General features: G+C 44.0%; 2 protein-coding genes across 2 annotated transcripts; one reads left to right on the top strand and one right to left on the bottom strand.

The window, feature by feature from the left end:
* Positions 1 to 5,549: 5,549 nt before the first annotated feature.
* LOC308610201 (BCL-6 corepressor-like) lies at positions 5,550 to 24,523 on the top strand (the record flags this gene model as incomplete). Its single annotated transcript, XM_081259433.1, has 6 exons — positions 5,550 to 6,088; positions 7,492 to 7,678; positions 13,335 to 13,580; positions 14,845 to 14,987; positions 22,678 to 22,811; positions 24,232 to 24,523. The coding sequence occupies exons 1-6, from the start codon at positions 5,609 to 5,611 to the stop codon at positions 24,521 to 24,523; spliced, it is 1,482 nt and encodes a 493-aa protein (XP_081115559.1). The 5' UTR covers positions 5,550 to 5,608.
* A 9,221-nt stretch (positions 24,524 to 33,744) lies between these two features.
* On the bottom strand, positions 33,745 to 35,600 carry LOC308610205 (transcription initiation factor TFIID subunit 7-like). Its single transcript, XM_081259437.1, has one exon. The coding sequence runs from the start codon at positions 35,381 to 35,383 to the stop codon at positions 34,334 to 34,336; it is 1,050 nt and encodes a 349-aa protein (XP_081115563.1). The 5' UTR covers positions 35,384 to 35,600; the 3' UTR covers positions 33,745 to 34,333.
* Positions 35,601 to 60,948: the final 25,348 nt, after the last annotated feature.

Here is a 60,948-nt window from a genome sequence, read left to right as displayed (position 1 = left end):
GCCTCTCTTTCGCTTTGTCACAGCTTACCCTTCCCCCTCCCCATATCCTCAAGTCCATTCTCAAGTAGGTTTGTGTCTTTATTCCCGTTTTACCCCTAGGTTCTTCATGACATTTTTTAAAAATTCCATATATATGTGTTAGCATACGGTATTTGTCTTTCTCTTTCTGACTTACTTCACACTGTATGACAGACTCTAGGTCTATCCACCTCATTACAAATAGCTCAGTTTCGTTTCTTTTTATGGCTGAGTAATATTCTGTTGTATATATGTGCCACATCTTCTTTATCCATTCATCCGATGATGGACACTTAGGTTATTTCCATCTCCGGGCTATTGTGAATAGAGCTGCAATGAACATTTTGGTACATGTCTCTTTTTGAATTATGGTTTTCTCAGGGTATATGCCTAGTAGTGGGATTGCTGGGTCATATGGTAGTTCTATTTGTAGTTTTTTAAGGAACCTCCATACTGTTCTCCATAGTGGCTGTACCAATTCACATTCCCACCAGCAGTGCAAGAGTGTTCCCTTTTCTCCACACCCTCTCCAGCATTTATTGTTTCTAGATTTCTTGATGATGGCCACTCTGACTGGTGTGAGATGATATCTCATTGTAGTTTTGATTTGCATTTCTCTAATGATTAGTGATGTTGAGCATTCTTTCATGTGTTTGTTGGCAGTCTGTATATCTTCTTTGGAGAAATGCCTATTTAAGTCTTCTGCCCATTTTTGGATTGGGTTGTTTGTTTTTTTGCTATTGAGCTGCATGAGCTGTTTATAAATTTTGGAGATTAATCCTTTGTCAGTTGCTTCATTTGCAAATATTTTCTCCCATTCTGAGGGTTGTCTTTTGGTCTTGTTTATGGTTTCCTTTGCTGTGCAAAAGCTTTGAAGTTTCATTCGGTCCCATTTGTTTATCTTTGTTTTTATTTCCATTTCTCTAGGAGGTGGGTCCAAAAGGATCTTGCTGTGATTTATGTCATAGAGTGTTCTGCCTATGTTTTCCTCTAAGAGTTTGATAGTTTCTGGCCTTATATTTAGGTCTTTAATCCATTTTGAGCTTATTTTTGTGTATTGTATTAGGGAATGATCTAGTCTCATACTTCTACATGTCCCTGTCCAGTTTTCCCAGCACCACTTATTGAAGAGGCTTTCCTTTCTCCACTGTACATTCCTGCCTCCTTTATCAAAGATAAGTTGAGCATATGTGCGTGGGTTTATCTCTGGGCTTTCTATCCTGTTCCATTGATCTATCTTTCTGTTTTTGTGCCAGTACCACACTGTCTTGATTACTGTAGCTTTGTAGTATAGTCTGAAGAGGGAGCATTTTTAAAAAAATAAAATTATTTTTGTAGGCTTGGGGATCTGAACAATATTCAGTAAAGTCAAGTTTTAAAAATTAATACATTTGTATTTTTAGAATTTCTCCTGGCTTGAAGGTCAAAAAGACAAAGACACAAGAGCAGCTTTGCAAATTCACTGGGGGTCTTGCCTTTCCAGTGCTTTTCATTTTCACGCCCTGTGATTTTTGGGAAAGCAGGAGCCTCTTACTGTCGCTTCTGGGTTACCCAACTGGGTAAGAGATAGTCTAGATAATGCAGATTTAGAGTTCAATATCAAATCATTTCCATTTAGCTTTGGAGTCATCTGAAAATTTGGATTTAAATGTTGAGTGGGTCTTATGTTCTTGGAATTGTCATTAGAAACCAGATACAGGAGTTACTGGTTGAGATCATACATGGTTATGTCCAGGTTATTGGACTTAACCATGCTGGTCACTGACCAGCTTTATCCCCCTTTGAAAACGAGTAGACTGGCATTCTGGATTATATGTCAGTCTCTTAGGAGCTTGGTTGGCATTACTGAAAAAATAAAAGTTGTGGATCCGCAAACCCATAGACTCTATAGGCTATGTTCCCCTGCAGAATTCTAACTACATGGCCACCTTATCTTCCTAACATCAAGTGGGAGCAGTCTGGCCGGTCCATCTCATTCTCTTGATCTTGAGTCCTCTGCAAAAGACATCCCCCTTTTCTGCACCAGCACATACGTCACAGCCCTGAAGAAAGTGTAGACATCTGAGATACGTTAACAGTGGGGGAGGGCTGATATCCCGTGAACAGACACATAGATGCCTGTTAGACCTGGAAATTGAAAACCAGAGAGGCGGGGCCACACTGGTTTTGGCCCAGGCCACCAGCCACTGGTGTTCCCAGCAAAATGTTCCCAATGTGGGAGTTTGAGGAAGCAGGGAAAGGCAGGTGGTGTGAGTTTATTAGGACTTGAGGCCCTCAGCCTTGCACTGAGGCCAGCTGAACCCCCAGAGCGTGCTTCCTGCCCTCCTATGGGCTGCTACTCCTAAAGGTACTTGGTTTCAACAGTTATTTGTGCATCAGGTTAAAGACTGAAGGGAGAGGGAACTGCAAGCCTAAATTCTTCATATCATACGCCACCTCCCTTTCTCTTCTTATTATATAAGCAATTCATGTGAAAAACAAATAAGGCAAGCCAAACAAAACAAAATTACCTGAAATCTTGCTATCCAAAAGTTGCCATTAGTATTTTGGTGTATACGTGTTCCAGATTTTTCTTTATTTTTAACCCTTCATTAAGGCCATTGTAGTCTTGACAGATGATGCTGGCACAAGCACCTGAGATGAGACTCCTCTTTTTAAAATACTGTATTTGCATTTGGCTTAATTTGTCTCAGGCCCTGCCTTGCCTGGTCCCCAGCGTGGTGTTTTCTGCTGCAGTCTCTGTAAATTGGAGTTGGGGTGATGGGGCGGTCAGGCAGGGCTGTGTGTATCTGTGTCTGTATGAGGGAGGGCGGGCACACTTTCCAGTGTTTCTGGGCAACAATCAGGCACTCACTGCAGTTTCCTATCCCTCAGGCCTGGGCTGTGGAGACAGGGGAAGTACCAGGAAGGGGTGGACGACCCCGACCCAGCTAAATGGAAGGCCCAGCTCCGCTGTGCGCTCAACAAGAGCAGGGAATTCAACCTGATGTACGACGGCACCAAGGAGGTGCCCATGAACCCAGTGAAGATATATCAAGTGTGTGACATCCCCCAGCCCCAGGGCTCTATCATTAACCCAGGTGAAGCCCCAGCTGCTGGGGAGAAGGTGGACAGTGTGCCAGGTTCCGGGCTGGACCCTTAAAGCGATAGTCGACTTGAAAGTCGCCTCGCTTACAAAGTTGAAGACTGGTAAATAAAGCAAGAAATGCTGTCCCTAGAAAGAACCCAGAGAACAAAAGATATAAACTCAGCACAGTCTTCCTGCCCACCCAGTGGAACAGTAAAGCATTAGAAAGAAGAGGGGGTATTGAGTTCTATAAAAAATAACTTCTCTTGGGACTCAACACTGAGAACAGAGGCCAGGTAGTTTAGAAGAAGGAGGGCTTAAAACTTAGAAGGTCTGAGTTATAAACCTCGGTCTTTCTATTTCACTACTTGTGGGACATTGAATCAAGTCATTCAACGTTTTGAGCCTCAGCTTCTTCCACTATAAAATCTGAGTTCTGATCTTTCCTGCGTATTTCAAAGGCTGTTCTAAGAATCAATTGCCATGACATTATGAAGGCTATTAAGTTCTCTTTATAAATGATGGGTAAGTGATCATTTAATTTGTATGGTATTTTTCCTAGGAGAATACCACCTGATCCCTATATTTACTCAATGTTGAGCCAGTTCCGACTAAGAGCCAGATAATTTAGACTTGACCTCCAGTGAATCTAGTGAGGCTCTGCCATGAGGGAAGGGTCTGTCTTCACAGTAAGCTTATAAAGGAGAGAAGCTGTGCTCCTTGGGTCCTTAGAAGGGATGCGAATGTGTAGAAAGGGGTTTAGAGTAGGAATTAAAAGGTTTCTAGGAGAAGGGAGTAGGGTCTGCAGCTCCTGGATAGGGGAGGGGATGAGAGCTTGCACTGGGGCTCCGTAGGAGGAGCTGGGAGTGGGCTGCAGGGATGACAGTGCAACGTGAGCGCCTCACTTTTGACCTTTGTGTGTGTGTGTGTGTGTTTCTCGGGTAGGATCCACTGGATCTGCTCCTTGGGATGAGAAAGATAATGGTGTGGATGAAGAAGATGAGGAAGGTGAGCTGGACCAGTCACAGCACCACGTTCCCATCCAGGACCCCTTCCCCTTCCTGAACATCAATGGTGAGTGGGGTGGGGGGTGGGACCGAGGCATGGAGAGGATGTAAGGGGCTTTGATTTTGCAACCGTTGACACCATATCCACCATTGCACTGGGAGCAGCGACCAGGCCCTGGGGCCAGGCTGCCAGTCTGTTAGCAAGTAGGAGTCATAGGCAAAGGCACTCCGTAGGCATAGTTATCCCAGTGGGGTGGCTTCTAGGCAGAGAGAGCATCTTCTGAATCTTACGTGATAATTCAGAGAAATTAAAAAATTAAACTCGTTCTCCATCCCGCATACAAATACACAAGCTGTTACAAATTTTGCTGATTTCCTTCAGGCCAAGTGCAGGGAGCATTTTCGTGAATTGTAGGCAAACTCTTCTGCTATTTCCCTCGGTACAAATTTTCTGTCACTGCCTTAACAGCCTCTGCTAAGGCCGTATCATGGGAAACTTGTGGCTCTACAGCTCTTAATACTAGGCTCTGATACAATTTCTCTACTAGAGACTTTTATCTTTTTTAAATTTATTTATTTATTTATTTATTTATTGTGGTACGCGGGCCTCTCACTGTTGTGGCCTCTCCCATTGCGGAGCACAGGCTCCGGACGCGCAGGCTCGGCGGCCGTGGCTCACGGGCCCAGCCGCTCCGCGGCATGTGGGATCTTCCCGGACCGGGGCACGAACCCGTGTCCCCTGCATCGGCAGGCGGACTCTCAACCACTGCGCCACCAGGGAAGCCCTATCTTTTTTTAAAATTGACTTTTTGAATTCAGCTTCCCAGGAAAGATGCGTTTAGAGGTTGGAGGGTCCCTGTGAGACAGAGCAGGTACTGCACCTCCCATTGCACGTTCTGAGGACGCTCAACCACAAGGTGAACTGCTCTTCCACAGCATCTTCCCTTGAACTTTTCACTGACATGCTCCTAGTCATATGACTTGCATTCAGTTGAGTAGCTTTTCACTACTTTTCTAAGTTCCATCTGGCTGCTAGGGTCAAAGGAGATACTTTTGCCACCTAGAAAATTTAGTATATGAAGAGGATTCCTGTAGGATTTTGCAGTCCCCTTCCCTAGGTGATGCCCCTTCTTTTGAGAATCAGGAAATGACTCTTATCTGTCTACTTGCCCTCCTTCACTTACCCTGTCATTTATAACCTTGCAACCAAGTGATGAGTAAAGACAACGATCATAGAGCTCTCTCAGGTTAATACTGCCACAGCTACATTCCCACTTGGTGCAATTTTAAGATTTGGACGTTTGGAAATGTGAGATCCTTTCCCAAATCTTTGGCTCACTCATTCTGTTATTCTCACCCCTTAAAAGGATGCAACCCATTTCCAGGATCATGATTTCCCTTTTTTTTTTTTTCCCATGTTTTTTTAAAGCTAATATTGTGTGTCCTTATGTTATGGGCCACCTTGGATCCTTTATGGAAACATGTGAACATATATTAAAAAATAAAAAAGTAAAATATGGCCCTACAGCCACACCGGGATTTCATTGCCCTGAGAGAGGAGTTGGGGTGCATCAGTGACTTCCACGAAGCCTATACTTTCAAACAGGCTCCGGGCCAGCCAGTTTCCGGCTTCAGCAAGGAGAATGTTCCAGCGGTAACCAACAAGGAGAACCTGGTGACGCCGGTCTCGACTGCATTCCTGGAGCCGACCCTGGGGAGCGACGGCTCTGCGGTCACGTTCGGGAAAACCCAAGAGGATCCCAAACCATTTTGCGTGGGCAGTGCCCCACCGAGTGTGGACGTCACCCCCACCTACACCAAAGACGGAGCTGACGAGGCAGGATCAACCGATGGCAAAGTTCTGAAACCGAAGCCATCTAAGCTGGCAAAGAGAATCGCAAACTCCGCTGGTTACGTGGGTGACCGGTTCAAGTGTGTCGCTACCGGACTGTACGCAGACTCCCGTCAGCTCAGTCGGGAGGAGCGGGCATTGCAGGTGAGCCCCCACCACCCGAATTTCAGGAGCCTGACCAGTTGTCAGGTTTTTTTAATGTGTGAAGAGGAGGGGGCCGGGGGTATGATAGGGCAGGACACTGGGCTGATTTGGTTAATGAAGCTTAGGATAATTTAAATGTTTGAAATGTGTCCAGTAAGGGGACGTAAGTGGATACTTTAAGTTATTCTGTAGATTTTAAGCGAACTCCACTCGAATGCTGATAACGGAAGTTTTTTTTTTTTTTTTCTTTTTGCGGTATGCGGGCCTCTCATTCTTGTGGCCTCTCCCGTTGCAGAGCACAGGCTCCGGACGCGCAGGCCCAGCGGCCATGGCTCACGGGCCCAGCCGCTCCGCGGCATATGGGATCCTCCCAGACCGGGGCACGAACCCGTATCCCCTGCACCGGCAGGCGGACTCTCAACCACTGCGCCACCAGGGAGGCCCGGAAGTTTTAATTATTGCGAAGGATGTCTAAAAGACTGCATGACATTTACCTATCAATCGCTTTGATTTCTCTGCCGTTACTGTACGTTAACAAATATACCTAAAAGCGCTGCTTAGAATGCCTTACGTGATACTTGGTGGAGGTGTGTAGCGGCCGCATGTCTGTGAGATTCGTGCAATTTTTTTTTCCACCCAAAAAACAAACAAACAAACAAAACAAAAACACAAACCTTGCTTAATGGGATAGAGTATGTATTTAACTTGCTAGTGAATGATAGATGTTGTATAGGAATTTCCTTAAGATATTTTACTTTTAATTAAAACACAAATAAAGCCAAATTGTTTTGCAATGTTAAGAAAAAAATTGGTTTATGCTTATAAAAATGGCTGAAGTTATCTAAATGATCCATTGAGTGCCCATTTTAATTACATAGATGGAAGGATTACAAGAGGACAGTATTTTATGTCTACCCGCTGCTTACTGTGAGGTCAATTCTTCAAATTTTTATTACTAGAATCTTCCATAAACCTTTTGAGTTAAATTTCATTTCCAAATATACAAAGGGAAGTTTGTGGGCCATGGTCGTCTTTATTCACTGTGCATTTGTTTTCTTTTCTGTTGTGTTTTTGTTTCGCTTTCTTTGTGTCGTGTTTTTGTTTTGTTTTATTTACCTTCGAAAGAGAATGTCTGTCTGTATGCCACAGTGTATGTATGGCTATACATACACACCACATATATCTCTACATACGTATGGCTTTACGAATAAAGAGTGTGTGACTAGTTACACATAGACACTCTTACATTTTTATCGTTCAATTTTAAAATATCTCAGTTGTATCATAAATTGTGGTTGGTTTTGGGCAAACTTTTCTTTGAAGATACCTTCCTTTAAGGTAAGGGCAGTGAAATAGCTTTGGTGGTAAGGTGTGTCTTTTTTCCATCTCCGTTCTCTTTGTAGCGTGCAGTGATGCGCTTCTCAGAGTTGGAGATGAAAGAGCGAGAAGGTGGCCACCCCACGACCAAAGACTCCGAGGTGCGCAAATTCAGCCCCGCTGACTGGGAAAGGCTGAAAGGAAGTCAGGACAAAAAGCCAAAGTCGGTCACCCCGGAGGAGGCCATTGCCGACCAGAACGACAGTGAGAGATGTAAGTGAACCCAGGCGGCTCGCGTGTGGTACCACGTCGGTGGGAACGGGGCGGTTCCGCTCCCAGTGCCGAGGGAGGTGAGAGGAAGCAGTATGCTTCCGACGGCCCAGCGTCTGGGTGCTGGCTGTTCGGAGAACGGGCTGCTCTGGCCACCCTTCCCAGCTGTGGATTGCAAGGCTGGTTGTCCTTTGGAGCGTTGCGGCATCCAGGAGTGAAGCACCTATGAAATGCTGTTTCCTGGCACGCGTCTCCTTTTTCCGGAGCAATGCTAGTCCTGTAGTTAGTAATAGTCTGATACAGTAGAGCAGAGGAATGGCAGTGCAGGACCTCCGGCGTAGCAGGTATGTGTTCTGTTGTGTAGCAGGTACGGACACGGGTTTTTGGTAGCAGTGGGATGACACTTGCAGCCAGAGCCAGACCCTCCAGAGTGACAGTCTCCTGTGGGAGGGAGTGGAGAGTACTCGGACTCTCCCTCCAGAGGCAGAGGTTTCGTTCAAGTGCGATGAGGGCTGATGAAGGCCCCAGAGAGATGAGCATCATTGTGTTCTGTGGAGGCTCGTTTGCAGTCATGAGGAGCTGACACCACGCTCCCAGGCCGTGGGATCAGCGAGGCCGTTCTTCCCACCAGACGGGCTGTGTTCTGTTCTGGAGGCCGAACTGGAGAGAAAGCTCGTGTTGGCCTCGAGTCACACTCTGCGGTCCCCTCGGCTGCTCCCCCACTGGGGTTGACTTCGGGCTTTGCCCTCGAGACTTCCTGGGCTAATGAGATGCGTTGGCAGCAAGTGGAGGTCTTTCTCCCGCTTTCTTCAGTGTGCGTGCTTGTGGCCTGTGGCCTGCAGCCTGCTCCGGACCCCAGAAACCTCACCGGTGATGGTGAGTGAGGGCACCTAGGTGAACGTCGAGGACAGGGTGGGCGTGCAATCCTCCTGAGACGGGACAGTCGGGGGTGGTGGGCACGTTTGGGAGGCCCAGGCCCTTGGACCCAGTCGTAGGGTCGGCGTTGGCCCGCACGCTTAGGTCGTGGGTGCCTGATCCAGTTCGGGAAAATTGTGGTCAGCAGCAGCGTGTGCTTCTCTCTGCTGCTTGGAGCACTGCCCTCCCCCAGCTCATCTTTGGGGTCAGACAAAGGCCTGTGGCCAGGGTTCTGGGTAAGCCACACCGGGACCGGTGTGTCCCACGTGGCTCCCGTAGAAGGGGATTTCTGGGGCTAGTCAGTGGCGGCCTTACCCGAGGGATGGGGCTCTTGATGTGCCTGGAGTAGACGATTCCGAGCTCCTCCCCCTCGGGATTGGAATGAAAAACGGAGGGTCCAGGCCACCCTGGAGTGAAGCAGCAAGAAGGCCTCCCTCCTTGCCTGTGCTCACAGCTGACACGCAGCCCTTACCCTCCTGAGTGGCCTCATAACTCAGCTCCTAGGGAAGTTTCTCAGAGAGATGTGGTAAAAGTGGGCAAGGCCAAGTTCACGGGGATGCACTTTTCTGAGGAGGGAATCTGCCTGTTGCGGGTGGATGGTGAGGGAGGCTGGAGGAAGGGAGCGGGCAGTTAACCGGCCTCGAGTCTTCTCGCCCTTTTCTCCAGCAACGTGGCCAAACCCAGGGTGGCCGCTGCCCTTCATGTCTCAGTGGCCTCACCCACCCTTCTTCCCAGAGACGTTAGTGTGCGTCCTTGCCAGTCTTTCCTGCTGACCGTGGAGACGAGAACTCGGTGTGGCTGATGGGGAGCAGGGCCTGAGCCCCAGATGATTCCGAAAGCCCCCTCCCCCCACCGCCTGCCTCCAATCTCAGACCGACCGACGGGTCTCTTCCTGGAGCACCCGGGACGTGGCCCAGTGAGCCATGAATCGCCACCATGGGAGGGCAGGAGAAGGGTTGGGGAAGGTGAGGGGCTCCGTTTGAAAGGTTGGGGCAATGGAGGTGGGTTCCCCACCCACCCTCTGTCTTGTAGAGACGTGGGGTTTGTAAATAGCTGGTCAGGAAAGGTCACCTGAAGGGGCCACTGTTCTTACTGCAGCCTCCACGTCCAAGGCCCAGCAGGTGTTCATTCCATTCAGCTGGATATGAACGGGCCTTCTTGTTCTTGGGCCATCACGTCTTCAGCTGATATGGGCTCAGGTCCTTCTCATGGGTGTCGGTGTGGCCGAGAGCCGAGCTGTGAGCACATGGGAGCTGGGGCGGGGATTTGGGGCGGGCATGGGTCCCAGAGAGGGTCCAGGACGCCTTCAAGATGCCTTCCCCCTTCTGAGGCAGCCCCTACCCATGGAGGGCCCAGGAGCTTCTAAGGTGGTGGGTGCTGTTTGCACGGCCCTGGTTGTCCTGGCGCGGGTGCATCTTGTTGCTAGGGGTTGTTTAAAAAAAGGAATTAACTTGAAAACACAGTGGCCGAGATACTCATTTATTCTTTATGATCACATGGGTGGCTGAGTGAAATTTTTATTTTGGAAGTTCACCAAATGAGTTTGGAGGTTCCTCAGACTTGGAAGTTCATCACTAGGAACCCTCAGTGGCATTTGAAGATGGGGCGGGGCAAGGAGGCATTGGTCCCTTCCTTCTCAAACTTGGAGTAACCATCTCCCTTGCGAACCACTTGGCTGGGACAGGCCTAGGTCCTGCTCAGTGGCAGTGCCTGGCCAGGAGCTGGAGGAAGGCTCAGTCAAGGGGCTTCATGAAACTTCTTTGCTCAGGGAACTTCTCTTCCAGCTGAGCACCTGCACGTTTGTAAACTACTTTGGAACAGAGATCCCCTGCACTCCTTCTGTAGCGGGTGTAACTTTGAACAAGGTTAGCCCTGACTGGAGGTGCTATTACAGTTAAGCTACAGAGAAGGGGATTTTAATCCTGGGGAGCCTTGCAGCGACTCAGAACCCTCTCACCTTGTTTAGGCCTCACTGGGCATGGCTCAACAGTGGTGAGGGTGCTTTGTTGCCACAGTGACTTGTAAATGTTGCTGTGGTGATGCTTCTGTGAGGTGATGCTATGGTACAACCATAATGAATTTGGGATATATGTGCTGTGAGTCATAAGACCATGCTGCAGGGACCACGTTCACATCTTGCTTAGACTGGGTGACCAAGGGCACATGGCTTCCCACTTTTAGAAGGGCCAAAAGTAGCAATGATGGCAAAGCCTGATGGTTAGGATCCCCGTGCATCTATTTATCTCCCCATCTCTTTTGCCCTCAAGGGTCATCCTCGTGTGGGTCGTGGTTAGAACAGTCTTTGAGAAGCTCCAAGTGACACGGAGCCTCTACCCCATAGCTGGTGGCCATGGGCATCTTGAGCAGTCGGGGTGGGTGTCCTTCAGGGTTATTACTGGCCTGGGTAAGGTCACACTAACGTAAGGTCTTGGGGGGCCTTAGCTGAGGGGAATTGAGATCTTTGCCCTAAAAGGCTCTGGGGTTGGGGGAAGGGTGGATGGACCTAGTTTGGAAAAAGAAACTTTCAACTTGGACATGGGGGTTCTTAAGGTAGCCCTTCCATCCCTCCATGGATCCCCTCCCACGGAGCTTTTAGGGAAGGCTGATTGGACCAGAGAAGTCCAATGGTGTAACCAGCAGGGCTCACCTCTTAAAATTTCCTACATTTCAGGCCTGAGATTCAGGCTGGTCTGAAAGTCTTGGCATCTTTTGGTTAAAGGGATTTTTCCAGCCTTTCTCTGTGCTGAGCCCGGCCCGTGATTATGAAGCCCACCCTGGAGGGAGGCTAGCAGTAACATTCCCACTTTTTTTTTTTTTTGCGGTATGCGGGCCTCTCACTGTTGTGGCCTCTCCCGTTGCGGAGCACAGGCTCCGGACGCGCAGGCCCAGCGGCCATGGCTCACGGGCCCAGCCGCTCCGCGGCATGTGGGGTCTTCCCAGACCGGGGCACGAACCCGTGTCCCCTGCATCGGCAGGCGGACTCTCAACCACTGCGCCACCAAGGAAACCCAACATTCCCACTTTACAAGTGAAGGGGGCCGAGTTGTAAAGCGGCGCCATTCCTGCCCGAGTGTTTAAGAGGGTCACAGAGCAGCCCGAGTGAGAGTTGCAGCACGCCGTCTTCACCGGGCCTGCGGTAGCCTGGGCTGCATCACCCGTAAGCACAGGCCAGGAGTTTGGGGTTTCTCCTGCTGCCATGGCAGGAGACCCTCGCGGTTGGGGTGATTCCACCATTCCGGCAAGACTAGATGGGGATCTCTCCCACCTTGGGATACCCTTGAAGAAAAGCTAAGTGTGTTCCACCCTTGAGAACACAGGTCAGGCTAGCCCAGGCCAGGGTGAGGTTCATCCCCACAACTGGCTGCCATTAAATGCTGGGAATGCTCCCAAGAGAGGCTGATCAGGGAACCAGCCTGCTGAGCAGAAGTGGGAGTGATACTTGAAGTGGTCTAGGGAGAGGAGGAGGAATGCGAGCAGCATGTGAGGGGTGTGTCCATGATTTCATCTAGAAAAACGGGCTGTGGGAGCTTAGCTCAGGTGTTAACGAAATACCAAACTCATACACCCACCCCCACCCCCGGCCGGTGATGGACACAGGGTCATCTTCGGGGAACTCTTTAACAGCACAGTGATCATTATGGAATTATTTGTGTGTTAGAAACAATGTGACTAGCAAAGCAGTTGAACTGTTTCTTTGGCTAGAGCAAAAGTGAGGAGTGATGTTAGGCTGGGGTGATTGGAGGAAAAGCCCCAAGTGGATGCTAGATTGAGCAGAGGGGCAGGAGCAACACAGGCGGAGCTGAGGTGTGAGTACTTCAGCCCTGCCCGCCGCACCCCCCCACCCCACCCCCACGAAGGGGGTTGGAGTCTTGTCTTTGAAATGTCCTTAGATGCTTGTTGCCTGGGAAGGAAGGCGTGGAGACGTGCCAGGTGGGTGACTGGTGTCACTGTGGGCCTTCTTCCTAGACAGGAAATAGGAGCAGCCCCTCGATGGCAGTGAAATGCTTTCCCCCCACGGGTGTGGAAAGAGGACAGACGGACTTGTAGCAATCTGGTTGAGTTCTTTGAAATTGCCCTTGACCCTTGTGTGTGCACCAGGAAGCCTTTCCTTTCCCTTTGCCAGGCTCCTCTTGCCTTGGTCTCCCCAGCTTCTCAGCCTCCCACCATTCTTTCCCTACCCTTTTTCTTCACCCTCGCCCCTGCTGACCCAAGTGAACATTGGTGCTATGTCTGTGTAGATGGCAGTTGGGGGCTATTTGGTCTCTTGATGACATCAGCCTTTTTTGTTGACTAGGAGCTGTTTCCATAGTCATTTGTAGCTCTGCCCTGATTGGTTGGATCTTACTGTGAGGTCACTCACCCCCCGTTGTAGCTCTGCCCTGATTGGTTGGATCTTACTGTGAGGTCACTCACCCCCCCTTTAAAAGTAAGCCACCTTGGAGAGTTAAGCAGTTAGGGAGTGATCTCACATGCCTATAGACGGATGGTGTAGATGCCTCACCTTGACCCTTGAAGGATGGATTGTGAGTGGGCTACGCGCCTCATTTTCTGCTTTCTTTGCTGGTTGTGTTCAGCTGTCCTTCCTTTGGGACGTCTTTCTGAGGGTTTTGTGCTTCTGGCGTGTGAGGCCCCTGGTCTCCAAAGGGGGGTGGTCTGTTGGTAGCAGATTGCCTTGGGCGTGGGGGTCCTGCCTGCTCCTGGTGACCTTTGTTCCCTCCTTTCCGGGTTGTCTCCCCTCCCCTAGGGGAGTGTTATGATGGAAGCAAACCTGACCGCTTTGAAGCCCCAGAAGACAGTGATCTTCCTGAGGATATGGACACGGAGCCCCCCAGAGAGTCCCCCGCCGACCAGGCGGCCCCGGACGCGTCACGCAGCCCCACCCTCCGGCTGAACAGAAAGCGCAAGGTGTCTGGCAATAGGAACCACACTGAGACCACTGTGCTCCCGGAGGACTCTCTGCTGAAAGCCAAGCGGAGACGGGTCTCCAAAGGTGAGCTCGGTTTGGCTTCGGGCCCGCAGGGCACCCTACAGAAGTCCTGGAGCGGAGCAGTGGAAAGTTCCAGTCCCACCCTGGATCCCTGGGGGGAGCCACTCACACCTCCCCACCCCCCACCCCCATCCCACCCCCCACCCCCCCAAAGCCAGGTGGCGGGGCTGGAGCCCAAAGGTGGCCAAAGGCAAATAGACCCCCTCCCGAGACTTGGTGACAAGTTCCAGCCAACACAGTGACCACACCCCTCCCCTCCCCCACCCCTGTTAGTGATGTGTAAGACAGTTTGTTCCCCGCACCACCACCCCCGCCCCGGGGGGCTTCTTCATTAATTTGTAGTTATTTCTCCATTAGCTGACTGGCCTGAGAGGGAAATGACAAACAGTTCCTCTAACCACTTAGAAGAGCCACATTATAGTGAGCTGACCAACCTGAGGTGTGCATTGAATTAACAGGGCTCCATCCCAGAAAGCAGCGCCGCTTGCTGCACCTTAGAGAACGGCGGGAGCAGAGAGCAAACCTGGCCGGCAGGGCAGGAAGGAAGTGACCCAGGCGGTTCAGCCTGCGGTCACCCCCCAGGGCAATAGCATCTCCGAAGAGAAACCTGGCAGGAAAAGGGCAGAGGCCAAAAGCAACAGCAGCTGGTTGGAGGAGTCCCTTAAATGCAGTGACAATGAACAAGGATACGCACGGGGCGGGGGGCGCTCCTGGAGGGTGGATCACCCGCCCTCTGTGGGAAACGGCCCTGGAGGGGACCTGAGCGCCATCCAAGTTGACAAGAGTAGCGTGTGGCGAGCGGGGAGTTTTCTTCCTGAGGTCCTTTCAGCCTGCACACTTCCTTATGGAATGGACAGTGAGGCGGGAGCTCGACTTCCTGGGCTGCTCCTCATCACCCAGCCCGCGGCTGGGCAGGAAGGGAAGTCTTGGGTGACCCCGGGCGCTTGTCAGTGCCCTCTTTCCAGCCTCAGGCTGTCCCCAGTCGCCCTGTCCCGAGCACCCAGGCCCCCCACGGGTGGGGACGGGAGCGCACGAAGGGCTGGCTTCTGCCCTCTCTTGCGGCCCTTTGAAGCGACTTGCCATTTGGCGTTTCGTGGGTTAGCCTATTTGCCGGTTGAATGTGGGATGATTAACATATTAGCACTTTGAAAACATAATTGGTATATCTTTAAAAACTGAAGCTGCTCCAACGATCAGTGCTAACAATGGGCTTTTCTTTCCTCACCGGCTACAACTGTGTAACGCCCGCTGCTTCTCCCCCTGACAGATGTGCTGTGCATGGACGAAGAAATGGATTGGCAGCCTTCGCCCCTGCTGCAGAAATACACCGACAACAGCGAGAAACCATCCGGGAAGCGACCGTGCAAAACCAAGCATTTGATCCCTCAGGAGCCCAGGCGGGGCTTGCCGCTGCCAGGGGACTCCTAGGTGGACAATGCGGATGGCAAGGTACCTCTTGCCCCTGGCTCTCCCCCGCCCCCCGGGCCCATGCAGGCACATCCCGCCTGCCTGCTTCTCTGCTTCTGGGGACAAAGCTTTCCTTTTCCTGAACCCCTCCCCCCAAAACGTCCCTGCCCCTTCCTAGGGGACGTGTCTCCTGGGTGGTGGTGAAGTTTCCAGCTAGTAAAAATGCAACCCCTTCCTCGCGCCCCGCCTCCCCCAGACTGAGAGGAGGAAAAGTGCTTTCCTCCACTCAGGTTTGTAACTCAGGGAGGAGGCGAACCAGGCGGGTGGAGGAAGGACAGCCTGAAATGTGTGCGCTGCCTGGTTTCGTGATAGGTGACCGTCCGGAGATTTTGAAAGCGGCCTGAGCCCAGTTCCGGCTATGATCTTTCGCCGGCCAAGCAGGACCAGAAGGCCTTGGACTGTTTGCAGCAATTGTTACCAGCTTCCCAGGCCTCGCAGCTGACATGGTCAAGCTCCCCTCCAGAGACCACCCAGTCCCGCCCGATGCCACCGGAAGCGCGGAGACTTATTGTCAATAAGAACGCGGGCGAGACCCTCCTACAGCAGGCCTCCCGGCTTGGCTACGAGGTGAGCATCCTTGTGGGTGCCCCGGATCAGGATCCACCGGCTGCTGCTCCTTGGGTGGGGGACACACTGGCTGGGGATGGGGGGCGGGTCTCAGAGCCCAGCCCCCTCCACGTGGCGGGCTGGGCTGGGTGTTCCAGCAGGGTGTTTGCGTTGGCTCCCGCTCACACTGCGGGCTCTTTGGTGGCTTGTTCAGTCGTGGTGTGAAAAGAAAGGCAGGCCTCTCTGATGTTCCGTTCCCGTTCAGGCAGGCAGGCTGCTTCGGCCAGTCTGGCTCACTTATCTCTGATATAAAATCTGACCTAACCCAGGGCTTGGCGACCAGGGGAATTTTAATGAGCCCTTTTGGATTCTGAATAGCAAGAAGGAGAGTAGGAGAGTAGTTATTAGCTCTACTAACTTGTGCTGTTTGGGGCAGAGTGATGCCCCTGTGGGGTAGCGGGTGGGAAGTGTCTGTGCAGAGTAGGGGTGGGAGTGGGGCAGACCTGAGCAGTCTCTTTCTGAGAGGGCACGGGAGCCGAGGGCTGATGGGCGGGGAGCAGGGCTTGAGCCTTGCACAAAACTCCCTGTCCACACTGCTGTATCCCAACCCAGCACGGCTGATGACAGTGATGGCCTCTATTGCCAGAGCAACATAGAAAGATAGCTGATATCTGCCTAAGCCCGTGTGATCTGTAGTAACTCCTTTCACCCTTTTAACATGTTCACTTGGGAGTAACGCGTACTAGCCCACTCTCGGATGAGGAAACTGAGCCTCAGAGGGGTTAGCTGATACCCGTACAGGTAGCAATCCAGCAGTGCTCCACAGCCCACCACGCTCCTCAGCAAGACTGGCTCACACTGGAATTGCCCTTTTTACAGTTCAAAACCTCTGTGAGACAGATGACTCTCCATGCCCTGTGCAGTTCCCCCACCATACTTGTCAGTAGCAATTGTGATGTAATAGCCCACAGGGCAAAGGCATTTTTCTGTGCTGGCATCAGCCCTCTGGGAGTTGAATGGTGACAGTAAAACGCGGTTCAGCAGGCTGAGCGTGGAGGTGTGGCTGAGCACTGGGGTGGCAGGACCCAGGCTGGCCCGGAGCCCTGGCGCCCACACCCTCAGCCAGCTCTGTGCCCCTGTCCCCCGTCTCCCGTCGTGTCCCCCCACCCCGGTCCATAGTGCCGTGAGCCCTTGGAAGTGTGCCTGCCTTGGCCTTAAGGCATGACTGTGGGTGGGAAGTTGGAAGCACTAGGGCTATGCTTAGTTTGGGGTGTTTTGTTGTTGTTGTTGTGGGTTGAATGTGCTGTTGTTTATATCTACACGTCTCTTGGAGACCTCTCCATTAGCTAGAGAGCACTTTGTGGTAGTTAGCGCAGTTACTTGCAGGTGAAGTCCAAGGAGCACCCAGTTGGTTTCCCAAGAGCTGAGAGCGGGCGCCTAGGAGGACAGAGCAGATGTTGCACATAGTGTTGAGCTAGACCCCCCCGTGGTTGAGAAGATAGTCTCCTTGCTTCCAGCAAACGCTGGAGGTGGGGGGGAGACCCCTAACCCCAACTTTTGGGTTAGGGTTGAGAAAGTAGACTCCCGCTTCCAGCAAATGCTGGAGATGGGGGGGGCGGGGTGCTGCTGCACCCACCGTGGAGGGCGGGGCTCCGAGCCCCACCTGTGAACTTGGCATCATTTCCAGCAGCCTCCCTTTGGGACCAGAGAGGTCAAAAGACCCTCGTTGGTCCTCTAAGACAGTTTCCATTTTGGTTTGGTGGCTCTGAGGCCTGGACCAAGGGGCACTTGATCCATCCTTTTTTAGGCTACCTGGCCTTTGATTGCACAGGAAGCCTTGGGAATGTTTACGGTGGGATTTGTTTTTTTCTTCAAATGTAAATTTCAATATGTAGATTCCACACATCACCAGTGTTGATGCTGAACATTGTGACAAGTAGATGAACGCTTTCAACTTTGAATCCAACTTTCTGGGATTTCTCTGGGCAGAATTTTAAATGTTGGGATGATGGCCCAGTTGGGAGATGTGGCAGCTTCAACCTTTTCAAATTGAAGGACAGTTTGCTTAAGCAGATAAGGGTGTGGTTTGGGAGGGTTTTCCTGAAGTTTTGTCTTCAGCATTCTTGGTTATTTTCTTCTGCTTAGCCAAAGATACCATGTGCAGTATAAAGGCTGTCTGAGCTTTATGTCATGATAATGTGGTTCTGGAAGTTTAGAAACACACTCTGGCTTCAGATCCGCGTTAAATAGATCACTTGCGTGGCCAAAGACCTCAAACCTTTCCCTCCTGGGAAAAAGGCTTCTATTTCTTAGGCTAAAACGCTAGTGTGCAACCACATGCTTGTGCCTTTAGCGGTGATGGTTAAATTTTCTATGAATTGAATAAGTCATGTTTTTTAAAAAGTTAATGAGGCATTTAATTAACTCACAACGTCGGGCTTATGGCCTTTATGGTTACATTTTGCGGGTAGTGGCATTCGGCTTATAGCCGCTGAACAGAGAGCTGTCCGACAAAAGCAGTTTGACTTTGCTCTGGAATGGCTGGGCTGCCCTTCAGACACTCCCGTTTATTTCTAGCGGAGAAAATAAACCAAGGAATGTGTTGCGTCGACAGACTCGCCCTGCCTCTTCACCTTTCAGTTAGAGAAAGTGCTGGTGGCGACGGTTGCCATCCATTTAGAGGCCATCACCCTCTTAGCTAGGAGAGTGTAGTTAGCCCACTTGACCCCCAACAGAGAAGGCCTGTGGGGTGCTCGTCACAGCTGGATTGCATCCCTCTAACTGGGGCCCTCTGGGGCCTTTTGAATCTTCCCAGCTGACCAGGTACCAAAGACCTGAGTTTTAGGTCTAGTACTTCATGTTAATTGAACTTGGGGTTTAATATCTCTAGGCCTCAGTTTCCAAGTGTTGAATGAGGATAGTACTACCTTCCTTTCCTGGTAGCTCCTGGGTTCCTGTGGGTGACAGAAGACGTCCTCATCTGGGGAATGAGAAGCACTGTGTAAACAGTGGGATCAACGTGGTTGAGTTAGGACAGCCCATGGCAAAAAGTCTGACCTGGCCGTGGGGCTACTGCTGCCTTTGCTGCCATCTTCCAGGAGAAGAGAGTTGACTTACCCACCAGCTTGGACGGCCTTTCATTTCTAGGTACCCTTGAATCTGCCCTAGTAGTGATGAAGGTTTCCAGGTGAAGGCCATGATTGTCACAGCAAATAAACCCTGGGTTGAGTAAATTGATGTGTGCATAGCAGTTGGTGGCGTTCAGACCTGATCCCAGAGCCACGTGACAGGGCCTCTCCGTGGCTGGCGCACACAACTCATTAGCTTGCAGCCGTCCACTCAAGTCTGGCTAGTGAGGGCCTGCTAAAAGAGCAGCAGCTTCATGCGGTATCCTGGATACCAGGGCTCGGGGCAGGTGGCCTGGGAGCCCAGAGGATTGTGGGCTTTCTGGCAGGTTGGGATGTAAAGGGAGAAATGCATTCGTGGGCGTGCCTTTTCTCTTCCTCCTCTTGTTTTGGAAGGGAGCTGCTGCAGTGACCTGAAGTAACAGGGCACCAATGGCCAGGTTTACCAGCATGCCCCATTAGGTTCACGTGGTAAGCAAATGGAACATTCTAGTTCGCTCCCAAGTGAGTGGTCACCTTTGATTGGCGTGTCCTCCAAAGGGCATAAAAGGTTTTACAGAACCCATCTCGCACTTATGGGCGGCTAGAATGACCCCCGTTTTAGGTTTAACAGATGAGTTACCTGAGAGATGTCACAAGGAGGCCTGTTCTGACCCCATCCCATCCCCCCTTACCCAGCAGACCATGTGTTGGGCCACATGCACGTTCTGCCTACTCCCAGCTCTCAGAACCTGACGGCTCTCTGCTGGGCACGACTTACCCAGTATAAACAGTATAATGTGTTTTCTGGTGGCAAATGCTTTCGATGTGTCTGAAAACTTTCTTAAGGTAATAAAACATTGAATAAGTTCCTGCTCTGCTTACTGGGAGTGGTTCATATTAATATTTTAACAAGCCAAAGAAATAAGGTTAATAACAGTGATTCTAATGCACAGTGTTGACACAGAACATCTCCGGGGGCGGGGGTGAATGTTTTATTTGATTCTTGAAATGTGGAGGTTGCAGCCTGTGGTGTATCAGGTTCCTGTCATTAACTTGAGTAAATATGAGAATATTAGACTGATTCTGCCCCGAGAGGGTGGAGTGAGGCAAAATAGAGGGTGGGGTTATTGGAGGCATTTTGTGTCATTCCTCGAGGATGGAGGGAGAGAGCTTCTCTTTAACTCTACTTAACGTACAGACAAGAGCATCTGAGGCCCAGGTTCTGATTTGGGGTCTTAACAGGGGGCGCGAGGATGTAGCTGACCTGTGTGTCCCTGCTTCTCTAAGCTGGGGAATGTTCTCTGGCTGATTTAAGCTCTCTTTAAGTGTTGGTCATCCATACTTTTATCTAAACTTGTGTTATCGTCCACTGCCACTGACTGAACAGACCCATCAAGTGAGAATGGTCTGTGCTTGGCAATGTGTCATCTAAGATGTTAGCAGCTGTGACACTTCTGTACTGGTCACGTCGGCCCCTGGGCTGAGGGCTTTCATCGCTATCCGAATGCGTCCTCTCAGCAGCCCTGTGGAAGCTTGGAGAAGTTCAAGGGTAACTTGCCCATGGCCAGGCCACTGGTGCAGCAGAGCCTTAGACAACACTGTCTGCATCTCCAAGCCCTTCTCACACACTCTCACCCCCGACCAGGATGCTTGCCGCCTGCCCGCGCTATGGTGGGCTTTTGGCCCCAAGGATGTATGCCTTTGAAAGTGGGCACCGCCAAGCTATGGGGAGGTCACCCTTACAAGGTTCACTGTATGGTTGACTGATGGTATCTCCTCTCCTCTCCTCTCCTCTCCTCTCCCCGTAGGAAGTGGTCTTGTACTGCCTGGAGAACAAGATTTGTGATGTGAACCACCGCGACAACGCGGGTTACTGTGCCCTGCACGAGGCTTGTGCAAGAGGTTGGCTCAACATCGTACGACACCTCCTTGAATATGGCGCCGATGTCAACTGCAGTGCCCAGGATGGAACCGGGTCAGTGGCGGTCTTGCTCTTGGCCTGGCCCTGCTGGGGCATAGGCAGTGGTTCTCAGGGTGTGCGGGGAACCCCAGAAGGAAAGATGGAGAGTGAGTGCCATGTAAGCACACTGGTGGTGGAGTCCTCTAGAATGGAATCGGACAGATCTTTCTGGCAAATTTACATAGAACTTTAAAACTCTGTGACACTCTTATGGACAGAGGTCCCTGAAAATGTTGAGCCTGCATGAATAATCAGGGGTGTTCTCTTTTAAGACCCTGGACTCTTCACCAGCGTCTGTTGAATCTCACTCTTGAACATATATGTGAGTTGAAAGTTGCAGGAGTACAGACAGGTCCAGTGGCAACTGGCTTGATAGGACCTGCCGTGTCCACCCACATCCCCGGGCCTGGCCCCCACTCTGTCCTTGACCTCGGTTTATTGGCCAGAGGCCCAGGTCTGAGTCAGCCCAAGCATCTTCCTGGTTGTACCTGGGATGCCACCACGAGGCAGGGCACTGGGGCTTTCCTGACGGTCATAACATTAGCAAAACTGTAAGGTATTTGGTGGTTCGTGGTTTCCAAATCGCATCCTTTCTGGATGGGACTGCGGACAGTGTTCCTGACCCCAGCGGACACGGGCAGGAGGACTCTGTATCCTCCTGAGAACTCGCCCTGCCTGTCGACTGCTTCTGGGCGAGAGGGTTGATCACTCATCTCCAAGTTGGTTTCAGGAGAGGTTCCACTTTGCCCCCAGTTTCTTTGACAAACTGCACTTTTTGGGTTTTGTTTGTAATGGTATAACAATGGCTTGTTGTATCTGCTTCCGTGATGCTGGGATTCTTCCCCCCACCCCTCCGTACGTTACCTTCTTACAGTCTGTCACTATTTAAGTTCATTGGAAACGTTTTCATCTAGGCCTGAGTTCCTCCTTGGGCCATGCATTAAGAGAGATTTGCATTGAAGAATTAGGCCTGAGATGGTCCCTTCACCTGTCCCGTAAAGGGTTATGTGTTGAAATAACAGAGTAATTTGTCGCAGCGACCGTACACTCACCTCCTCGGTGAAATAGCGCGCCTACGAGGCTTGGCCGCACACGCTCGATTTTGCCCCGTGTCCTTAGAAGCAAGCGTCGCGTGCACGGGTGTAATCCCCCGCACCTCTCCTAGGCCTCTCCACGATGCTGTCAAGAATGATCATCTCGAAATTGTCCGCTTGCTCCTCTCCTACGGTGCTGTTCCTACCCTGGCTACATACTCAGGTAGAACCATCAAGAAAGTGAACCACAGCGAACTTCTGGAGAAGTTCTTAACAGGTACGGCAGAGGTCAAGACACGGTCTTGTTCAAGCATCTAGACGGTGACTTCACAGCCTTTCACCTGGGTTCCCCCTACCCCCACCCCCCCGTTTACTCTAAGTGACCCTTTACTGGGAAAAGCGGCCCAACGTTAGTCTGTCAAAGAAGAGATACGTACTTTGAGTTTTGCGAGGTGGGGGGCTGGAAAACTCTTAGCTAGCCAGGCTAGCTTTTGTTTGGCAGGCTGGGGTGGTGAGGCGGGCAGTCCCTCAGGAAGGCGGGTGGACGCGTGGGGAGGTTTCAGTCAGATACCTGGAGGCGTGTGCAGTGGGACTTGTCAGGAGGTGACACCAGCCCCAGCGTGAGATGTTCCCGAACTCCAGCAGCATTTGCCTCTTACCAGCAGGCGTTATCTTGTTTCTCTCTCTCTCTCTCTCTCTCCCCCTCTCTCTCCACACTGTTGAAATAACCTGCAGGCTCCTGACGACGGTAACCCCGGTTGCTCTTCGGAGTTCTCTGGCAGCTGTGTGTGTGGTGAGCAGCCTTGTTCGTTTCAGTTGGGCTTGTGGGGGTGGGGGTGGGGGTGGGGGTGGTGCTGTGAGCAGGGCTTGCTTGGGAAAGAATTTTTCCAGGGTCCTTTTTGGAGAACAGCTGGAATCTTGCTCCAGCTTACTGACCTCTCTCTTGTTTGCCCCCCCGGTTAGAACCAGATGATGAAAGTGGTTACGATGTTTTAGCAAATCCCCCAGGACCGGAGGACCAGGATGACAGCAACGAGGCCTATGGTGACCTATTGGAATCTGAATTTTCCGAAGACCCCGTTTTGCCGTGTTATAACGTCCAGGTGTCCGTCGCTCAGGGGTGAGCGTGGCCAGCGTGTGGTCGAGAGCCAGCCCAGCTGCTCTGTGGGGTGGCAGGAGTTAGAAATCCCCTTCAGCAGATGAGGGTGGATGGGTTGGGGGGTGAGTGAATTCCTCACCAAGTGTCCACCGACCTCACATAATGCAGTGGAACTTTTCCAGAAAAGTTTGGGGGATGGGAGGGCTCCCCAGCCAACTGCCCTCATTGGAACACACCCCTAGAGCCCAAAGGATACGGGAGTCAGCGACTGCAATTGCACAGTTTCAGTCACTAAACTCTTGGGGAAGGGATCCTCCCCAAACGGCTACCATAGGGGCCTTCCAAGGCGCGTGAGGTCCACGGGACAATACCGATGTGTACCCTCTTCTCGTATAAGATTAGAGAAAGCCGTATGTGGCACCTGGGATCTTATGTGTCTTCAGATTTGCTTAGATCGAGTCTTGTCCCCACAGTCGGGCCACTGTGCCCCATGACCAACCCTTCGGAGTGAACACATCAGGAAACCTTGCTCTGCTGTGTGTTGACCCCGGTGCTTAAGGAGTAGCATCCTCCTTGGACTCTGAGGCTGGGACCGTGTCTGCCTTTGTGGTGACATTGTATTCGGGATAGAGATGATAAAGCGTGGCAGGGTATCAGGAAGGATTGTACCACCTCCCTTCTCGAAAAAGCCTCACTCCCGGCAGCATTGAGGGGCGGGTTGGAGGTGTGGGAAAGGCAAGGAAAGCCAGGTGACCTCGAGTGTTTCTCATGCTCTCTCCGTGAGGGCCGGAGGAGAGGAGAAGTCAAAGAGGTGTTTGCCATCTCCCTTGGGTTGGCATACAGACTGGTTTTCCCCAGTGACTAGAACGGGGTGCACTTACTTGGAGAGGGGTGACCTGAGTTGTGGCCAGAGCCAAGGCAGCACTGGGGTGGCCTGCAACGAGGCTGGTTCAGGGGCGCTGCTCCTGCTTTTGTCTAAGTTGGCTGATCTGCCCTAGGTGGTCTCTTAACACATGCACATGAGTCCAGAGTTCCCCCGCTAGAAGTAGATCTTCCGGGCTTCCCTGGTGGCACAGTGGTTAAGAATCCGCCTGCCATTTCAGGGGACACAGGTTCGAGCCCTGGTCCGGGAAGATCCCACATGCCACGGAGCAACTAAGCCCGTGCGCCACAGCTAATGAGCCTGCACTCTAGAGCCCGCGAGCCACAACTAGAGAAAGCCCGTGCACAGCAACAGGCCCAATGCAGCCAAAAATAAATAAATAAAATTAAAAAAAAAAAAAAGTAGTAGATCTTTTAAGGACAGTGAGAAGTGGGGTGGGGGTGGGGTAATCAAAGTGGAAGTAGCAGGCCCTTTCACCGCCAGGAGACGGGTAGTTTATAGTTGGGAGCGCCTCTAATTTTGCCGGAAACTCAAACCACTGTCCTTTCTCTGGTGTAGGCGTCGTAACTGGCTGTTGCTCTCAGACCTGCTCAAGAAACTGCAAATGTCCTCCTGCATATTCCGCTGCAATTTTCCAAATGTGGAAATTGTCACCATCGCGGAGGCCGAGTTCTACCGGCAAGTGTCAGCAAGTCTCTTATTCTCTTGCCCCAAAGACCTGGAGTCCTTTAATCCGGAAAGTAAGGAGCTCTTAGATGTGGTGGAGTTCACGAACGAGCTTCAGACTCTGCTGGGCTCATCCGTGGAGTGGATCCTCCCCAGAGACCTGGACTCAGACGACGCCTGGTGAGCTCGCCGGGGCCCGCCGTGTACAGTGTGTCATGGTGTTAATCCTTGTACATATGTGTCCTAATACGACTATTTCTGTAAAGAAAGGACACGATGAGACACGACTCCAGTCGGAAGGACTTTGAAACATGTTTTTTTCTTTTTAAAATTTTAAGTCAGTTTTTATGAAGTTGTTAATAAAGTTTCTTTACTTTTCAATGTACACATGCTTCGGAATATGTTTGTTTTTACTCGGAACAATTGTTTCTTTTCTTTTTTAAGGAGAAAAAAAAAAAGGCAAAGGAGCTCCACACTTTGACTTAATTTCATACAAAGCTCCGACGACAGAGGCCATAACTGTTGAGAGTTGCTTTGGGGGCAAATTAAACCAGTAAAATTTTAAACTCTTCCTCCATATTAAAGGGATTGAATAAATTGGCCACTTTGGTGCACCTGTGTCCTGCGAATTGTCCAGTTGGAGATGGAGGTTTAGGAAGTGAGTTTCAGTCTTGTTTAAGTCTCTTCCCATCAGACTGGTGTCGTGATTTCCTACACACCATGTTACTTCCTGTCTACCTTTCCTTGGTGTTGTTCATGCCTGGATTATCTCCTGTACCTGCTCAAACCTTGGTCCATTCTCATTTGTACCATGGAAGTTTGTCATGCTGGATACTGTCAGAACTAATTTTACTTAAGTTTGTGTTAAGGTGCAAAGCACACGTTTTGTATATTTTCTGTTTTTTGTGTTTGTCTATATTTTATGGTTTCGCTTCAAGAAATATTATGGGAAGGGAAATAGCAAGATGTAAAGAGCAAAAAAGTCATCATTCTCTTTCAATTGTTAGAACATCTATCTGCAATCATAATTATGATGCACTGTGGTATGTGTTAAAATAGTAAATACATGTAACGTCCCGTAGGAGCAGCAAACTCTGGTGTTGGTGAGGGTGTGTCATGGAAGTAATCACAAAGCAGGTGACTGTTGGTTGGGGTCCTGAAACATTAGTGTGCCTTCCCTGTGTCCAGTAGTGGTCTGGAGGGGTCAGGAAGCCTGCCTTTGAATTTGAGGGAACAGAGGGTTTGAGGTCCTCTCTCTTCTATTGCTCTAGTACACTGCATAGCAGCAGTATACTGGGTTTACAGTTGACGTTTAAATCGCTGATTGATCATTAAGATTGGGATGTATCTTTGGAAATGAAAATAGGAAGAATCGTATGCTTTTTTTTTTTTTTCTTTTTTTTCCTATATCTGAAAAGGTATGTAGTACTTTGCTGAGTGGTTGGGAATAAAGTTTGCAGTATTCAGTGTATTCAGTTTTAGTATCTAAATAGAATTAAACTGTTGCTGTAAAGTGGAATAGCACTTTGTTATTGACAAGTTTTAGAATGCATCTGTTCGTCAATTACCTGTTTGGGAAGATTGTAGTTAATGATTTTGAGAATGTGGCTATAAACCTCCAACTGACTCAAGAAAAGCAAATAAGTCAAGATTGACAAATGTATAGGCTCTTCATCTTTTGTGTGTGTGGGTTTTTTTTTTTCCTTTTAGTTATTTGTCAAGGTATAAAGAATTCTATCACACTTAAGACAAGTTAAGTAAACGTCACGGGGTGTATTCTGACATGGCATGGAGCAGATCACATGGCCTAGATCTTAAAGGTGATTTTATGTTTAAACTTTCATGAAAACATATGTGATTGAAACACATTAATATATTGATACAGAGGGCAGTTAATTTTTGTCTTTTTGTGTGTGTGTGTGTGGTACTGTTGTGGCCTCTCCCGTTGTGGAGCACAGGCTCTGGACGCGCAGGCTCAGCGGCCATGGCTCACGGACCTAGCCGCTCCGCGGCATGTGGGATCTTCCCGGACCGGGGCACGAACCCATGTCCCCTGCATTGGCAGGCGGACTCTCAACCACTGCGCCACCAGGGAAGCCCTAATTTTTGCCTTTTGATACATGTGAGCGCAGCTTTCATTTTGCTGAAAGAATATGACCAGTTTTCAGTTTGGGATTCTACCATTTAGTAAAGATAGTCCACTTAATTTTAGAAATAAGAGATTTAATATATACTACCTAATAATACTTTTATGTATTATTTTACTGAAAACATTTATTGTAATACTGTGAAGAAACTATGCCATTCTAGTCTTCAAGACTTAAATGAATCAAGTGTTTATTAGCTGTTGTAGTTTTTAAACTAATAAAAGTCAGTACATCAGCAATTTGTAAATACAGTTTTTAAAATATGCCTTAACAACTTTACAGTGGTTATAATGACTGTATTTAGGCCTAAAGTTAGTTAATAATTTGACATGAAGGCTTTTTAATAGTTTGATGGTGCAGATCAGGGATAGGTAAACTCTGGCTGGTGGGCCAGATCCAGCCCGTCGCCTGGCTTTGTAAAGGAAGTTTTTCTGGAACATAGTCGCACCCGTTGTTTACATGGTAGTTATGGCTCCTTTCACCCTACACCAGTGGGGCAGAGTAGTTGCAACAGTAACTGTACAGCCCAGAAATCTGGAAATGTTTAAATTTAGATTTTAAAAATTGAGAACTTCTTTGAGCCTATACAGGGCAAGTCCATTGACCCCTGAGGTAGAAAACAGTCAGGAACTTGGGTGCGGAAGCCAAATGGCCTAGGTTCAAATCCCCTTTCTCCCATTTCATAGCTAGTGACCATGGGCAAATCACTTAACCTCTATGCCTCCTTATGAGGTTTAAATGCACTTATTTGTATAAATAGTGCCTGGCACATACTAAGCGCCGTGTAAGTGATTGCTGTTGTTTCTGCTTGGAGTTTTAATAAGTTAATAGAAAAATGACACTAATGATTTTCCTTTTAGAGTAACAAAGGCACTTTGAGTCTTTTACATTTTCAGGAATGTAATAAGACTTTTTTCATTGACAGTCAGTGTTCCCTGTTACCAAAATTTACTTTATGAATATAAAGAATTGAATATCTTCAAGACAGTACTTTTGCTTAAATGTCAAACCATTATTTTCCCAAGGCACATCAAACTGGCTCTGCATAGTCCAGGCCTCTAAAGCTTGTGTGCACACCCTAGGTAGCATGTGAGATACATTTTGTAAATATAGTTTTTTAAATAATGCTTGAGACTTCCCTGGCGGTCCAGCAGTTAACACTATGTGCTCCCAATGTAGGGGGCTTGGGTTCGATCCCTGCTCAAGGAACTAGATCCCACGTGCCTGCCATAACTAAGAGCCCACATGCCACAACTAAAAGATCCGGCATGCTGCAACTAAAGACCCGGCACAGCCAAACAAACAAACAAGCAAATAAATAAATAAATCTTTATAAAAAAATAAGTAAAATAAAATAATGCCTTAGGAGTTAGGAAAAGAAAATATTAGAACATTTTTACCTTTGTATTATTTTTAAAAATCTGTGTAGTTTATCATGTACATAAATTATATGTATGGAACTTTGTGTATATAATTTGTTAATAAATAAGATGCATATTAAAAAGTTTTCTTATGATTTGCCCAGTCAGGTGTTTGGAGGCCATTGGAGGACAGGATGATGAAATATAGGGCCTCAGCAAAGATAGAATTTAGAACCAATTCCCTGACTTAGAAGATAAGGAAAATAATTCATAGACTGTAATTGAGTTGTCCAACTTTACATAAGTGTTCAGAAACAGGAAATGCAGTGGCTAGAATCTAATCACTGACCGAGCAGAATCTGGGTCACTCACTGGACTCGTAAACCAGAAGTGACTGTTGAAGTTCTCAGGTTGATGCTCCTGGCATATATGCTTGATCTGTGTGTGTGTGTAAATCTCTGACATAAGAAGCCATACTCAGGCACACCCTGTTTCCTTATTCAAGCATCTTAATTTCATCCCATTAAATCTTTGAAGTATCAGACTACCAGAAGGCATGAAGAAACCTGGGCTGAGAGTCTTCATTCCAGGAGACGTGATCTTGACTGCATGGCTGGTTTGAGGCGCATCACTCTGAACTGCAACCCGCTCATTGGTGACCTGGGTGCAAGTGCTTTGGCAGAATCTCTTAGTGAGGATTTATGGCTTAGAGGGAAATTCTAAAATTGAAAATATTGAATTTTTAATATGCTTAGCTTTTGGCATGATACTATTGTGATAGGATGTTTTAAAGCCTCATTTTACTGATAGCTTTTATTTTGCTTTTAAACTTTCTCTAAGAGTTGCATATATCCTTTACAGAAAATACAGAGTTACAAGAGAACCTATAATTTTAATACCCAGATATAATCACTGTTCATTTTGGCGTATATACTTTCAGTCTTTTTTTCTTCTACAAATATATATGTACACTTAGGGATTACAAAAATAGAATTGTAGTATACTTGCTATTTCACATTCCTGCTTTTTTCACTTAAAGATGTATCATGTAGTATTGCGTCGTATTGATGTCCCATAGTTTAATCAATTCTTTGCAATTCTATTTAGACAGTTTGCTTTTCCCTGTCAGAAACAATGTGAATACGTTGTATATACATCTCTGTGTCCATCGGGATTACTTCTGTAGAATAAGGTACTACAAGTGGAATGACTAAGTGTGACCTATTTTTAAGACATTTGATACACATGGCCAAATTACCACCCAGAAAGGCTATGCCAATTTGTAGTCCACCCCAACAGTAGATGGGAAGCCTGCCTCTCACAAACACTGGCCTGTAGCACTTGTAAAAAAATGTGAAACTACAAAAATGAGTACCTCTCCATTTTCTATGCAAGTGGGATTACTCCAAATTTTATAACTTTTTTCAATTAATTTAGTATGAGCATTTTAGCAAGTCAGTAAATTTGCATCTCCTACATCATTTTTTGTGATTGTTCAGTATTCCATTATATGAATATGCCACAGTGCACATAGCTTATCCATTCTTGTATATAAGCTTTGTCCAGTTTTTCAGTTACAAATAGTACTCTGATATATATCCTTACCTATATCTCTGACTATTTCTTTTGGTTAAATTCTTAGAAAGAGAGTTGTTGGATCCAAAGGGTATAGACATTATTTAAAGGCTTTTCTTACAGAATCTTGGCTTCATCTGATAGGAGAATAACCACATTTTGTTTTATTTTGTATTCATTTGATTGACTGGTGAGGTTTACTGGCTGTTTGTATTAATTTGGCTATTTGGTTAATTATACCCTGTGTCCATTCTTAGTGTAGTGAGAGTTTGTAAGGGTTGTATCATATCCTGTCAGATCCGTATGTCTGACTTGCTATTTCTATGTGTCATGGGGGTGTTGAAAGACTCCAGTTATTTTAATGTGATGGTCCACACAACACTTAAACAAAAGACTCATGATAGTTTCCTTTCATGTAATATTTTTTAATACCTGTGCTTTAGTGATGATCCCTTTGGTTTAAATGAGTAGGTTGTTCAGCCCCAGAACTACTAGAATTCATGATCAGTTTTTCTGGGTTTTGTCTGACCTTTTACTGCGAGGGTTCTTGACCATCCTACTTTCATGATAGGTTTTTAGTATGTATTCTCTATTCACACATTGTTGAAAGTTTTTATTATTTGTATCCTCTTAGATTTGTCTTTTTTTCCTCTAAAACTAACAGTTATTACATTTCTTCTATTTTGTTTTCCCCTTTGAACTAGTTTCAAGTGTGATTTGGAGCTGAAGATCATGATCAAAAGAATGCAGTGCATTTCTGAGCTCCACCAGGTTTTGCTTGTGAGGTTTACATGCCCCTGCCGCCCTTGCTAATTATGAACTGAGATTCATTTTGTGATGCTTTTTGCTCATAGGTTATATACAGTTATTCTTCAGTTCTGTAATTGTAAAATACGTTGTATGATTTATTGGTACTAAAGCCAGGGTTATCACTGCACATCCAAGAAGAGGTTTTTAAATTGGATTATGCATTATGTGTGTGCATATATGTTTCTGTTTTTTTCCATACCCAAAATTACAAACCTGCCATGACTTGTCTTGTGCAGGACTCTTCCACACGTGAGAAAATGAGAGTTGTCTATATGTTAAATCTGTAGAGTTAGCAAGTGACGTTTGTCTTTCATCGAAAGCACTTGACCTGCAGCAGTGCGGCCTCACCAGTGAAGGAGCAAAGGCTTTACTAAAGGCCCCTGAAACCAACAGAACTCTGCTCGTTCTGGATATAAGAAAAAATCTGCTTGTTGGTATGTGGTCACTTTTTTTAAATTGATGAACACATAGCAAAACAAAAACAATTTGTTCAGGTATTGACAGTTTTTTAAAACTTAATGTGTTTAACTTTCCTCATCATATACAGTTGGCCCGTGAACAACGTGGGGTTAGGGGTGTCGACCCCTACACAGTTCAAGATCTGGGTATAAGTTTATAGTCAGTGGTTCCACATCTGTGGATTCAACCAACCTTGGATCATGTAGGACGATAGTACATATGTATTGAAAACTATGCGTGTGTCAGTGGACCCGCGAGGTTCAAACCCATGTTGTTCAAGCTTCAACTGTACTTTTCTAGTGTTGCACTTCCCTTATGTTTTTAGCAGCTACTGTACTAACTAAAGTGAATTATACTTGTCAATTTTTCTTATCTCTACTCTGAATAGAGGTGAACCTAGATACTAAGCCTGCTTCCACCAAGAGCATTCTTTCTTTCCTGTGCAGCCTCTGAATTCTTGCCAGGAGTACTTTATTCATTTGTCAGATTCACAAGTAATTTTGTAATCATCTTCTGTGTGCCAGATACGGGTTTAGGGACTAGGGATAAAGCAGTGAACCAGACAGACAAAAGTCTTGCCCTCATGGAACTTACATTCTAGTGAAGGACATCAGATAGAAATGAGTAAACAGATAAGTCATATTAATTTTAGAGAGTAGGAAGTGCAAAACTATCTTAATGTAAGGAGAGTGAGGGAGAGCAGGTAGGACTCCATTGGATAGGTTTGTTAGGGGACAGCTTCACTGGAGAAGTGGCATTTGAACGGAGACCTGAATGAAGAGAGGAGCAAGCCATGGAAGATGTGGAGTAAGCACATTCCAGGACAAGGAGGCAATGAGTATGTAGGCATGTAGGTGGGTGGAGTATTTAAGGAAAAGCAAGGAGGCCAATCTGGGCAGAGTACTGAGTGAAGAAGAGTGTGGTATGACATGAGGTCAAGGAGCTAGCCAGGGGTCTGCTCTTGTAAAGTCTTGAAGGCCAGAGTAAAGATGTGGATTATTCTAAATGAGTAGAGGGGTTTGAACTGGAAAAAGGCATGATCCAAATCGTATCTGAATAAGGTGACCTGGTATAGAGAAGGGACTTGGGAGGATAAAGAAGAGGAACAGGGGGCTTCCCTGGTGCCGCAGTGGTTGAGAATCCACCTGCCGATGCAGGGGACGCGGGTTCGTGCCCCGGTCCAGGAAGATCCCACATGCCTCGGAGCGACTGGGCCCATGAGCCATGGCCGCTGAGCCTGCGCGTCCGGAGCCTGTGCTCCGCAACGAGAGAGGCCACAACAGTGAGAGGCCCGTGTACAGCAAAAAAAAAAAAAAAAGAAGAGGAACAGGGAGACCAGTTAGGAGACTATCACAGTGCTCCAAATAAGAGATGTTTATGGCCTAGGTTAGGTTGGAAGTTTGCAGCAAATGAAAAGTGGTTGAATTCAGGTTGTGTTTTGAGGGTGTAGCTCTCAAGACCTGCAGATAGATGTGAGGTATGAAGGAAATAGTAACAAGGAGACAAGTCGTTGATGATTATGTGTGCAACTGGGTAGTATCACTTAGAAGAAGGGAGCTGATGGGAGGAGCAGCTTTTGAGGGAATATCAGGACTTGGTTTGTTATCTTGGATGCCCTGGTTTGATATCTTAGATGTTCTTTAGGTATCTAAGCGTCTGGACGGTGCTCAGACTGTACTTTGTATCCAAAGGTATCCAAAGCCACTTCAGATGCAAAATGTTTCAAGTTGACCTTTGCTGCTGCCAAAATAGTAGCCACTGTGGGCAGTCTGCAAGATGGCATCTTAGGTTTCTGAGGAAGAAATTAGAATACACAAAGGGGGAAATAAGTGTATAATTATATAATGTAGATTTCATATTTAAATGTCTGGGAAAAGCAATAATTAGTTGGCTTTTGGTTTTAAATGGAAATAGCCACTCATTGGAAAATAATTACTCTAATTTCAATTCATTTTACTTTAGATCATTCTGTGATGAAAACAGTTACCAAACAAGTTCTCCAGATAGAAGGAGTGCCAAGTCAGAGGTATATAGCATGTTTCAGTTCTCTTGGAAGAATTTCTCTTTAATGGCTTGGTTTTCTTTCTTTCTTAAAAGAAAATTATCAAGGTACTTTCTGCCATCTTAAAACTAAGATTTTAGTCAAATCAAATGGCTTTTCTGTTTTTGAAAATGTTGTGTGATGCTTTAATTTAGGTTCCCAGATATGCAGATTGAAAACCTTTTAACTTTTTATTTTCTGTAACATATTATCGTTAGTCACAAATAGTCTTTTTTTTTTTTTGGTGATAAGAATGAATAGCAGGAGCAGCATTTGTGAAACCAAATCTAATATGAAACTGACTCTTTCTTGTGAGTAAATTTGAATATTGAAACAGCAAAACAATAAGGTTTAATAAAAAGCAAAATAAATTTTTTATGTTTATGATCTGCCAATTTCCCAGAAAGGGTTTTGTGGTGACTTTAGTTATATACCAGATACATTAAAATCACCAGTGGACAACACATCTTTCATTCAGGTGCCCTCTGAAAGTTTTAAAAATTTGTTGACTTCGTAACAATGAACGGTCCACTTTAAAATGGTTAAAATTATAAATTTTCTGTTTTGTGTCGTTTACCACAATTTTTAAAAAATGTGTTGTTTGAAGATTTTTGGGTTTTATAAAGGTATTAGCATAAAAATGAAAAATTTAAAAGACCACCTCTAATCCCATTATCCTATCAAGCAATATTTACATTTTAATTTTCTCTTCCTGCTGTCTATAAACATAATTCCACATAGCTTCAATATAATTTGCCATTCTTATCTTTTCATACTAAATTTAAATTCTGTGATTCATAGTTATACTTTTTAACATTGCATTCACATGGTTTCATTGAGTAGGTCAATTTTTTAAATTGGTGAAAAATTGGAAATAACCTCAAATAAACTATTGTAAACATCTTCATAAATACAGCTTTTTTTTTTCTACTTCAAGTTGTATGTTTTTGATTCTCTATTAATCAACTTGCTTGGACAATAGTGTATTAAATAAGTTGTTAAGAGTGTTTATGAAGTCAAAAAAAAGCTTATGATCGTCTGCCAATTGTTATTTCAAGAGTGATATTTTATTTTTTTTAAGGTGAAAATTACTTGCTTTTATTTATTGTTAAAACAACTTTATGAAATGATTTGCAATGCAAAATGTGGAAAACTGCTTTGAATAACTGGGAAAATAGCTACAGCATGGGAAAACGTATGTAAACAAACTTCACTGCCACCAAACTAGAATCTACTAATTTATCTCAGATGGCATCACAGAGTAGCAATGGCAGCTTCTGGTAAACGGAGAAACAGCAGCAAAGTCCTGCAGTGAAGCTGTGATTAATTACCAAACTGAACTGTTCACTCCACTAATCCTACAACTTCCCTACATTTATCTGTCTATACATTCCTACTTACTACAGGACAAACACCCACCGAAGTGGTTCCAAAAAACAAATGAGATAGAAATTCACAATTATAAAACAAATCCAATAGAAGGCAGTGGAGGAAACTGGGAACTACTGCAAAGTTTTACTGTCTAGTCCAGGTGATGAAAACAAAGTTTTTCTTTCAAGGCTGACCACTGTCAGGAATGAAATTAAGTATCAAAACTCTCCTCACTTCTCTAGGAGTGATTCTAGCTCTTCTTGCAAAGAGCTGAGCTGCTCCTTTTCTCGGTCTTCCTTTTGTTTCAGTTCATCCAGCACAGCCTGAAATCTGTTCTTGAGAGCCAGGTTCTCCACTTTCATGATGAGATCCTCCTGTCGCTTTGCCCTGTCCTGGGTCTCTTGGAGCTTGCCTTTCATGTTATCAATCTGTTTCTGAATTCCCATAACCAGCTGATTAGTTCCCTCGTTTTCTTGGTGGTGTTCATCTGACTCATTTAGCTTGTGCTGTAGCTGCCTTTCCAGATCTTCCTCAGTGTCAATGATGTTTATATCTTCTTCATCTTGATGCTGTGTCTCATCTTCATCTTCACTGCTGCTGCTGAGGTCATTGAATATCTCCCGAAGCTCATCATGTTCTAATGAGTCATGGCCCTGCCTGTGGCCAGACATTCCTGGGGAAGAGATATCAAGGCCTTGACTTTCTGCTTCTTTTGTTTCATCTTCAGCAATTATTTCCCAACGGGTACTGACAGCTTCAGCATCTGTGCTCAGCAACCGCTTTACTTCTTTTTCCACATCTGGAGACTCAATATATTTCTTCTTTGCTGTCTTACGGAACCTTCTCTTTCTGACATTTTTTAGAGGCAGAGTAATTCCATGGTTCCATATAAACTTTTTCTCTTTGTCCTTATCCTTTTTCTTGCTTGCTTTGGGATCAGCAGTGGCAACTGGTTCCTCAACAGGAGGATAGAGATCACCATCAGCTGTACAGACAAGCATCTGAGAGATATCAGCTGTCTTGTAAAAGGTTTTTTTATCAATGGTTTTCAAACTTTCCATAACACATGGCAGATCTACCAATTTTGACGCCAATGGGACCTGGTCCACTCTGACAATTCCATGACGCCCATCAGGGTGTAACTCAATTGTCAGTCTGTCCTTCAGGTTGACATGACCAGACTGTATCGCCCGCCTCACAGTAGAGGCATACTCCGGAGGTAGGCGTAAGATAAACTGGCTCTCTACTTCGTGAGGAGCATCATCTTTGCTCTTACTCATCTTTACTTCTTTGTGACTCAGTTTTTCTCTAATAACCACTTGTTGCACTAAAAAATTTCAGCTATTTCAACAGAAAGACCAGTTCTTTATAAATTGACGTCTTTAATTACAAAGAGTTCTAGGTAGGAGAGCAACTAAGCGTCTATTCGGAATTAAGTTCCAAGTCTTTCTAAATATGCTGTGACAATACCAGTCGTTAATGACGCATTGCCTTACTCAGGTCCATTTAAATCTGTTAGCTGCAATGCCAAGTTCCAACCTCTAGATAGAGGTTGTCCTGCCGCTGCAGGACAACGCAGGGAAAGCAAATGGCGGCTCCTACGGAATGATTTTCGGCACAGAAAGTAAGGCTCAGCAGATACTCCCAATCCACAAACTCTCCCGGAACAAAGATACGCAAAAAGCGGGGCGTAGTGAGCTCTCTTCGCCTCGGGTACTTACAATCCAGTGACGGTTATAAGTCCAGTTTCTCCGGACAGGCGCGAGCGGGAAACGAAGCCACTCAGAGAAAGGCGGCCGGGAGCCGAGAGTCTCCTTCCGAATTCCTTTGTTCTTCCCGGCACTTGGCAAAGCGATCCGCTGATTATCGGTGAAACGGCTGAGGACGGGCAACGCGAAATCTCGCCAAGAACCGCAGCTCCGAACGCCAGATTCTGCAACTCCGCAGCTCAGGCGGCCTCCGTCCGTTACAGCAGACCTAGCCGAGAAAAAACAGCTGCGTCACCACGCGAGACCGGCAGCTGCTGTGAGTCGCAACACGCCTCGGGCGGAAGTGCGAGCTGCCCCAGCGCGCGCAGGCACAACGTGCGATTAAGCTATCCGGCGTCTTGTCGTCTCGCGAGAACTTAGCCTTAAAGGGATGAAGACTTTCGCCAAGAGCTGTTGGTTTAAAAGTATTTAGAGGAAACGGTTCTAAGAAGGACATGGATTCTCCCGCGCGCCTCCGCTACCCCCTCCGCTAAAGAGAGTGATATTTTAATAATCAAATAGTACATTCAAAGAAGTTAAGATTTGTGATATCACACTAATTAGATATTATTATTAAAAATTTATATCCTATGTAAAGCAATCTTAAAATAGCTACATTGACTTTTGCTATGATATTAGAAATGGAAGGATATATAAATAAAACATGTATATGTACAACGTATTTGGAATTCTGTAAAATTAGTACAGAATAATAGGGCATCATGGAATGAGAACAGTTAAACATTTTTTTTTAGTAAGCATGATTAAACAAAGTGGAAATGTAACTGCAGTATACAAGCTCATTGAGCTCTTTTAAGAGTAATTTTATTTCTTGGGCTTTTTTTTTTGTATTTGCCTCAGTTATTTGGAGACATAGAGGTAAGCCAAATCAGTATCTGGGTATATACCTAGATCCAGGGGAGTATAGGGGTGAAATAATGGTGTGAATTGTGTCACATTTATATTGTACTTATGTATGCCTAATAAAAGATGGGAACTTTTATTAGAAATTTTTTAATCTCCTAACAAGAAAAGTGTAATTTTAAAAAATTTTAATACATATATATATATATATATATATATATATTTGTGTGTGTGTGTGCGTGTGTGGTACGCGGGCCTCTCACTTTTGTGGCCTCTCCCGTTGCGGAGCACAGGCTCAGCGGCCATGGCTCACGGGCCCAGTCGCTCCGCAGCATGTGGGATCTTCCCGGACCGGGGCACGAACCCGTGTCCCCTGCATCGGCAGGTGGACTCTCAACCACTGCGCCACCAGGGAAGCCCTCCTATATATTTTTAAGAGGCATGTAAATCACAGAGGATCGTGTGGTGATTATCAATAAGCTACACTCTATGAAATATTTGTCCTATATTACCGAATACACTCCATTTTACCCTGCATCCTAATGCTGCTAAAATATAGTAGAAAGCAGCAGCATAGCACAGGGAGATCAGCTTGGTGCTTTGCGATGACCTAGAGGGGTGGGATAGGGAGGGTGGGAGGGAGGCTCAAGAGGGTGGGATATGGGGACATGTGTATGCATATGGCTGATTCGCTTTGTTGTGTAACAGAAACTAACAGAATTGTGAAGCAATTATACTCCAATCAAGATCTATTAAAATAAATAAATAAAATAACATAAAATATAGTAGCTTTGAAGGATAAATATAACCATTTTAACCTATGATGTTTGTTTTCAGTAAATTCAAATTAAATATTTAAATGTGAATTTTAATATATGGCTTGTTCTAAGTAAAATATTAACACGTAGGTCTAGTTTTTGCAACCAAATGTTTCCTATAAAGATACTTGCCTCTTTACTACTGAAATATAGGGTAAGTCTCCACATTTCACTCTTTAATCCAGTGGGTTTCATTTGTTTTTTTGTGCGTTTTCTATATGAAATCAAAGGAGCAGTGAAGGTTGACAGGCTTATAGGAGGGTAAAATTGACTCACCTACCCCCCAGCAACTTGCAGCCTTATAACTTGTATTGTTTTTACATAGAAAAATTCATCTTAAATTTAACTTTTGGTCTACTTCTGAAGATTCTGTTTGGCAGAAGTCATGGGTGTATCTGTGTTCCTGTGTCCTTGAGATTCAGAAATGCCAAAGGTGTTCTAAGATTCAGGAAACTTGAGTGTTTCTGCATGATACATAAAATGTATCATACTTTGGGATTTTTTTTAAACTTTTATTTTTGCATTTCTGCACATCTCAATACTTTTGTTTTAGTTAAAATAACTTGTTACTGTAGAGAACTTATGTTTTTTAAAAATGCTGGCTTATGGAAAACCTTTGTACAAAACTGATCCTCTTTTTAATGGGCTTGGCATCGTTGTCAAGTGCCTTTTTGATTCCTTTCGACGTGTGCACGTGTGACATTGGCTCTGTAGACCTTTGGTGCATCTTGATTCCTTCTTTTCATGCTTTGTCAAACGTAGTCTTGGCCGCAAAGAAGCCTGTAAGTAATGGAAGGAAATACTCTGCTGGTAAAGAATGTTACCCTCCTGAAGCGCTACCACCTGGAGTGTCTGGTTTCCGGCCATTGTGTCCTGCAGAAAGTGCAAAAAGCAACAGGTAACCTGTTTGCATTCCCTGTCTTTTTCAGTCATTTAGAGTTCTTTATTTTGGAACTTGTATTATGTGGGTGGTCTCTGGTATTTTGTGTAGAGGAAAAAAGGTAACTCACACATGGCTTCTGCCTAATGAGCCCTCTAAGGAAGAAAAATTAAAAGTAATTGGGAGTTTCAAGTTGTTTCTCAAGTGTCACAACAGAGGTAACTCCGTGGGAGTCTTGAGGAGACTAAAATGATCACCAATTGTGCATGTGAGAGAAGTTTGATTAAAGGCAGGTGTAGTTGAGCGAAGCCCTACAGCACAGAAGTAGGAATTTGGATACGTATGAATGGGAAAAAAGACATTTTAGGCATGGGAAATAGTTTAATGCAGAATGGATGAAAAATGTGCATTAGACCTATTCTAAATCAACTGGCTTATTAACTCAGTAAATCAGATTTAGTGAGTCAAACTAGCATTACCTGATTTCTTATCCAGGGGATAGCTGTTCATAGTAATTTTTGTCACAGAACAGTAAATAAAATGGTTGAATTATAGCTTTAGGCTTGCTAAGTGAAATAGATGGCTCTAGATGATCTTCAGGTGACTTACTTGGTAGTAATCAGGAAATTGGGGATTAACAATTGCTTAAGAAAACAAAGAGAATTGATTTTAAATAGTACTTGAAGTAGTTACTGTGTAAAATATCTGTTCAGTTGCTCATGTTAAATGGATGTTTCTAATCCCCACTGGACAACCGACTACTTTTTTGCAAATGGTAATGTGAATTGCTGTTGCATAAACTATAGTGTTGAATCCCCAGTGTTTGCACTTGAGTTTCACAGCTCTGTGGTTTCCTGTCTTCTTCCTGAGACACTTAATCGCAGGTCCATCCTCCTCACACAGGGGGGTAAATTAGAGAACGATTAATATCACCATTTAAAGAAGTGAGACTGAAATCTCAACCATCCTGAACATAGGAGCTGAAGGGGCCTCTCAGCAGTTCAGAGAGTGATTACCAAGCCAGTAGGCTGAATTCTGTTCTGTTTTCTCCGTAGCAGAGCCCTCCAGGTCCTTGTTTTGAGCTTATTTATTTTTATACACAATTCTGTATGGATACTGTTCATACTACTAAATAGTTGTATTAACTGGGTTTAACTGGTGATGTATTTACATGAAGATCTAACTTCGTTTTGTTGCTATCTTTTTAGGGGCTTTCTATTCATCAAAGCTCGTGATGTATGTAATCAGTTGGTGGTGTGTAGCTATCATATTTATGATATATAGGGCTTGAATTGGGAAAGGTGGATGGTCATTCTTCTTGCTTTTTAAACTGACAGAGCCTTACATGAAGCATTTCCCTCTCTGAAATAAATCCATGTAAAACATGTTTGGTCGCTCTCCCAATGCAACTGTGTATTTGTGTGGATTTAGTGCACACCTGGCAGCCTTGTGGTTATGTCTGTAAACAAGGAAGCCTGTTTTCCAGTCCGCAAATCAGCTGTTACCCAGTGAAACGAACTTGACTGCCATTTCTGACCCCTCACATGGAGCTGTCATACTCAAGAATGTTCACATGTTTTCAAGAAACGTTGTTTGCGGGCTATATGTACAAATTCCTGATCTGAAATCCAATATAAAGCAACATCTCCCAAACCTCTGCTCTCTCACCAAGACCACACACATTCCCTCGCTTATGGCCTCGTGGCAAGCTAATACTGTCAGTATCAGACTCTCCTTCCCAGTGGTCTTGGGAGACTGCATAGTTGCTCTGTGAAAGGCACCACTGCTGAGGTTGAGAGAAGAGCATCTTGGGTGTCAGTCCTGGCCTTGCATTCCCAGAGAGAGGGGTGTGCACCTCGTTCTCCTGTTAGGGTTTTCCTATGCTGCAGGGTTTGCTGCTTGTTGTCAAAATGATGTCCTAGTGACTTGTCTTCTGCGTGGTTTATAATCCCAGCACAGTTCTTTATGATCTGTAGACTTTTATGGGGTTGTGGCCAGGTCAGTTTTTAAATGTTTGGAAATGTCCTATTGAACAACATTGCAGTGGCAGTGAAGCTTGCTGGGAGAATTGTTGCCCTAGTTTTGGCTTAAGGGTGGTGAGAAGATGAAATTTTTGATGGGTCAGTTTTAGTTGTGTATGTGTATGTGATTTATTTTTTTAAATTCTAATGTCTATTATTCACAGCTTAGATATGTTGACTTCCTGATTATTCATCAGTCCCTTTACTGATGTATTTTCCTCTGAAAAACTACATTTTCTTCCAGACTGTTTTTGTCTGATGGTGAAGAATAAATTTTTCATTTGCAGTATAAAGTTGATCTGAGAAAAAATGTTTACCTTGGATCTTCACTTGGCTTCTGTGAAAGAAACGTAATAAAATAATATGGGCAATTCCCATTACTAATCCTAACCACGTACAACAGAGGTCTGTACAGTAACATAGCAAAAATAAGTTCCTGTACTTTTACTTAGTCATTGCCTGTTTTACACTAAAGAGCAGTGAGAGACATTTATAAAGAATGATACCTCAGATCACTTTTGTTAAATGTCCTCTAATATTTGGATATTTGGTATCTGGCTTGTGTTGTCTTTTATACAATCTTGTCTTCTTTCTTTGCACTTTAGTTTAACAACTCTGTGGTTTCCTATCTTCTTCTTGTGACACTCAGGTCCATCAGAATTTCCTGTGACTGTGACAGTAGAGAGTCCTTCCTCCTCAGAAATCGAAGAGGTCGACGACTCCTCAGAACGTGTTCAGGAGGAGCCAGAGAAAATCCATTTGAAACAAGAAGCATTGCAGGTACAAAGTTATCACTTTAAAGCTATAGAGAAGATTATTTTTCAAACGGAAGGCTGATTGCAACACAGCACAGCTTGTGTGAGGGTTCTGTTTTCTCCTCCCACCTGCATTGTATCCCCTTGAATGGTTCCTTAAGCTTAGACCAAGGTGAATGGTGGACATTTGAACTCTAAGAAACTAAAATCAAAACATGTCGTTAGTAATATATTTTCCTTTGCTTAGAAGCTTAGTATTTTAGATTTAGGGAGAAGCTTAGTGATCATAAGATAAGGAAATTGAGTTCTGAATGAATACAGTCAGCTGATTCAGTGCTCTTGTTTTACAGATGAGAAAATAGACGGTTCTAGTTGAACTCTCTTTTTATAAGAGGAAAATATGGCCTCATTTTAAATAAAAGTAAAGTTGAAAAAAGTTTTGATGTTGATATTCTCCTTTCCTAAAATCAAAAATATCAAGAAGCTACATTCTATTACCAAATAAACCTGACCTCTAATGTCATTCCATACTTTTGTTTGTATGGACAGAAAAGAAAAATTGATTTTTATAAGAAATTTTTGCACCTCAAAATTAATATATTTATTTTATTTCAACTTTAATGCAGAGCTGAACATTTCTAGTAAATAAAGGAACACCATTTGGGGGGGACGTTGTCTTTGTGCTACAAAGTCCATGTTTAATTTTTTAAAATTATTTAATATGATTTTCTCTTCGTATGAGACATGACACTTGACAGGTTTCAGAACTAATTATCCCATTATTGTAGGACTACGGGAACTACTCTTTGATTTTCAAAAGAGAAAGTTAGATTTTTATTTTTTAATTAAAATTAATGATAATATAGAGAAATTTTAAGAAAAGAACTTAGAAAATTATGAAATGTTAGAGTAGGAGAAATCCATAGTTCATGTAGAGTTACTCCCTTTCGTTTTATAAATGCGCACCTACAATTTGTAGAACGTAAGTGGTTTATTAGTAAATGGCAGAGTATGACTAGACCCTAGAGCATCTAACCCGCATTCCTTGTTATTTTAGATGTGGTGTATTCATTTCCTTCACGAATAGACCATGAGATTGTATTTGTAAAAGCAGTAATAGACAGTGGGGAAGTCCAAGAAGTTTAAACACTGGGACCACAGAATAGCAGATTCAGAATGCACTGAGAACCCTTTTAGCTCTTCTCTGTTTTGACAAGACACTACAATGATGGTATCAAAGTGTTTAAGTATATATGCACACAACTATCAAGAGATTTCAACATAGTTTTGAAAGAAGACAGGTGGAAAAGTGTGAAACTGAAGCAGTAGAACAGAGGAAAAGCATCACCTAGAATATGCACAGGGACCACGTGCAACTGAGGAGGATTCTGACCCCACCTGAAAAAGTAGCCCCATGCTCAGGTGCGCATATAGGAGAGAGGGTGGAGTTAGTTAAAAGTGTGACCAATAGGGGAGCTCATTGAAGGGATGTGTTTGGAGGAGTGGACTCCCTGCCCCGCCCTAACCCTCCTGAAATGAGATGATTTCATTTTGAAGACAGTGAAACTGGCGAGAACTGGGGCAGCTACTGTGAGTTTTTACACCCTAGAAAACTGTGTTTGGGGGAGATCCTGTTACAGTTACTCCCCGCTTCTTCCTGCATAAGAAGCCAATCAATCGTTGACTTCAGGGAGCTTTCTGCGCTCATTCTTAAATAGAAAATAAGTGTCATTTGCCTGTTAGTTGAGTAAAGCTTACAACATGAGAGAGGGGGAAAGAGTGCAAACATATCCTAGTAGGACCAGGGACAATTTAGGGCACAGAATAATTTAAGAAAAAACCCTAATTAGCATCCTGAGAGAGGTTTAAAAAGAGCTAGCAACTATAAAATAAGACTAGGGTATTAATGAAAAGGAGAATGGTCAGAAAGCAAGAGAGGTCTCCTGGAAATGAAAATATGGTTGCTGAAATAAATTCAGTAGGAATTTAAAAAATTTCTCAGTATATAAAAAAGAAAGACACAATGGAAAATGTGATAGAAATATGTTAGAGAGGCTGCATCTGGGAGATCCCACATGTTACTATTAGAAAGTCCAGACCCAGAAAAAAAATGGAGGGAAGCTGTCAAAGGGCAACAAAATTCCCCACAGCTGAAAGTAGACATCAGGCCTCAGATTGAAAATAGTTATGCAAGATGAGTAAGAATAGACTCATACCTAGGCACCCTTCATTGTGAAACTTTAAAATACTGAAAAAATAAATTAAAATAGAATAAAATACTGAGAGGATACATCCATTCCAGAGAGAAAAATACTGGTCACCTAAAAAAAAAGGTTAAAATCTGACTTTATCATACTTGTCATGAGCACCGTGGATCCTGGAAGGCATTAGAAAGATACCTCCAAAGTTTTTCAGGCACATAATTTTCACCCTAGGGGTTTGTATCCAGCCAAACTATCAGTCATAAGTGGAGGCTGAAGAAGATATTTTGTACCCAAAGCAATTTGAAAAATTGACCTCCTGTGCTACACCTTAAGCTATTTATAGACATAATCCAGCAAAATGAGGCAATAAACCAAGAAGGAAGGTAATAGGGGATTCAGTGCAGATTGCAGCTAGTCTATAGTGGAGAGGCTTCTATTGATTGTGTGATTGAGAGCTTAGAAACACCTTGAGGCATATCGTACTTACTAGGTGTTAGGCACTGTTGGAAGGGAGGAGGGAGAGGAAGAGGAGAAGGAACTTGAACTCCAGAGGAGAAAAGGCTATACGGACATAAAGCTGAAGCACACTGAACTATGGTTGATTTTTAACCTACTATTGGTGAGGAAGGGAAGAATCCACTTCAACTTGACACTATAGATGTCCCCCTTTTCAGTGACACACAGGGGTAATGACCACCTATCTAATTTGTTGTCCAAACCGGAACTTGTCCAAACTCCTTACACTTCAATAGTGTAAGGAGGCATTCTAATGCTGTAACATCAGGACAACAGGTATAAACTGGAACAGCCCAAGGCGGCTTGGGGTATGTGGTCACCCTGCACAAGGGCAGTGACACTGGCACAGTATGGAACGAGGTATAGTCTATACACAGAGACACAGTACATCTGCAGTGGGCAATATTAATTTCATTGTAATAATGGCAATACTGTCTTGGTTTGCAGCTTTTATTGCCAACTTGCATGTAATCACAAATAACTAAAGTAAACTATACTTAGTATGTATTAGTATTAACTTGGTATGTACTGAAATGTATTGTGTACTAGTATGTACTTAGCATATATTAGGCTCTAAGTGTTTTTGCATATATTAACTCATTTAATCCTCTGAATAGCCTTATGAGGTTGGTGCTAATATCATTCCCACTTTTGAGAGCAGGAAGCTAAGTCAGGGAAGGAACTTGCCCAGGCTGTACCTAATTTAAGGTTGGATCGAGGCTTTGAGTTTAGGCTCTCTGCCTGTTCTCTTAAACCTTACTCCGTACTGACTCTCAAGTAACAGAAGACTTAACTGCACATAGAACAGAATATAAATTTCAACTTTGACAACGTAACAGCTGGGTTTGGAAGGTAGACAGGAGGTAGAAAAAGGGAAGATGGTAAGAATGTCCTCATTTTACAAAGCGTGACATTGAGAGAGCTTCTAGTTGATCAACAATGTAGGTTTTTAAGTATATGACTACAAGTCAAAGAGATCATGAGCAGTGGAATAACTCATGATGACATAACTTTACTGAGCAGTGTGGACATAGGAAAGAGTGTAGAGGAACTAAACCCTTACTTATTAGTAAGTTAGAAAGTGAACTGATAACGCCTCCAATTTAGTGAGAAAATAGTCATGTAAGAGTATTACTTGGACATGGAGAAGAATTCAAAATAACAATAGTTGGACCTCCCTGATGGCGCAGTGGTTAAGAAACTGCCTGCCAAGGCAGGGGACACGGGTTCGAGCCCTGGTCCGGGAAGATCCCACATGCCACGGAGCAGCGAAGCCCGTGCACCAGAACTACGGAGCCTGTGCTCTAGAGCCCGTGAGCCACAACTACTGAGCCCACGTGCCACAACTACTGAAGCCTGCGCGCCTAGATCCTGTGCTTCATAACAAGAGAAGCCACCGCAATGAAGAGTAGCCCCCACTCGCCGCAACTAGAGAAAACCTGCACGCAGCAACGAAGACCCAATACAGCCAAAAGTAAATAATAATAATAAAATAATAAAAAATAACAATATTTGATGTAAACCTCATAAAAAAGGAAATCCATACAGCCAGTAAACACAGAAAAGTGTACGACTTCATGAAGTAATAAGTGAAAAGTGAGTCAAAACCAAGGAAACTACATGTCAATCAGATTGACAAATACATAAATAAAAAGTCTGGTAGTATCAGGTATTGTAGACCTGAAGTACTATGGGAATCTTCTACCCTGTTTATACTGGAGTATAAATCGACACAACTACTTTGGAAAGCATTTAGCACTCTCCATCAACTGAAGGTATATAAATAGCCTGTGAGCCAGCAGCCCTCACCCCCGCCCTGGGTAAATGCACCAGAATAACGGGTACAGCAGGATTCCTGTCCATGATTTGCATTAGCACAAACTGAAAACAAACCAAATGTCCATTAAGAGTCAAAAATTAAATAAATGATGTGTATTTGTACAGTGGGAAAACTATCCAGCAATAAAATTGAATGAACTAGAGCTACAGGCAGCAATGTGGATGAATTTTTTAAACCAACGTTGAGAGAAAGAAATAAGATAGAAAAGACTTCATATACTATGATCCTGTACATAAAGTTAGATGTTGACACAACTAAACTCTTTTGTTAGGGATGCATGCAGGTTAAAGGAAATGACTGTCAAGAAGTGAGGTTGGTGTTTAACCGGGAAGAGGGAAGGAGCTTGTGATGAGAAAAGGATATGGGGGGTTTTTGCGATGCTGACAAGTATCAATACTTTCAGCTTCGAGTAGTGCTTATGTAAGTATTCTCTTTTTCTTTGTCACATTGACAGTTTTGTTCTGTGCACTTCTCAGTACACATATCGTATTTTACAATTAAAAACTGCATAAAGAATCGGTCGCTTCTTGAGTGCTGGATGTGGGAGTGGGATGAGACCGTTTCATTTGAAGCCCTTCACTACTGTTTGCATTCGCATGTTCATTCATTCAGCATTAATTGCACATATTCTATGTACCAAGCACTCTTCTAATTTTATATGTGTTTTAACTCATGTAATTCTCACAAGAGCTCTGTAATATGGGAGCTTATCTCCATTTTATAGATGAGGAAGTTGAGGCCTAGAGTTATACAACTTGTCCAAGGTTATGTAGCTAATGGGTAGTGCCAGGCCCATTTGCCTCAGAGAATCTGAATATTTACAATATAATCTAAAAGAGAAATTTAATGACTAATTATAAGCAAAAAAATTGCACATTAAAGAAGATGACAAGTTTTCATCTATCCAGTTAGAGAAAAACACACAGTCTGTCTTTCACACACGTACATCTTATATGTACGTGTGTGGCAGGGATTTTCCTTATTAAGCAATTATTTATTGACCGTCTACGTTGTGCTAGGCACAGGTGCTGGGGATAAACACTTAATAAAATACACCCCCTATCTTCAAATAACTTGCACTCTAAGTGAGGAAGTAAGCCAACAGTTACAGTAGAGGTTATATACCAAGTGATACATCGCTGATGGCAGTGTAAAATCTCAGAAATCTTTTGGAAAGAAGTCTGGAGATAGGTACCTCAGAGCCTTAAAAATGTTCATTTGCTTTGATCTCAAACTCATTTTTATGGATTTATTGTAAGAATGTTATTCTCAATATGGAAAAAAGCCTTCATGCATAAAAACGGTTATTTTGTCTGATAATACTGAAAAGTTGGAAAGAATTTAAATCTGTAAAATGGTTAACCAGTAAACCCACTCAGTGGAATATTTTGTAGCCCGCACAAAAAAATCAAGGTTATGAATCCCCTGATTATATGAGAAATGATTGATTTCAATGTTAAATGGAGAAAAGTTGAACATAAAATTTGATATCCAATATGATGGGAGCTTTGCCCCAGAAAAATCACCCTAGCTGGTGTACAGAAGGGTGGAATGGAGAGCAGATGGAAGGAAGGAAAATTATTCCAAAGCCTTATCATTAGTCTTACTTAAGTAATAGAATATCAAGCAATTTTACTTTCTAACTTTTTTGGTTCCATATTTCCATGTAAGGGACATGAATTCTGAATATTTTGTAGGAGGAGGGTACACTTTTTCACAAAAATTGAACACTGTGTTCTAATTCCCTCCATTAGAGGGAGAAACTGTTGCATGTAATTGCACTTTGATGTGCTATTTAGAACCAGTCAGGAATTTTAGTCTACTTTCCTCTGACCGTGCTGAGGGTTTTTTGTTTTTTTGTTTATTTGTTTAGAATTTCTTTGAAATCAGTTTTAGAAGATTGACTAAACCATTATATTAAAAGTAGAGGAATTTTGCAATTTTTTCCCCTTTTTCCCCATTGAAAACTTGACTGGCTTTAGTGATGAAACATTAAAGAATTTGAAGTTCTTAGACTGTCAATTTTTTAAACATGTTCTGAATATAAAAATATATGTTCATTGAGCAAATGTTTGAAAACAATGAATAACTTCTTGAAGGAAATAAAAGCCACCTCTGCATGTACACACACCTAATCTGTTCTTTTGTCTTAAAAAAGTATCAGAAATATTTTGCCATGTCACTAACTACTCTTCTACATCAGAGAATTTGATTAAGCTTATGCATCATCTCCCAGGAAAAACACACAGATATATTTTGAATGTAGCACTCCTGAAGCCCATTCATTAACTCTGGTTGAGACCTCTTGTCATTCTTAGTGGCTTCATAGAGCATTCCTTCAGACGATGAGCTGTTTTTATTTAAACCAGTCCCAATTCGGAGGCTCTTAGCTTTCTTCTAGGGTTTGGTTATCAACAATCTTATGACATCATGTTGGTAGATAAATCTTTGCCCACATCTTTGATTTCCTTAGGGTAAACTCCTGATGTAGGATTGTTGTTAGGTACCAAAAGCTACTCTCCAGAAAGTGATACCAGCTCCTCTCCCAATGATGGCAGGTAATAGAGTTCCTCATTCTTTAAGTGATTGTTCCAAGCAGTTAACATGTATAAATATACCTTACTGTTTTCATAAGTATAGGTATTATGATTGTTTATCACTGCATAAGAAACCAGCCCAAAACAGTGGCCTAAAACAATGACAATCATTTATTTTGTTCACGAACCTGGAGGTTGAGTAGAATATTAATTCTTTTACTACACTCTTACTGACTGAAAACAATACCTATTTGACTAGCTCAGAGTTCTGTAGGTCAGAAGTCCAGGCACAGCGTGACTGGGCTTCCTGCTCAGATACACACGGGAACATGTGGGTTCCCTCCTGAGAGTGTTAAAGCACGTGAAATTTAAGTGTAAGATATTGAGCCCCAAACGTTGGATGTTCACCATAGTTTGTGTGGGCCACAGAGCTGAAATCAAGATGTCAGTCTGGCTGTGTTAGCGTCCAGAGGCTCTGGGAAAGAATGCCTACAGGCTTCTTCCGGCTTGTTGGCATAATTCAGATTCTGCAGTTGCAGGACAGAGGTCCCCATTTCCTTGCTGGCTGTCAGTCGGGGGAGAGTTTCAGCTCCTAGAGGCCTCTCGCTTGCCTTCTCTGCCGCAGCATTGGACTTCTTCAGAGCCAGCAATGGAGAGTCTCCCTCTTGTCCCTTTTGTACTTCAATTCAGGAAGAGTTCAGGTCCTTTTCGTGGGGTGCCTGAGTAGGCCACATCCACCTAAAGTAATCTCCCTATCTTAAAAGATCAACTGATTTTGAACCTTAATTCCATGTGCAAAATCCCTTCACTACAGCACCTACATTTAGAGTTTGATTGGATAAGTGGAAGGTTTGTGTACTTCAGTAAGTGGTCATCTTGGAGGCTCTGTCAGAATTCTGCCTATTGCAAGCAGTGTCCCCACTTCAAGGACCGAAGTGTCTTAGTTCCTAAAACTCCTAAGATAGTTTATCAGTGTTCATTTTATTTCAGTGACCTTGGTGAAGGGAAGACTACCACCGCCGTGAGCAGGAATGGCAGCCAGCTTCCTGAGTCCACAGTGTGGCTCTGCTACTTAGTGGTGTGACCTTGGCTGTGCTGCTCTACTTACTCTACTTCTCTGCCTCTGTTTCCCTCATCTGTAAAATAACATGGAGTTAGTGATGGTTCTTTCCTCGTAGGGTTGTTCTATAAATTTATTTTTGGCTGCGTTCGGTCTTCGTTGCTGCTCGCCAGCTTTCTCCAGTTGCGTCGAGAGGGGGGCTACTCTTTGTTGCGGTGCGCTGGCTTCTCTTATTGCGGAGCACAGGCTCTAGGCGCGCAGGCTTCAGTAGTTGTGGCACGTGGGTTCTAGAGCGTAGGCTCGGTAGTCATGATGCACAGACTTAGTTGCTCTGCGGCATGTGGGTTCTTCCTGGACTAGGGCTCGAACCCGTGTCCCCTGCACTGGCAGGCGGATTCTTAACCACTGTGCCAGTAGGGAAGCCCCCTCTTAGGGTTTTGATGATTCGATTATTTAATACCCAGGGAACTCCAGGAACAGTGCTTGACTGTAAATTGCTTTAAAAGTGATTACTTTTTTAAAACATGCTTTTGAATCTGCAATTATGCAATTCAGGTATGCTAAGCAGGTTCGTTAATAGGACTTCCTGCTATAAAGAGACCCACAAATAAAAATAGAATTTTTCTTTCTTGGTCGTAACTTCTTATTTCTGACTTACTATGTTATATGCATATGCCTTTTATGGTGGCCTGCCACAAATTTATGTTGGAAAGAGTGGAATTTAAATAAATCTTTGCAAATTGGATAGATTTTGATCATTCATTTCACTGGCATGGTATAATATGACCAGTAGCAGACTAAAATCTGAGTTCACTTCTGGCTCTGCCCATAAATCCTGATGAGACCAATAGCTGGAAAGGCTTTTGGTTATTATACTATGAATTACTTATAATATTGACTCTGTTTGCTTAGGAAACCCTGGAGGAGTGCCTAAAGCAGTTAGAGGAGGAAAGAGTAATAAGACTGAAGGCTGATAGACGAGTCAGTGAGGTAAACACGTTTCATCTGCTTTTGAGAGTGTTTTGGTTTTATTTTGATTTGATTTTAAGCCATATACACATATTTTGTAAGCTTTAAAACTGTAATATGTTGCAAATCGGTGGTATCATATGGACTTTTGCGTTTACTGGTATTTAGTGATCATATGATCTATATTCCAGAAAGCATGTTTTTAAAGATGTGAAAATCTGGTTTTGTGTATGTGTGTGTGTGTGTGTGCTTTTATATGACATTAGCTTATTTCCTGTTCATGATTCTTTGATGGAAGAAGGCACTTTCTGTGCATGTATTGTATATACAGTAACATAAAAGACATGATGAGACTCTCCTGGCAATGAATTAGGAAAGTGAATCATTTAAATAAATTTAAGATATTGGAAAACTTCTAAGAATGCAATGAAAGATAAAAATATATACTATGAGAATTACATTAGGTAATGTGCATGAAAGCAGGGCATAATCTAAAAAGTTCTATCTAAATATAATTTATCACAGGGTGAGTGTAGGGAGGAATTTTTAAAAGTGCATCCAGTGGATTGGCAGACACTCATTCAATAAATGTTGAGTACCTGCTCATGTAAGGCAAAAGGGGCATCATGAACATTAACGGCCTTTCTGAGAAATACGAGAGTTGAGCTTACAGGGGGTTTTAAGTGCGTAGATGCTGAGCGGAAGGGGAAGAGTGCACGGGGGTGAATATGTTCAAGAAGCCAAAGAAAATATTGGTGATCGTACATTTAATAAATTGGGTTGGGTATGATTTAGGACTTTTAAACGTAAGCATTAGATATTTTACTCACTAAAGTTAATTCTTAACATTCATCAGAGTTGTAATATGTTTTGTTCAAATCAGATTCTATAATTCACTTTCTAATTTAAGGGAAACTTAAAGCAGGTCATTTTCTAATGTGGAATGAGGCTCCATTATGAATTGAACCAGTTAGAAATGTGATCTTTTGTGAAAGATCATTAATAAAACGGTAACTTGGGTTTATTTATATACCACCTAAGGGTTATATAGGAAACTTTGTTGGGTGCCTGTGGGCTTTGGTTATTATGTGATATGGTCTCTGTCTTTACTGGCGGAGGGTTACATTAATTATAAAATAATTACATTTTGAGTGTTTTAGTTTTGTTCCTTGAAACTAGGCAAGACTACTTTTTCTTTGTTTGTTGTTTTTTGGGGTTTTTTTTGCGGTATGTGAGCCTCTTACTGTTGTGGCCTCTCCCGTTGCGGAGCACAGACTCCGGACGCACAGGCTCAGCGGCCATGGCTCACGGGCCCAGCCGCTACGCAGCATGTGGGATCTTCCCAGAGTGGGGCACGAACCCGTGTCCCCTGCATCGGCAGGCGGACTCGCAACCACTGCGCCACCAGGGAAGCCCAAGGCAAGACTACTTTTGATGACAATGAGAAAAAATCATGTCAGACGTTTTCAGTCTTCTTGTATAGCCGGAACATGAAAATGCCCAGTTAAGAAACACAACTTTCTCTTTGTCTGAAGCCCTTCATGCCCACTCATTGACAAGCATGATCCTGGATGATGAAGGTGTTTGGGGCAGCACTGAGAATTCTTTTCAGAAGTTCCATGCTTTCCTGGTTCTCCTTAAAGATGCTGGGTTAGTTCATTTCTCTTCATGGCATTCTTCTCTTTGCGACTCTAATGGTAGTTTGCTGAGGAACTGGAGCAATTTTCATCACTTACGTGGCTATATTTAGCCAAATTTAGTGTAATTATAGGTAATATAGTTGACGTTTTAAAATGAGGAATTAGGGCTTCCCTGGTGGCGCAGTGGTTGAGAGTCCGCCTGCCGATGCAGGGGACACGGGTTCGTGCCCCGGTCTGGGAGGATCCCACATGCCGCGGAGCGGCTGGGCCCGTGAGCCATGGCTGCTGAGCCTGCGCGTCCGGAGCCTGTGCTCTGCAGGGGGAGAGGCCACAACAGTGAGAGGCCCGCCTACCGCAAAAAAAAAAAAAAAAAAAAAAAAAAAAAAAAAAAAAAAAAATAAAATGAGGAATTAAATTTTTTAAGAAATGCAAATAGGGAAGCCTGCTTTGGTAGAGTGGGGAGCCCATTATAAAAGAGTAACCTGTAGACAGTAATTAGTAGGTATAGTTGTTTTGTAAAGACTAAATTAAAGGCAGTTTTCATTGAAAATAGTCGGGAATGCATAAGAATTTTCCTATCTTTCACTTCTTTTGCTTGTTTGATAAGTTTGAATTAAAGTTATCTTTGCCTTAGACATAAAAATGATTATTAATCTGCAGGGGAGATATAGGTCAGTGGTTCTCAACCGGGAGCAATTTTGCTGAAAGAGGGAAGTGGAGATTGATAGTTGATGGAGTGGTGTTTTGTCAGTGAATGAATTGGTGTTGGTGTTGGGAAGGAAGGAACAAACACATTCTTGGAAACTGGAGGAAAGGTGGTAAAGAAGTGTAGGAATGGAGGTGTGACAGGCAGTGGACAGGGTGCATGGAACATATTGAAGCTTCTAGTGAGACAGTGGGATGTCTCCTAGAGGATGAATCTGGAAAGGGCTGAGGATTTGGGGGAGAGAGAGGCTTGTAGTCTGGAGTAGGATGTTAGCTTTTAAGATTTTAGAAGTAGGGCTTCCCTGGTGGCGGGCTGGTTGAGAGTCTGCCTGCCGATGCAGGGGCTATGGTTTGTGCCCAGGTCTGGGAGGATCCCGCATGGCGCGGAGCGGCTGGGCCCGTGAGCCATGGCCGCTGAGCCTGCGCGTCTGGAGCCTGTGCTCCGCAATGGGAGAGGCCACAGGAGTGAGAGGCCCGTGTACCGCAAAAAAAAAAAAAAAAAAAAAAAAAAAAAAAGATTTTAGAAGTATTTCATGATTGTAAGTCTGGGGAAATCTAAACTGCTCTTCTGTGATTATAATAACCTTTGTCTTTTCTCCTTTCCTCCTCTCGTCTAGGCTTGGGCAGTTGGCCACAATGGCTGGTATAGATCAGTCAGATTTTCATTTACTAGGTCGTCCCCAGATGAATTCTACTGTTAGTAGTCCACCTAAAGAAGAAAAGAAGGCACTTGAAGAAGGAAAATCAGAATCAAAACAGGGTGCCCCATAACAAATGCAAAATAGCCAAGTAAATGGACAGAACAGCACTTAATGATTCTAAGAGTGATTAGCAAAAAGGAAATGACCAAGTCAGGGAGAAAACAATAATGATCAGTCTCTAATAATTCACATGCTCGGGAGCTAGAAGAATCTGGAGTCCTTTCCAAATCTGAGATTAGTAAATGTGTGCCCATTTCATGATACTGTACTTTTGTAAATAAGGAGACTGGAAGTTCTTGAGAAAATTTATGAGTTAAAGCAAACTGTCCTTAATGAAGAAAGAAGACATTAGAGAAAATATTCCAGATTTTAAATTGTATAAATGTCTGTTCTGTTCATATTTTATCTAGGTTTCTATTTGTATGCAGTCAGCTTACAATGAAGGAACACTAATGAAGGTACACATACTGATATAATTTTTAAAATAAGTAATCCAGACATAGCTAATAGGTAACATATTAGAGTGAATCACCTGGTTATGGGAATGGGAGGGGAAAACCTGTCAGCTTTTCCTCCAGCCTTACTTGGAGCCCCCATCAGCCCATCTCAGAGTGGTCTTGGGAACTGACAGCTTGAGAACACAGTCTGGTCACAAACTATATACGGTTTACATGTGCCTGGAGGATAGAAAAGACATTAATTATCTTACAGAATAGGGTTTTATTTTTAGTGAGGGAAAGGAAATGGGTAATAACCACCCCAATCACCAAAGTCTGAAAACGTAGCGGACATAGCCTTGGATATAGCTAGGTTAAGCTGAGAATCACTTGGCAAGATATAATTACAAAAAAACTGGCTCTGAAATCTTCTGATTAATCAATTGACTGTGTTAGTAATAAGATTACAGAGTAACATTGAAGTTTTGAGCTCTACTTTTTAATGGTTGGCTTTGTTCATCACTGAATTTTTGTCTTGTCTTTTGTCTTCCCCTCCACTTTCCGAAAATTACAGGTGATGCTAGGATTCCTTTGCCTCTCGACTCCTTCCGTGTCCCAGCGTCTACTCAGGAGGCCTTAGAAACTTCCAAAGACAACCTGGGGGTCCCAGTCACAGAGCAGCGGCAGGAGTCTTTTGAAGATTTCATTGCTAGAACATATTCTCCTTCAGCAGACGTCATTTCTGGAACTGGAAGTCAAAGAAAAGAAGAGGAATTATCTAGAAATAGCAGGTCTTCTTCAGAGAAAATGAGCAAAGCAGGTGAATAGACCAAAAAGTACTCTGCTAAGAAACAACCTGGGAAGGACCTGCATTCCTGCTCTGACTCACCTGTAAAGCAGAAAAGCAAAGGAATTGGGCAAAATAATTCTTTGGTTAATAAACCAATTAAAAGTGAGTCTTCGAGAAAACACATTTCTGTTAAGAAAGAGAGTAGAATAGTGACTGTGTCATCAAAGACAACTAAAAGTAAACTCAGTCTACTAGAACAGTCTGAAAGTGATACTCTTGGATCTGATTGTGAATTTCAAGAAAGCATCCATACTCTATCACACCTAACGTAGGTCTAAATCTTTTAAAATTATGTTTTTGCCTTCAAATTTTCATAAATTACTTATGTTATTATTATAGCATATGGTGTTTTCAGTTACTTGACTGGAAGCCATTAGAGAAAGATTTTTTTATCTATACTTTTTTATTATAATGAAAGTTTGGGTGTACTTTTCCTTGTAACACTTTGCACCATTCATTCAGCTAGTGTTTACTGAGGGCTTCATATGTACAGTACTTTTCTGGGTGCTGTTGCTTTCAGCAGTGAACAAAATAAAGCCTTTACTCTCCTGGAACTAGCACTCTGTGGTGGGAGAAAACATAAACAACAAAGCAGGCTAAGGGTTAAAAAGAGATGGGAATAATAAATGGAATAGTTTTACCATTTGGTTAAACATCAAACTATTATATAAATCACACGGCCAGAAGCCATTGACATATTTTAATTCATAATAACCAGAGAGCCTCAAACATTTACCAAGGCACTTAACCGTGTTTATGGATTACAGCAACGCTCTGAGGTAGGGAACTCTTACCATCCCCATTTTATAGATGAACAGTCTGAGGAGACATTATGTGAGTTGCCCAGAATTACACAGCTATAAGTAAGTGGGAAGTTGCAATGTGACCCGAACCCATGCTCTTTTTTTTTTTTTTAATGTATGGACTTTATTATCTTTCATTTGTTTCTGATTTATGTGAATTTTTTCTTTAAAGATTTTTTCTGCTGTCAACCATTTTTAAAGTGTTTATTGCATTTGTTACAGTATTGCTTCTGTTTTATATTTTGGTTTTTTGGCCTCAAGGCATGTGGGATCTTAGGTCCCCGACCAGGGACTGAACCCTCACCCCCTCCATTGGAAGGCAAAGTCTTAACCACTGGACCACCAGGGAAGTTCCCCTTATGTGACTATTTTTCTGGCAATTTTTTTAAATTTTATTTTTTATTGACATACACTTGAATTACAGTGTTGTGTTAATTACTGCTGTACAGGAAAGTGACTCAGTTACACATTTATGTACATTCTTTTTCATATTCTTTTCCATTACGGTTTATCACAGGATATAGAATATAGTTCCCTGTGCTCTACAGTAGGAACTTTTTGGGGTTTTTTTAAATACATGCACTTTTTAAAAATAAATGCATGTATGTATTTATTTTTGGCTGTGTTTGGCCTTTGTTGCTGCACGCGGGCTTCCTCTAGTTGAGGTGCACATGCTTCTCATTGTGGTGGCTTCTCTTGTTGCAGAGCACGGGCTCTAGGTGCCTGGACTTCAGTAGTTGTGACATCCGGCTTAGTTGCTCTCTGGCATGTGGGATCTTCCCGGACCAGGGCTTGAACCCATGTCCCCTGCATTGGCAGGCGTATTCTTAACCACTGCGCCACCAGGGAAGTCCCATGTAGGACCTTTATGTTTATCCATCCTGTATATACACCAGTTTGCATCTGCTAATCCCAAACTCCCAATCCAACCCTCTCCCACCCCCTCCTCCTTGGCAACCGCTAGTCTATTCTCTATGTCCCTGTTTATGTTTCTGTTCACACATAGGCTGTAACCAGGCTCTTAATTACTTTGTTATCCTGTTCCCTTGTTAAGAAGGGTTTAAGGAAGGAACTGAGAGAGAAGCCAGTGACCACTAGAAGTGCAAAAACAGTGGGGCTGTCAGAAAGCACACCTGTCTCCTTCCCCCATTGTGAGCAGAATTTTTAAACGGCAGAGTATGTAAGAGTATGTGATGACACATCTCTGGATTAAATTATGTCTCCCTGGTAAAACATGTACAGATAAGTCTTTAGTTCAATCAGAGTGAAAGGTGAGATCAGAGAAAAGCTGGAGTGTCAGATTTCTTGTAGAAGGTCCTGCCTGATTGTTACTAAGAGGGCTACTACAGTACTAGTTAGTTCATTAGTCATGGGTTGAGTGTTAGAGGAGTGAAACAATGAGCAAGATGTAGTGTTGGCCCTTTAGCAGTGGAGTGAGAGGGGAAGACGCACAGCAGATGTCTCATCCTGCACGTGACCTGCTGTGACGGGCATATTCAGGGCGTTTAGTCAGTGTTTGTGGAAGAAGAGGGGGAGCCGTGAGGCAAAGAAAAGTCATCAAAAGGGGCAGTCCCTAAGCTAAGTCTTAAAGGACTCGTGAGAAACTGGTGAGTCAGCCGGTGAAAGGCAAGGATACTCAAGGCAGAGTGGACAGCGGAAGTCCAGAGCCGTGAGTGTGCGAGGGGTGTGTTACAGAGCCACAGGCACAGGCTCTGGAGGATCAGTGCAGTGTCCCCAGGCAGCGGCAAGTGCCCCTAAAGGAGGCAGCGAGGAGGAGGAGAGCAGGTCTTAAGCATCCATGTGCGTGGAGCTGGTTTCCTCAGAAAATAGCTAAGAATGGAAAGGACAAGTTCGGGTGGCATTTTAGACCACTGACGTCAGTATGGATGAGGAATCTGAAGAAGCCTGGAGATAATTATGCCCCACTCTTCTGAGGAGCAGTGCTTTATATTTTCAAGTGGGATTTTCACGCTGCCACCTCCTCTCCTGTCCCTACTGAAAGGTTTATAGGCCGGCAGAAGGGAGAACCTGGCTTAAGTAAAGTTAATCAGGTTCCTTTACTGTACAGCTTCTCGGGGCTGCTGTAGGCTAATGTTCATTCTGGATCGTCACAGCAGGCGTATGGTACACAGCCATCCTCAAAACTATTTGACCCTAGAGTCCTTTTTTAATAGAATGTCTAACAACTGGTTCCACCGAAGAGCAATTTCGTAACTTCTAGACCAGGTAATAGCAAGAAGAAAGGGGTCTGAAATAAGGTATAAATGAAGGGAGGAAATAAGTTCTAATTGTATTTAGGAAATTACCAGCAAGACTTGACCTTGGGAAGTAAGGAAGAAGTAGGAGGCGGAGGCTGAACCCCCATCTGTGTGACTAAGGTTGGGTGGTGGTATCATTGAGTTTGGAAATAGGGGATAAAGAACTGAAGTGGGGAAAAGACTTTAGTTCTGGACATGTAGAATTTTGAAGCACCTGTAGAATTCAGAAGACAAACTGGTAGATAACTGGACATGCACGTGAAGACATGGAAAGATAAAAATTTGAATGTCCTCAGCACATATCAGCAGTCATTAAAATCATGAAAATGGATGAGATGTCAGAGAATTGTGAGTCCTGACAACGTTTAAGTGATAAGCAGAGAAAGAATTCTGGGAAGGAGAGAGGTGCTAGAGATTCAAGAAGGAGGAAGGAGATGCCAGCGTCATCCTTCAGAGACTGTGAGTGTCCATTGGATTTGGGCAGTTAGGTCCCCAGTGACCTGAGAGCAGTGCAGGCAAGTGGTGGACAAAAAGCCAGATGGCAATAAACTGAGGGTGTAGGGCTGCCTGGCGGGGCCAGGCGGGGCTAGTGAGGACAGTGGGAAGAGGCTGCTCTCAAGGAGTGTGGATGAAAAGAGAAAATGATGAGCAAAAAAGAATTTTTTAGAATGAGAAGGACTTCTATTTTACATGTTGAAATGAAGGAACCAATAAAGGAGATCCTGAAGATGTAGATAATAATTTAGAGAATTGGGGAAACACGGACATATGAATAAGAAAAAAACCTTGCACAGTATATAAAAATCACTTGTATCCTTCGAGCTGGATGGATACTGGTAAGTTTGGGAGGAAATAAAGGTAAGAAGAGATAGAAGTTAAAGAAGTTTATACTGATAGCCTCAGTTTTCTTTGACACAGATTTTTCAGAGACACATATATACACATACATAATTACCGTTCGAAAATTCTTTCATAGTAACATGTTTTATTAATCACGTCTGAGAAAAGTCACTGATTTTCATTTTGTACAGCATTATCTTGTAAGGACAAGATACAGTGACAACTTCCATGCTTTTTGCATATCAGACCTGACACTGAAAGTATCTGCATAATTGAATTTTCACTTCTTATTTGTAATAAGTTTATCCTTAGGAGGATACTTTCATAGTGTTTGATCACAGATGAGTTTGGGCATTGCTATCACTCAATAATGTGAAGCATCTGTCAGGTTCTCTCCTACACTATATATTCATATTTTGTCCGTTAAGCAAATATTTATTGGCGGCCTGTGGGAATAAGATACACCTAGGTCCTCTTTCCTTGGTATATTCACAAAAGCCTCTGAAACTAAATTTCCAAGTCAGGCCATACTAAGGCCTGGCATAATAAGTTTTCATTGTTAACAGTTTTTTTGTGTTTGTGGGGGTTTTTTGTTTTTATTTTTTTGAAGCAAGGATAAGACACTGTCTTAACTCAGTAGTTGTCCATTCATTAACAAGTCAAAGAAGACATTGATGAAGCATGGTATTTTGAATATCCTTTCCACAGAATAGGTAATGGGCCATCCTGAAACTCTGGTGAGATGCTTATCATTTTCAGATTTTGGAGTGGCTAAGAAAACCCTATTACACCTTGAATTATCACTAGAAACATGAATTCAGCCAAATAAAAACAGTGCCTCTGCCTACTGAGGTGGTCAATTTCCATCTCAACAAAAGTGACCATTTCTCCTTTAGATTAAAATCAAGAAAATCCCCTCTGTCCAGGATGCAATAATGGGGTGCACGAAAGAGGAAAACTGAAGCTATTCCCTCTTTACACCTGAACAGTGAATTCATTCTGATATCAAATATTTGTTATGATTCTGTTATGACCAGGTGCTTTATTGTTTAGAGATCAAGTTACTGTTCATTCTTGGTAAGTAAGAAAAATCCACGTTTTAGGACTCTGAATAGTAACTTTATATATATTATATATATATATATTAAAAATAAATATGTATATTATATGTAATATATATTCCACCTATTCAACAAAATTGTAACTTCCATCATCTCTTACGAATGATGAACTGTATTCACTCTTTGGAAAGGGCTTATAGGGAATTAAAGTCTCCATATACTTTTTATATAAGACCGTGGAAACCAAATTCTCAACTGGGAGCAAACTTAGGTTTTGCTATGAAGGTTTATGCTTGCCTGGCCTTAGAGTGGTAGGCCAGGAACTCAAGTTTTTTTCCTCTAAGTTACTTTCATTGATGCCACCCTGAAAAAATTTGGAGGGAGTATTTTTGAAATAGCTTTATCTCAGTAACCCTTTAAAAAGGCTTCAGGGTATGGGGAACATAACTGTCAAAATGTTCAAGCAACTCTTGTTGATTTAAGTGTAATGGATCAGGAGCAATACAGGAAGGAGCTGGGTACAAAAGACAAAAGGCGTGAGGCTATTTCATGTATTGTTTTGGGCTTATTGTACAAAACAGAGAAAGTCTCATACACTCGCGCAGCCAAGGTCCCCTACTGTTCTCTCCTTTTAGTAGAAATAAAAGAGAGCTCGTTTCTCAATAGCAGCATTCTATCCTTAAGTGGGTACACAGTGATATTCTGATGGTCTCTGGAGCAGAGAATAATTCCGTGGCAGCTCTGACCTCCAGTCACCGGGTTCTCTGTAACTTAGTCTTTCATGGCCAAGGACTATAATCATTATTTCGATTTATATTTAGCATCTCAAAATGGAAAGGATTCCATGGACAACAAAACAGGAAGTGATTTCATGAAGTGTTTTAGTATGGATAAAACAATAAACTATAAAAATACAAATCATCAGTAAAGCTTTTTCTTTCCGGAGAACTATATTCAGAAATTAATGTAAGCCTCTAAGGTGCGCATGTGTGTTTTTTCACCCATGATCATGTTTGTATGTGTGCGCATTCCACTGCTACAGGAGACATGCAAAATGATATCAGATTTGCTACTATATGCAGTACTGGTTTCTCCCAAGAACTGTGTGCTCGCAGGGTTCGTTCAGGAAGGTGAGTGTCCTACCACCTCATCACAGTCATATGTCATCACCTTCGGCAGGAATAGTTGACACTTTAACCTCACATGCAGGCTTATTAAATTAGTATTACTCATCAGAACTTGCTTACTAATAAAACAAGCTGAATTAGCCACTGCAGAATCATATTTGGAAATTCAATGAAAATTTTACATTTTTAATAAAGGCCCAGAAATATTATT

The sequence above is a fragment of the Mesoplodon bidens genome (genome assembly GCF_964165515.1).
Source record: "Mesoplodon bidens genome assembly, contig: HAP1_SCAFFOLD_116, whole genome shotgun sequence".
NCBI classification, from domain to species: domain Eukaryota; kingdom Metazoa; phylum Chordata; class Mammalia; order Artiodactyla; family Ziphiidae; genus Mesoplodon; species Mesoplodon bidens.
The sequence above is the reverse complement of the archived record's forward strand: the minus strand, read 5'-3'. Positions and strand labels throughout refer to the sequence as shown.

Coding starts and splice junctions, on each gene's coding strand:
- LOC308610205 (XM_081259437.1), bottom strand. CDS start 35,383: ATGAGTAAGAGCAAAGATGATGCTCCTCACGAAGTAGAGAGCCAGTTT.